We start from the raw sequence: 69502 nt of genomic DNA, 5'->3' as shown, positions 1-69502 counted from the left end.
CTTCTTCTCTGGGGTTCTGGCTTGGTGGTTCAAGCCCAGTAAAGGGATGCTTTCTGTCTACCTAAAAATTAAGGCCACGCACGCATCTCCAAGGGACGTGGTCAACCAGAAAATCCCAGGGGCTGTGGAAGTAAACCCTCTGCGAACGGAACGCGTCCCTGCTTGGGGCTTCCGAGCCCTGCTCCAGCTCCGCAAGCCCAGCTCCAAGCGGGAGCGAGCCCGAGCACGGGCTCCCGGCAGGCACACGCACACACACACACATGTGCACAGACACACACGCAGGCACACATACGCATGCAATCCCGCACACAGAGACCCCAGCACACCCACGTGCCGTGCGGTTGGCAGCGCGGGGGCAGTTTCCATTGGGGTCGGTGCCGATGACTTACGAGGCCGCGCGCGTGTGCCGGCGGGCCCAGCCCCGCCTGCACATTATGCAGGGGAGGGGGGAGAAGATGAAGAATTTCAGCAGGGGTTGACCTGAAACGACATTTTGCCACTGCTGTTTTTCTCACAGCTTTCGCAGCAGTGTGAGGTCCCCGTCCCTGCAACCCGCTCGCTCTTCACGTGCACACACGTTCCTGCGTGTCATTCTGGGTTAGCTGAAGTGGTTGCTTTGATTTGAAACAGGAACTGTTGTTTCATTTTTCGGGTCTCCTGACCCCTCCTAACTGTAATCAACACGGTGATTAAGGCACAAAAATATTACCCTGGAGGAAGGGGACCAAAAGCTTGGGAAAGTATGAAAGGAACACTCTGATTAATCCTTTGAAAAATATGTTTGTTTAGCTGAAGCTGCAAAGTTTGACTCAACTGTACACACTGGCAAGGTTTTGCAGTGGAGTGTTTTTTTTTTTTTACAGTGAATAAAGTTTTTTCCTCATAAATACCCCCACCAACTCTCGGGCCGAGTGATGCAGTTTTGATGTGTCACGGAGGCAGGGTTAGCTCAGATCCCCCTCTCGGGAAGGTCGGTGTAAACCCCAAAACACGAGACTTTGGTCTCGAGCCGGGCTCCAGGTCCCTGAAACCAGCACCTGGCCCCCCTCGCTGTCAGAGCACGGGTAGGGGGTTTTGGAGGAGGCCTGGGAAGGGACATGTTTCACCCCGGCTTCGTGCTGAGAGGGATGCAGGGCTTTGGTCTCAGTTCCTGGAGGACCAAATCCCCTGCCCGGGGGACACTGGGGATCTGCAGCTGGGAGCTCCTCCGCAGCCGGTCCCAGCCCGAGGAGGGATGGGGCAGGGAAAGGCAGGCAAGCCCAAGCTCCACTGCAGAAGATCTCCAGTGAGTCAGGTCACCGTGCCTCAGTTTTCTCACGTGCCCCGTGGAGATAATGCTATGGCCACACAGCCCGTCGGTGAAAAGCATTCGGAGACCGACTTCCACGAGGATTAATTATCAGGGAGCTGGAGCCGTGGGACACCTGGTTTTCTGATCATTCACCTTGTCCTAAGGCAGGTGTTGAAAACAGCTCCCCTGACTCACTGTGCCGAGAAGGGCCAGAGGGTTCCAGATGCCGCCTCGGGGGCAGCTGGATGTTTTCCTTGCGACAGGACGCAGGGTGAGATACCACCTCCAAGTCTCCAGCTCTTCGGGTCCCTGCAGCCCCGGCTGCCCCGGGTCACTTTTCTCCTCGGTGCTCGTCCGTGTTTTTCCAGCCGTGGCAGACGTTTGGCGGTTGCTCATCTCCCATTCCCAGAATTGGACTTGGAAAATAAAACTGTCCCTTTCACTGTGGCTCCAGGCTCCCCTGGCCAGTCCTCTCTGCATCGCCAAGCGCCTTAGCTGGAGGTGGATGTGCTCAGGAAGCCACAGGTGTGAGGAGTGCTGGCCCTTTGCAAGCCCTCCGTCATCCATGGGACTCCACCACTTCCACAATGGGAGGTCCAACAGCCTGAAATCTCATCCTGGCCCTGTTTCATCATTTTTTTCAGCTTTCTGAATTGCAGGTTCTTCCCCTGCTGACACCGTGGAGCGATAGAAAGTTGTGAAAGGGAGATGGGAGAGCGATGCTGGCATGGAATCGCTTCCCACTGGCTAACTCCTGCGGCTGCGTCCTCTCCTGAAGGGCAGTGAACATCCCCCCACCGAGGAGAAACGAGCGGCAAGAAGGCCTTTTGCTTTCCTCCAGCCCCTGTGTGCAGTCCCCGTGCCACAATGCGATGGTGATGGGCATCACGGAGAGAAGCAACGGGCAGCTGATGCCGTGGCTGCCCATCTTCGGGTCTCCCGTCACATCTGTTATGGTCCTTTCGCCGTGGCAGAGGTCTGGGACACGAAGCTGGCTGCTCCTTGCCAGGAGAAGGTATCACCGCGCTGAAAGGCTGGTGCACAGGGGATCAAACATGCACCGATCCTTTCCCAACACCCAACCCTCGGCTGCAGCCGGTGGCCCTGGCAGGACAGGACAGTACCAGGGCAGCGGGATCTTGCCGGGGGACATGATGGCACCGTTCCCCTCCTGCAGAACGAGCCCAGAGCGGACAACGAAGCGTCTGTCAGCACCCCAGCCCCACGTCGGACCTGCTCGGCCTTTCTGCGGTGGGTTTTCTAAGAAACACTGCAGCAGTTAGCCAGCGTTTACGGGAAGGGTGGGCCGAGCTCAGCCCGCAGCCCGGACGGCCAGGACAGCGTTTCGGTGGGGCCGGGGAGGACGGTGGCCACCCGAGGGGCTCGGGCTCCTCGCAGGTGGCGTGACTGGGAGGTTTGCTTTCGTGTAAGAGCAGCTTCCCGGATGGTGCGGGGAAAAAAAAGCGAGAGAGGAGGTGAAATACAAACCACATCTCAAAATAGGCCTCGACTTTGAAGGCGCTTGGAGCTGCGCTTCCTGCTTCTGGCAGCCGAGGAGGAGATGAAAGATGCAGCTGAGTAAAAACTAAAAAAATACAAAAGAAAAAAACAAACCAAACAAACCGAGTTCACACTTTCTGCTGAAGGTGGAGGCACAGCGGTGACACAGCACACCAGGTCACCCCACAAGGCTGGGACTGGGCTCCAGGACCCCCGGTTCGCTCCGACAGCAGCACCAGAGTGGGCAAGCGAGGATAACCCTGTTCGGAGTCACATCTGGCTAGGGGACGCAAAGTAACCTGCGGAAAGGGAAACGTGCCCCTTCCTTGGAGCAGACACGCAGCCCCGCGTGTGCACGCAGCAGCAGGTGCTCCATGAGGCTGAGCAGGAACAGAGCTTCAAAATGCAGCCCATTAAGTTAGTTTTTTAAAAAAAAAAACATTTAAAAAAAAATATCAATTTAAAAAAAGTGCTAAGGAAAAAGAAACCCCAAAACCCAACACCCCTGAAGCCGAAGCGCCGCGGAGCTGGGAAAGTGGAGTTTGACAGTTTGGAGGGTAAAAGCTCAAGCGAAGCGTTACAACTGCTGACTGATAGCGACCGAATTCTCGTCATCTGAAGATTGACTTCCTCTCGCTCCGCGTTCGCCGCAGCCGAGCTGGAGGTGGGGACAGCCCGCCGGCGTCTTTCTTCACCCACTGGCACCCGGCATGCAACACCTGCTCTGCACAGGCTAAGCTGGAGCAACAGGCTCTGCCTTACCAAAATTTAGTTGGGCTGACAACATCTGGCGTTTCGTCAGGTCACTTTGATCTTTGTTTCCTCACCGTCCCCAGCACATGCTCCACACCAGCCTGCGGATGAATGGCAACGGGCTCCGCACCCCTTTGCTCTCTCCCAGGAGCAGTTGGCGCTGCAAACACGCCACCAAGGGCCGGATCCAGCCTTCCCCGCAGTGCTTTCGGCCGCCCGGTCCTGGTTAATGCCGCTGGTGGGACCTTTGGGGTGAGGTCTCGGCTGCAGACACACCGGGCTTCCCTGGGGCAGCCACGGTGCGATCACCGGCACCCAGCGCCCTCGCAGCATCTGTCATCCTGCCCTGCAATAAAGGAATGACTCCATCACATCAAGTAGTTTGTTTTTATTGAAAAACGCATAAAAAAATAAGATTTCTCAATTCCCCTGTACAACATTATTAACAAAAAAACCCCCCGCCAGCTACGCAGTTGGTGACATGTAAAGACGCGACAGTATGGACAGCCCAGGCCGGCTGCCCCTCTCCAGCCCCGAACAAGACACCTGGGAGGAAAACCCAAACTCAGCTGCGAACGGATCTGCACGTGGCAAGGAAACCCCAGTGCCCAGAACAGCTGGGGAGCAGGCAGGCGCTCCACACCTCCGCCAGACACCCGCCAGAAACACCACGGGCCCGGGGATGGACACAGGACAGACATGGAGGGAAGACCCGAACGGAAAACCGGGGGATCGGCAGCTGTAGCAGCAAGACATGGGTTGGAAACCCACCGGAATTATAAATAAATAAATAAGTTATCCTACTGGCTAGAACTCTTTCTTTAAAAAAAAACAAGAAAAATTCGTGAAAATAAATTAAACACCAAAAAGTAGAAAAGAGAAACAATGTAAAATCTTATCACTATTAACAACTGGATATCAAACTTTGCTCCTATATAACTTTGTACATGTTTCTAGCTCTGTTGCTTTGCATTGTTTGTGCATTCGGGAGGGCACAGAGAAGCAAAGAAGCCCAGAAATTCCCCACGAGATGGAGGCACAGGAGGCGAGCCATCGCCCGCTTGGCTCCCCAGCATCTTCTGACCTGTTTTTTCTTGAAAAGGGAAAAGGAACGGTATACCCAGGCGAGTCTTGGAAAAGCAGCAGTGCAGGAACATTCAAGTATTTCCTCCAGCGTGGCCCTGATCGCAACTGAAGGCACTCGAGCATGATGACAGCGGAGAAGAGACAGCCATTCGGCCGCAGTACCTGCTCTCCACCCCAACCAGTTCCCTCCCCCCTGGCCCCATTGAAGCTTTTCTCGCAATAAGGTGTCCGATCCTCTTGCAGTCCCAAAATTCAGCAGGTCAGGAAGACACTTGGGAGCCTCCAAAAACAGAACCAAAACTCAAAAATGAAAAATTGACTGGCAAAACACCAGATGAGACAGGGTCATTCAGATGGAGTCCAGGACAGCTGGGTTGGATGGTGGCCACCAGGTCTCCAGCCCAGCTCCAGCACAAGATGTGCGTGTTTCCATCTGATGATCCCTGCTCAGTGCTGCGCTCACAAGGAAAAAATCTGGTACTCTTTGCTTCTTATGGCCAGGAGCTGTGTGGAGTTGTTACTTGCCAGGCTCCTGGATCCAACTGTGCAGGTGGATCCCTGATGACTCCTAGGGCAGGTGAATCCCTTGCAGTCAAGAATGGCGGAAGATGTCTTCCAGAGTTGGCCTGTCCGAGGGGCACATGGACAAACACCATCTGATGAGCTTCTGGCACTCTGGGGAGAGAAACCAGAAAGCGCCGGTCAGTCAGAGAAGGCTCTTGTCCACCTTGTGCCACCATCCACGTTGCCCAGGCCATACTGAGTGTGCTCAGAGCTGCACCCAAACCTCCCAAGTGATTATCCATTTTGGAGGAGAGCAAGATGGCAGGACGTGTGCCATCTCGTCCAACTAACTGTGGGAGATCAACCTCCTCCTGGGCCATCTCCTCCAACCATGGAAGATCAACATCCTCCACAGCCATCAAAGCGGGATGCTCATGTGCCTGGTGCCATCTCCCAAAACCCGCGATCCCCCCCTCGCCGCGGAGCTGGGTACCCACCTGGAGAAACCCTCCGCCGGAAGCAGAACTGCCCCTGGGCGATGTCGGCATCGTGCTCGAAGGGGATGTCCCCGCAGACCATGGCGTAGAGCAGCACGCTCAGGGACCAGATGGTGGCCGTGCACCCATGGTAGCGGTGGTAGCGCACCCACTCCGGCGGGCTCTACACCCGTGTTCCTGCTGGATACAGGCGGAGCTCGTCAGGCAGACGCTGCCGGCTCCCGGCCCGAGCATCCTCCCCCCCGGGGAGGGACACGGGGGACACCCGGTGTCACCACGTGGCTCTTGTTTACGAACTTTGGGTTGGAAAAAGCAGCCGCTGGTGCCCGAAGAGGGCAGCACGCGCACGGGGAAGGCCCGACCTTTACGGGGGGAGGGGGGGGGGGGGGTGGTGCCCCCTAGTGCCAGGTTCGCGGAGCCGCCGTGCGGTGGCTGCTGGCGCTGCGGGCTGTGCGGTGCCGGAGGGGCTGCGCGGTTTGATGCTGGGATTCACCCTGCTCTGATCCCAGGTCCGGTGCGCCAACTGCTGCAGAGGGACCCTGTTGGACACTGTCGGGGTGCCGGATTTTGCACCCCGCTTCCCATTTCTCTGGGTTTAAAGGATCGTCAGGTTCTGGCGGATTTACCTCCTGCATTGCTCGTGTTGGGTTAGGAATTGCATCGTGTGTAGGGTTAAATATTTCGAAAAACTGCGGCTCTGTCCTTGCTTTGGAGATAACGTTGGAGGAGCAGCAGCCACTTCTAAGATAGTTTCTGCAGGTTTTAGAGCATTTCAAGCTGTATGCACTCATTTCCAAGTAATGATTTCCTCAAGGATTTGAAGCTGCAAGACTTTGTTCTTTCAAAATTCTCTGTAAAATCTTTCAATTGAGCTTTCGTTCCTTTCAGCTGATCATGCTTTTGACAGCTCGAAAAACAGGGGCTAATTATCGCTCCTCTTTGTGTGGCCGATCTGCACGCACAGAGTCCCTGATTCTCTCCACACATCCAAGTCGAACAACTGCTCTGTTTCCCGATTTTCTGCATTCGCTGGGATTGTGGTTATCCCGCTCACAGTTCACGCACCAGTTTCTTCCCCCCTGGCCAACCGCTCCTTTGGCTCCACATTCCTTCCGAAAGTGACCCTTTTTTCCACAATTGAAACAACTCCTGTCCTGTTTTCTCCTTTTCTGTTTTGCAACCAACGGTGGCACCGCCGCCCCAGCTGCAGCTGCCGTCACTGCAGCCATCCCTCTCCACCGCACCCCCGACCCTCCCCCGGTTCCCAACCCCCATCCCACGGCACGGCGCAAGGTGGGGCTGGAAGAGAAAACAGGTTACACGGGTCAGGGACTGGTGGCTCTGGCAGCGAAATGTCCGTCACCTTCTCATCTGCGCAATGAGTCCCGGGAGTCCCGGGAGCCAGCGGCGTGGGCGGAGGAAGTGGAGGACACCGCGGTCCAGGATTCCGGGACGTGGGACGATGGAAGGGGCAGCGGCGGCAGCTCAGCGCAGCCCTCTCCGCGGCGCGGTGGCGGTGGCAGTGGCGGTGGCGGTGACTCTGGCGGCGGGAGTGGAAGCTCCTGCGCCAGCGGTCACCCCGTGCGTGCTCCTGCTCCAGGACCGCAGGGTCCCTGGCCTCCACGGGCCGCTGACTCGGGCCCCTCCTGCTGTCACAGGCGGCGCAGGGATGCTGGGACCCCGGAACAGCAGGCTGGTCGCCGAGCAGGACTGTCCCTCGGGGGTTAACGCAGCGAAAGCAGAGGCAGCGGCTCCCCTCTCAGCTCTCACAGCTTTTAAAGCCTCATGTATCAGCCTCCACAGCGTGGAGAATTGGCTCGCTTCCTTGGATCCCGTACTAATTTCTTCCCACAGTTTCGCTCCGATATCAGCCCATGTCTGAACTTCAAAGGCAGCGTTAACACAGGGGATGAAGTCCTTTCTCCGTGCCCAAAGCAGCAGAGACTTCAAGGTAGCCGAGTCATATTGTAGCCCTCTCACGGAGAAGATCTGTTGGAGGAGCTTAACCACTGCTGACTCTTCCTTCGTCAGAGTGGACCCCATCTCCTCCCTGGCCGCCTGCTTGATCAGGGCAGGATTTCCGGGTTTTCTTTTCCCAGTTGTGCGCTAGCGACTCCCAAGTGCTGGGGCAGCACTCGCCTTCGGCTGGCGTCCGCTCCCTCAGGGTTTGATCTCCCTGGAGAAATCAGCCGGCGATGCTAATGCCAATCTGAGGGTCCCTGTTCGGGCGCTATTTGTTGCAGCGGGATCAAGGACTCAACCAATATGATCCATAACAGTCCACTTTATTAGCAGAGAATCTGGATTATATAGACAGCACTCAGCACAGCAGTCGGTTATGGTTGGTCACTATTCCTGGAGCATCTGTTAACAGAACTCCTGTTTATCCTCGGCAGCCTCTCGATGGCCTTGAGGCCTGTGCTGCTACAGACCGATCAAGTCCATATCAGAGTGTCTGGGTTGCTCACAATATGTCCCTGTTCCTCCAGAAATCCCACAGTCCCCTGTCAGAAGACATGCCTACTGGTACTCCAAACCTTGGTATTATTTCTTTTAACAATATTTTAACCACTTCACTTGCTTTGTTGATGCGACAAGGAAAGGCTTCTGGCCATCCAGAAAATGTATCCATCAATACTAAGAAATACTTGAATTCATTTTGCCTGGGCAATTCAGAAAAATCAACCTGCCAATAGTCTCCTGGGGAATTGCCTTGTTTCTTAACTCCTAAGGGTGCCTTTTTCCGATTTAAGGGATTATTTTTGAGACAAATTGGACACTTGGCCACTATCGATTTAATTATTCCTGTCATTCCTACACACACTACAGATGATTTTAAACTCGAGACCATAGCATCTGCACTCCAGTGTGTCTGAGCATGCTTTTCATTCGCAAGTTCTAACATAACTTGCGGGGTTACTATTCCCTGCTTTTCTGGCGTTACCCACCATGCTTCTGTATTTTGTGATGCTTTTAATTGTTCCAGCAATTGCTCATCCAATTTATTATATTTTGGTTTCAGATTCGGGATTTTTATCTGATTTACTGGTACCAGTGCAAGGATACCTCGTTCCGCAGCCTCCTTTGCCGTTTTGTCCGCCAATCGATTACCTGTGTTTACAGCTGTCTGACCAAATTGATGAGATTTGCAATGCATTACTGCCACTTCCTTTGGCTTCTGCACCTCTTCTAGGAGCTGGAGGATTTCTTCTTTATTTTTTATCAATGATCCTCAGGCTGAGAGCAGTCCTCTTTCTTTCCAGACAGCCCCATGAGCATGAATCACACCAAATGCGTATTTGGAATCAGTCCATATATTTACCCTCTTTCCTTCTGCCATTCACAAGGCTTGCTGCAATGCCACCAGTTCTGCTTTCTCTGCCAAGGTATTTGCAGGCAGCGTTCCTGACTCCAGTACCTCGGTGGTGGTGACAACCGCGTATCCGGCCGTTCGTCTTCTTTCTTTCACAAAGCTGCTCCCATCCGTAAATAACTCCAAATCAGGATTTTCCAGAGGCTCATCCCTCAGGTCCGGTCTGCTGGAATAGACTTGTTCAACAGTTAGCAGGCAGTCATGTTCTAGATTTTCTGTCGGATTTTCCGTCGACAGAAACATTGCTGGATTTACAATAGCTGTGGTTTTAATTCCGCGTCATCTTGTTCCAGCAAGACAACCTGATATTTCAGCATTCTGCTGGGGGATAGCCAATGACCCCGTTTTGTTCTAAAGCAGTTATCACCATGTGTGGTACATACACCACCATCTTTTGGCCCGTAGTCAATTCTCGAGCTTCCTGAATCAGCAATGCCGCTGCTGCCACAGCGCGTAAACATACCGGCCATCCTTTACTCACGTTGTCAGGTTGTTTAGAGAAGTATCCTGCTGGTCGCTTCCAGGATCCCAGACGTTGTGCCAGCACTCCAAGGGCCAGATGTTGCCTCTCATGGACAAACAGCTCCAAAGGTTTGGTTAGATCAGGTAAACCCAAGGCAGGGGCCATCGTCAATGCCTTTTGAAGTTCAACAATGTTCCCTTTTCCTGGTTCTGTTTCTTCCATATTTCTAATTCTTTTGCCAACTGATTCCCAAATATTGTGAGGCTATTTTTGAATCCTTGTGGAAGTACAGTCCATGTCAGTTGCATCTTTCGTCCTGTTGCAGGGCTCTCCCATTCAAAAGCAAACGTGCTTTGACTTTGTATATCCAGAGGTATGCAAAAGAAGGCATCCTTGAAATCTAGTACAGTAAACTATTTATGTTTCTCTTTCAGAGATGTCAGTAAAGTATAGGGATTGGCTACTACTGGGTGTATATCTTGAACTATCTGATTTATAGCTCTTAAATCTTGGACTAGTGGATATTCTTTTCCTCCAGATTTCCTTACCAGTAATATAGGAGTGTTATATTTTGACTCGCATTCTACCAACAGTCCATATTCCAAAAATTGCGATTAACCCCTCCAATCCTTTTCGGGCCTCCCCCTTAATAGGATATTGTTTTTGTCTTACCGGTTTGGATCCAGGTTCCAAGGTCACTTTTACCGGTTCTGCTAATTTGGACCATCCCGGCACTTCATTTGCCCAAACCAAAGGAATTACTGCATTTTCCACCTCTTCTGGCATTTGTTCCTCCTTAAAAGAATCCTGTAACATAAAAGCTCTTGCCTCTGCGGCTTTTGATTCTGGTATCAATAATTCAATTTCCCGATTTTAAAAAGTTATTTGTGCCTCTAATTTGCTGAATAAATCTCGTCCTAACAAAGGCAACGGACATTCAGGCATATATAGAAACTGGTGAGTTACCCACTGTTTTCCCAATCTAAATTTTAACAGCTTGAAGAAAGGTTGATTTTCTTTTTGCCCTGTCGCACCAACAACATCTACAGATTTATGACTAAATTTCCCTTTACCTGTGTTCAATACCAAATAAGTGGCCCCTGTATCTACTAAAAATTCTCCTTCCTCATTCCTTAGCTTCTCGGAGAGGGGTTTGGAGGGGAGCGGGCTCGGCCACCCCCCCCATTCTTCCCCATGTCCTTCCTGAAACCAGGCTGAATCCCCCTGCCCCCCCTCCCACAGGAGAAGCAGAAGGACTATCAGCCTCCAAATTTCGATCCTCCTGATCATCTCCCCATCTCTGGCGAGGTGCGACCATCAATTCAACATCATCCTCCTCAGGTCCATATTTTAAGCATCCCTTGCCAACACTACAAGCAGCACAACATCTTTTCAAACCCTCTTCAGATTTTCTCTTCTTTAAGGCCATCACCATAGAATCTTGTGGATGTATCCCACACTGCCTTTGCCATTCCGGATGATTTCTCAACGAGAAGAACAGAGCTACATATGCCATCTCCTCCTGTTTACCTTCCCTTTTACAAAACAACATTCATTGCAAGATAGTGTTATAACGCAGTGTCCCATTCCCTGGTCATTTTTCCCCACTTTCCAAGGTATACGTTGGCCACCCATGACTGCAGTACTCAATCATTTGCTTCTGAGTCAAAGGATCACCCCCCAGATCTTTCCAATGTTTCAGAATACATCCCAAAGGTGTACCCCGTGGGATGGACTTGTTACTCGGAAATGTGCCCATCTCCCAAACGACCAGTGGTTGTGATTGTGCACTATCACAGGCACTAGTCAGAGTGACCCCAACCCTTGTTGGAGCTCCCTCTGGGATCCCAGCCCCCTGCTGGAGATCCCAACCTTGGAGACTTCAACCCCTCGTTGAAGACTCCCCCCTTGGGCCCCGCTCCACAGGCTTTCGCCTAGCAGAGACTTTCCAACCGAGGTACCTCTTTAGCCCAACCTTGCATGACTTTCGCCGCGCCTTACGAGCAGGCTTCAGTGGGACTCTAACCCACCTCCTGTGGGACTCTAACCCACATCCTACCAGGAGCTCTGTTACTTGTTAAAAGAATGCCTTAATTAAATTCCAGGGGACTTACTTGGAATCCTTCGGTCCGGGGATCAGAGGTTCACCTCGAGAATCCCTCGATGCCAGTTGGAGGTTGATACCTGCAAATGTAAAATTTCCACTTCCCAGAGGGATTGTAATTAAACTAAACTAGATTCTTGCTGTTTTGAGAAGACACGAAAGCTTTAAGATAAAGAGGCCCCTCAATAACATTACTTAGACAAACTTGATTTGCTGTTTTGAGAAGACAGGAAAGCTCTAAGAGAGAGAGGCTCCTCAATAATTCTACCTCAGACAGCTCAGCCTTGGGAGGGCAGAGGTACCAAGCTACAGAGAGAAAGAGGCACCAAGAGGGCAACAAGACCGGAGCAAAACAACCTGGAAGGACACGGGATACGTAATCTTAGAACGGAGTCTGCGCGGAAACAAAGGTCAACCAGCGAACACCGTGGTGAGGAGTACAAGCCTTCATCTTGAGACCCCCAGAGACCACCCGAGGATGCTGACAGACATGCGTGAAAGATATTTACATATGCTAATTTGTGCTTGGAAAAGTAATGAATATGCTAAGCATTTCTCGGAAATATGATGAATATGTATATTGTGATTGTATTTAACCTGAAATGACGGGGTGTTTGGCATGCACATTTGGAAGAGAGATCCCCCGTGTGCCCAGTGCTGCAATAAAGAATCTCTGCTGAACAGTCTGGCGACTCGTGAGTCTGCAGCTCCGGCTTTTCACGGCGTCACTTCTCGCCCCCCAGGTGGGACCCGCTCTGCTCGGGCACAGGACCCACTGGGAACAGGATCCCTGGGGTACCCCCGGGCTTCCCAGAGGGACTCCTCGCCTCCCTCGGATCTCTGCGTGAGCAGACAAGGACCATCTCAAGAGTAGAGGTATTGTTTAACTTTCTTCTTCCTCTCTTTCTCTGTTTTGGAATGTGAGACCGGTCCTTTGGAGAGTTCTCGTCAGTCGCAGGAGCCGTCCTACTCTGAGTGCTGTACCCAGGCTCCTGGTGCTGCGGGTGTGTGGCTCGGTGCGGTGGTGCGGGCACAGGCTGGGCTCCGCACTGCTGTAATAACGCGCTGTCGGTATTGGTGTGCTTAGGAAACCCGCGGGAGTTGTCCTGCTGGCGATTCGGATTTGTTGGTACTGAACGCGGATCCCTTTCCCTTGGTCGAGGAGGACTGTGTGAGGGATCGCTTAAGCGATCTGGACGCCCACAAATCCATGGGCCCCGATGGAATGCACCCACGAGTGCAGAGGGAGCTGGCGGATGTCATTGCTGAGCCACTCTCCATCATCTTTGAGAGGTCCTGGAGGACAGCAGAGGTGCCCGAGGACTGGAGAAAGGCCACTGTCACTCCAATCTTCAAAAAGGGCAAGAAGGACGACCCAGGGAACTACAGGCCTCTCAGCCTCACCTCCATCCCGGGAAAGGTGATGGAGTAGCTTATCCTGGAGGCCGTCATCAAGCAAGTGGAAGAAAAGAAGTTTATCAGGAGTAGTCAGCATGGATTCACCAAGGGGAAATCATGCCTGAGCAATCTAATAGCTTTCTACAATGACATGACTGGCTGGGTAGACGAAGGGAGAGCCATTGATGTTGTCTACCTTGACTTCAGCAAGGCTTTCGACAAAGTCTCCCATGATATCCTCCTAGGGAAGCTCAGGAAGTGTGGGCTGGATGAGTGGTCGGTGAAGTGGATAGAGAAGTGGCTGAATGGCAGAACTCAGAGGGTTGTCATCGGTGGTGCTGAGTCTAGTCGGAGGCCGGTAACAAGTGGTGTCCCCCAGGGGTCAGTACTGGGCCCACTCTTGTTTAACTTCATCAACGACCTGGATGAAGAGTTAGAATGTACCCTCAGCAAGTTTGCTGATGACACCAAACTGGGAGGTGTGGTAGACACACCAGAAGGCTGTGCTGCCATTCAGCGTGACCTGGATAGGCTGGAAAGCTGGGCAGAGAGGAACGTGATGAGGTTCAACAAAGGCAAATGCAGGGTCCTGCACCTGGGGAGGAACAACCCCAGGCACCAGTACAGGCTTGCGGTGGACCTGCTGGAGAGCAGCTCTGCGGAGAGGGACCTGGGAGTGCTGGTGGACGACAGGTTGACCATGAGCCAGCAGTGTGCCCTGGCTGCCAAGAAAGCCAATGGAATCCTGGGGCGCATCAAGAAGAGTGTGGCCAGCAGGTCGAGGGAGGTTCTCCTTCCCCTCTACACTGCCCTGGTGAGGCCCCATCTGGAGTACTGTGTCCAGTTCTGGCTCCCCAGTACAAGAAAGATGAAGAGCTACTGGAGAGAGTCCAGCACAGGGCTACAAGGATGGTGAGGGGACTGGAGCATCTCCCCTACGAGGAGAGGCTGAGGGAGCTGGGCTTGTTCAGCCTGAAGAAGAGAAGGCTGCGAGGGGACCTAATAAATGCTTATAAATATCTGAAGGGTGGGTGTCAGGAGGATGGGGCCAAGCTCTTTTCAGTGGTGCCCAGTGACAGGACAAGGGGCAATGGGCACAAAGTGAGGCACAGGAAGTTCTGTCTGAACGTGAGGAAGAACTTCTTCCCTCTGAGGGTGACGGAGCACTGGAACAGGCTGCCCAGGGAGGTTGTGGAGTCTCCTTCTCTGGAGATATTCCAGCCCCGTCTGGACGCGGTGCTGTGCAGCCTACTCTGGGTGACCCTGCTTGGGCAGGAGGGTTGGACTAGATGACCCACAGAGGTCCCTTCCAACCCCTACTATTCTGTGATTCTGTGATTCTGTGATATCAGATATCTCGGACACTGGTTCGTTAACAGACCCATCAGGCATCGTAAAACCAAAAAAAACCCACCCAACCTTGCACCGTGAACCTCTTTTCTCGTGACCAGAATATTAATTGTGACATTTGCGGAGGGTGGTCAGAGTGGGACGGAAGGGGATGACAGGTTAAAATTGTTAAGATAAAGACTAACAGAAGTACAGAATCCGCAAAGTAAAATGGGGGACAGCAAAGCAGTGGTATTTTAAAGAAAAGCCCCTTAGGATGTATCCTAGCACATTGGATAGATTGTGTGACTGTGTTGAAGCCTCTGTGTGAAAGACAAATAAGTAGAAAAAAAAAAAAGTAAAAGAAAAAGAAAAAAAAAAAACCCACATCGTATGTTTGGTCCGTTCTGCTGATTTCCGGTTTTTGACCTGGGACTGTTGTATTTGAACTCTGATTCATCGGGGCCGTGGTTAATGATTTCTTAAGTATCAGTGCAGGGTCTTCCCGCGGGGGGGAGGATTTTGAGAGTCTCTCCCAGGATCTATATGGAAACATTGGGAAAAGCAGGGGTAGACCCCTCACTTGACAACATCTTAATAATGTATGGGGTCTGGTTTGCTTAAAGAAAATCGGCATGATTTAGGAATTGTACTGGGAATTTGGGGATTGGTTTTAAAATACTTACAAGTTGGTAGATATTGTGGGGTTACAAGTTCTCTAGTTATTTGGCACTGATCAATCACTTAGGGACTCTGGTTTTGGGGTATGTATCAAATAGACTGTATATATTGTTTTAAATGAGCTCTATGTGTCTATATATATAAACATGTTAACTGAAGGAGTTTGCCTGTATATATTGTTGTACTTAGGTGATACAGTTTGTAAACAGAAGGATTTTAAAAGATCCCTTCTGGTTTCTGTGTGTGTGTGTGTGTTTTGTGTTAACTGATCGGTGGAGAAGTTGTGAAGTTATTTTATTGCAACATGAGCTTTGGAGGGAGATGATTCCCTCACAAACAATTAATTGAATCACGATGCGCTGTTAGAATTGATACAGTTTTGTAGACAATTAAAAAGTATAGGAGATGAAAAGTTTAACGCGGTATTGAAAAGAAAAAAAAAAAAAAGGAAACCCCCTCTAGAATTTACCAAGGGTTGTGTCAAGTGATTAGAACAGAAAGGCATCAAGTTACAAGCTGCTGTGCTAGCTGCTGCTGTAAATGAAGGAAAAAAAAAAAGCAAAGTTCTTAGAAGTTACGCAACAGAAAAACGAAATGAAAAAGAGGGGAAACAAGGTAACTTTTTACAGTATGGACTACTAGTGGAGTGTGAATTAGAATACAATACTCCTGTGTTACCAGTAAAAACAAACAAACAAAAAAGCAAAAACCAGATGGAACTTATCAGATAGTACAGGATTTAAGAGAAGTGAATAATATTGTTAGCGACATACACCCTATGGTAGCAAGCATGATTTGCGGTATTGGATTTAAAGGATGCATTCCTGTGTCTGCCTTTAGTCAAAGAACGTCTGAATTTATTTGCATTTGAGCAAGGCTTTCGACACGGTCTCCCATGATATCCTCCTAGGGAAGCTCAGGAAGTGTGGGCTGGACGAGTGGTCGGTGAGGTGGATTGAGAACTGGCTGAATGGCAGAACTCAGAGGGTTGTCATCAGTGGCGCTGAGTCTAGTCGGAGACCGGTAACTAGTGGTGACCCCCAGGGGTCAGTACTGGGCCCAGTCTTCTTTAACTTCTTCATCAATGACCTGGATGCAGAGTTAAAATGTACCCTCAGCAAGTTTGCTGATGACACCAAACTGGGAGGTGTGGTAGATACACCAGAAGGCTGTGCTGCCATTCAGCGTGACCTGAACAGGCTCGAAAGTTGGACAGAGAGGAACGTGATGAGGTTCAACAAAGGCAAATGCAGGGTCCTGCACCTGGGGAGGAACAACCCCAGGCACCAGTACAGGCTTGCGGTGGACCTGCTGGAGAGCAGCTCTGCGGAGAGGGACCTGGGAGTGCTGGTGGACGACAGGTTGACCATGAGCCAGCAGTGTGCCCTGGCTGCCAAGAAGGCCAATGGCATCCTGGGGTGCATTAGGAGGAGTGTGGCCAGCAGGTCGATGGAGGTTCTCCTTCCCCTCTACACTGCCCTAGTGAGGTCTCATCTGGAGTACTCTGTCCAGTTCTGGGCTCCACAGTTCAAGAAAGATGAGGAGCTACTGGAGAGAGTCCAGCACAGGGCTACAAGGATGGTGAGGGGACTGGAACATCTCTCCTACGAGGAGAGGCTGAGGGAGCTGGGCTTGTTCAGCCTGAAGAAGAGAAGGCTGCGAGGGGACCTAACATATACTTACAAATATCTGAAGGGTGGGTGCCAGGAGTATGGGGCCAAGCTCTTTTCAGTGGTGCTCAGCGACAGAACAAGGGGCAATGGGCACAAACTGAAGCAGAGGAAGTTCCGTCTGAACATGAGGAAGAACTTCTTCCCTCTGAGGGTGACGGAGCCCTGGCACAGGCTGCCCAGGGAGGCTGTGGAGTCTCCTTCTCTGGAGATATTCAAGACCCGCCTGGACAAGGTCCTCTACAGCCTACTGTAGGTGACCCTGCTTCGGCAGGAGGGTTGGACTAGATGACCCGCTGAGTTCCCTTCCAACCCCTAGCATTCTGTGATTGTGCGATTCTGTGAGTGGGAAAATCCTACCACAGGTAGAAAAACCCAGCTTGCCTGGACAGTGTTACCCCCAGGTTTTAAGAACAGCCCAACAATCTTTAGAAATCAACTAGCACGAGAACTTGAAGCATGGAACCCTCCCTCCAGAGATGGAACCCTTTTACAGTGTGTAAATGATTTATTAATAGCAACTGAAACAAAACCTGACCGTATACAGTGGCCTATCAGTTTGTTAAACTTTTTGGGACTAAATGGGTATTGAGTCTCTCAACAGAAAGCTCACATGGTGCGGCAGTGATAACCTACCTTGGATACGAGCTGTCTAGAGGAGAGAGAGAACCAGGAACAGAACAGAATGAAGCCATCTGCAGGACTCCCCTCCCTCAGACGGTAAAAGGGCTCAGGACCTTTCTGGGACTGACAGGTTGGTGCCAGTTATGGATTTATAATTACGGAATAATAGTGAGACCCTTATGTGAGCTTTTGAAAAACAACCCCACCCGACTGATCTGAGCCAAAGAAGCTCAAAACGCATTTCAGACGCTTAAGAAAGATCTAAGGAAGGCCCCAGCTCTGGGCCTGCCTGATGTTACTAAACCCTTCTGGTTGTTTTCTTATGAGCTCTGGGGATCCTAGCTCAACGGCTGGGACCCTGGAAAAGAGCTGTGGCCTATTTTTCTAAATAGCTGGATGGAGCAAGCAAAGGATGGCCAGGATGCCTGCGAGCTGTGGTGGCGGTGGTCTTGAATATTCAGGAAGCCCAAAAATTCACCTTGGGCCGAAAGATCACAGTACTGAACTCCCACAGAGTATCAGCTGTACTGCAACAAAAAGGGAACTACTGGCTTTCCCCATCCCAATTTCTACGATACCAGGCCATTCTAATTGAATCATACAATATTAATATTGTAGTAACTAATATTACAAACCAAGCTTCTTTTCTCAGCGGGTCAATCTCTGAACCATCGGCACATGATTGCTTAGAAACCATAGAGACTGTGTACTCCAGCACACCAGGTTTGAAAGAGGAACCCCTGGAAGATGCACAGGACTCCTGGTTCACGGATGGAAGCAGCATTGTCGGACAAGGTATTTGAAAGGCCAGGTATGCGATGACAACAGCAGACAAAGTAGTTAAGTCTCAATCACCGCCTGCTGGAACATCAGTTCCAAAGGCTGAAACTATTGCCCTAACTTGGGCTCTGGAGTTAACAAAAGGAAAAAAGGTAAAAACAGGCACTGATTCCAAATATGCCTTTGGAGTTGTCCACATTCATGGGACAATTTGGAAGGAGCGAGGACTACTAACTGCACAAGGGAAGCAGATTAAATATGCTGAGGAAATTCTTTGCCTGTTAGAAGCTGTTCAACCACCAACAAGAGTTGCCATCATGCACTGCTGAGGACACCTGAAGGGTGACACTGACCAGGAAAGAGGTAACAGGTTGGCTGACTCTGAAGCTAATCAGGCAGCAGAGAGAATGCAAGAGATTTTAGCCTTAATTCCAGATAACAGAAATAGAAACCTGAGTGACCAAGAAAACGTTGAGTATTCTAAAGCTGATGAAGAATTAATAGAGGGATTAGGAGAACAAATTCCATCCCAGGGATGGGACTATTGAAGTGATGGCAGAATTATAATCCCTGCTAAACAGATATGGGGGGTGGGTAAAGAAGAACACAATAGAACACACTTGGGAGCAGACTCCCTGTATAAATTTTTAAATCAGAAATTAATAGGGGAAAATTTGTATACTACAGTCTGACAAGTAACCCAACAACGCGAAACATGTTTAAAAATAACCTCAATACAGGTAACCAGGTACAATTAGGAAGTATTGGGAAGGGAAGTGTACCGGGAGAACACTGGCAAACTGATTTCTCTGAACTTCCAAGAAAAGCAGGGTACAGGTACTTATCAGTACTTGCGGATACCTTTTCAGGTTGGCCAGAAGCATTCCCCTTGTAGATCAAAGAGAGCAAGGGAGGTAACGAAGGTATTATTAAATGAAATAATGCCTTGTTTTGAGGTACCAGCAATTATCTTCTCAGATAGGGGTACGGATTTTGTGCATAAGTAGTGCAACAGGTCAGCAAACTATTAGGAATCGATTGGCAGTTACATACGCCCTGCAGACCACAAGCCAGTGGGCAAGTAGAAAAGATGAACCACATGATAAAACAACAGCTAGCAAAAATATGCCAAGAAGCGAACCTATATAGGTACCAAGCCTTGCCTATTGCACTACTGTGGATACGTGTAAAACCTAGGACCAAAGAAAATCTGAGCCCTTTTGAGATACTGTATGGGAGACCATAGCAGGCTAAATATCAGGGGGAAGATTTGAACCAGCTGGGAAATCAGCATCTACAGAATTATCCTGTATCCTTGGGAAAACAATTAGAAAATGTTAGTCAAAATGTTTTGGGTATCAGGGCTAAGGGGTTAGATCACTCGATCAATCCATTTAGCCCTGGAGACTGGGTTTATGTTAAGAGAATTTTTCAGGTGACCCACTGAGAGAGAAGTGGAATGGACCTTACCAGGTATTGCTGACCACTTTTACTGCAATCAAGAATCGGGAACAACCGGCCTGGATCCATTACTCTTGAATGAAGAAGGCTCCTAAAGCAGGATGGATGGTCAAAAAGGCTGGCGGTATGAAACTACTGATTTCGGGGATCTACTCATTGGAATTGTGACAATAATACTTGGCCCGAGTTTTGGAGAAGACACGACGGAGGATACTGCGATCACGACAACTCGACCTACATGACTGGGCCGAGATTTGACTTACGGATATTAGATAAGAACACTCAGATATTGGATTCAGTTGAGACACACAGTGATTGGAAAAGGGACAAGATTAGGCACCAAATAGAAACCGGAAAATACTTTTCCCGGACCCTTGGCGTGAAAGACTGAAGAAATTTGAAAATAATACCTACAAAATAGACTAGTGAGGATTCATAGCTCTCTAGCTACAAATCCTCAAAAGAAAAGGAGGGATTGATAACTGTGAATGTAACCAATGTAACATGTAGGGGATGTTCTCACTTCAGGTGGTCAGAATCATGGCACAACCCAAACAAGCCTTGGTTCTTTGTGAATAATTGGGATGGGGCGGGTGCAAGATAAGGGACTCCTGAATAATCACCTGAGGCGGCTGGGCCTCGGGAGATCAGGGATGCAAACTGCGGAGATAAGGAGGCTGCGGGTAATCTGAAGACCCCATGGATCACCAAGAGACAAACGTGCACGACAGACATTACCATATGGTAATGAGTTCTCGGTAAAACTATGATAAGCATTTCTTGCAAATGTAATGAATGTGTACGTTAACAGAGCATAAATACCTAGTAAGTGTGTCCTTTCGGTGCACGCGTTTGGAGGACAGATCCCCCCTGTGCCCGGCATCGTAATAAAGAATCCCTGCTGAACAGTCTGCCGACTATTGAGTCTGCAGCTCTGGCTTTTCACGGCGTAATTTGGTTGTTTATTTTCCTGGTATGTTGGAAATCTGTTTGGTTTTCAGTAACAAAATTTGCCAGTGGGAACTTTTAACATGAGAATACTCTTGTAAAATATATCTTGGTGTTAGGCTTCTCCTGCAGAAAGAGTACAGGGTTACTTAAAATGCAAATACTTGAGCATGTTTCAAATTTCTCACAGAAACAATCAGTCTTTTTAAACCAGAATTAGCTATTTAAGTTAACAGTCTCACCTCAAGATAACTTATGCTACATACTATAGCAACTGTTTGGGGCAGATGCATTAGAACCTTGGTTGTAGAAAAAGAACTGCCCAGATCCCGGAGCAGCAGGTAGCCGCGTCTTGCCGTGCACTGCGTGTCGGTGACGGGACGTCCTGCTGCATGCGGTGGGGAAGGAAGCATAAGGTTCCACTCCGCTGCCTTTTTATCTCTAAACCTGGAGTCTGGTTTCTTTTCTCCGTAGGCGGTTTACCCACTTCTCATGTTTTTGATCTGACTGAACTCGCAGACCGTACCTACTCTCATTCCCAGGCGTGCGTAGATCAGTTACGGAACCGTCCAAAACGGAAACGTCATAAAGAAAAACAAAATCACAAAAGGAACTTCAGTTCCCCAAAGCCACCCCTCTGTGGGGTTCGCTGCTGTGGAGCAAGACTTGTAGGCCTTGCTTGACCAAAATCAGGGATCAAGGGATGCCCTGATGAAAGAATCAAGGACTGTGGAAAAGTACAGAAAGAAATAAACAAGAACAGAAGCAAAGATTCATAAAGAAATGGGACTGAATGATCTGCCAAGAAATGCAATTGGCAAATAAAGATGTTACTGTGAGGAAGTTATATCCTGTACTAATGAGAAAATTGATATCAAATATAATCAGTAGCTGTCACCATAAATATCAGGTATAATCTGTAGTTGTCTCTAGAAAATTGCATGTTTCGATGAGATAATCTTAAAAATAGTATATAAGGAACTGAATCTATGAATAAAGTTCGACATTTGCAGCATTCGTATTGTATGCGTATGCTTTGTGCATCTTCACCACGGAAACATCGCAACACCCCTCGAGCTGTGGCCTTGGGAGGGGGACACCAGGTTCCCCCCCCCTGGCGCGGGGAAGTGAGTGTGTAGGTCGAAAAGCCCACCGGGATCAAATCCGACCCAGATGACTCCCAGCCCACTCGCTGACCCCGCGCTGAGTGGGGGAATTTTTACCCTGTATAAAGAGCCGGGCTCTGCGGTGCTCTCGGCAGCTCGACCGAATGACAGAGCACCCCGAGGCGGGGCGCATCTGATTCCCATGAGCTGAAACACCCTCGTTAGCCTCCCCCCCCTTCCCCCTTTATTTTTATTTTTTCCCCTCCTCTTCCCTTGGGAAGTGGCAGAGAACACCCCAGCCGATCTGCGGAGCCGAGATGGAGCACGAGGAGAGGTCAGGGTAGGGTTTGTTTAAGCCCAAACCAGCGTTCCGGAATTACAGAAAGAAGCCCGGAAGGCAAGCGCAGTCTTCAGAGCCACGGGGGTTAAGTCCGCTCTGGGCGGGACGGCCGCCGAGCGAGCCAGCCCGTGTGGTTCTGCCCGGCCTAAAGCGCCTGGCAGCATCCGCGGGTCCGGCGTGGGTTTAACGGGCGAGATCCGCATCCGAGAGAGAGAGGAAAGGTCGCAACTTCCTCCGCCAGGCGAAGATGAAAAGAAGCGCTTTTGGCTGCTTGCTTGTTCCCCGGGAATCCGGGAACAGCCCAGGATCTGGCAGGAGAGAACCCCTTGTTTGCAGACGGGGCAGGCAGATGCCCACGCACATCCCCCCGCCACGGGGGAGCCGATGTTTCCCCCATCCCGCCGGCGTCATGGTTTTATTTTGGGTCTAAACTTGGACTGAGCTAGCTCTCGTCAAGCCCAGTCTCTGCTAAACTCTAGCAAAATAACAAACCTAAAAATATAAAAACTGTGACTCCACCCTCTGAGGCCAGTGAAAAGAGACTTTGAGCCGGGAGTTTGTTGGCGTAGGATGGCCGTCTCTCCCCGTAAACCGGCCTCTCATACACGTGGAACAGGAGGGCGAGCTAAAAACCCTGCGGTACCCCACAGCAGAAAGAGAGAGCCCTCGGGGCGGACGAGGTGCAAACCTCTGGGATCTCTCAGCACAATTAAATTTAAAAATAATTAAAAAAAAAAAAAATTAAACCCCCAAAAGACCGGGACCACTCAAGTGCAACTCCATCTACCCCTGCCAAGGTCCGCAGGCACGTCCACATCTCCTCATGATCAACGGTATCAAAGGCTGCCGGCAGATCAAAATGAGTCAGCACGGGCACCTGACCTTTGTCCATCGGCAGGAGGAGATCTTCGGATTCATCCCAGCAGGGGCTCCGTATCATTCCCAAGGTGCAAAACCAGCCTGTGAAAAGGGGTGGAGGAAAATCTGAGGATTCCAGGTAACGCCAAGAGCCGCCTCGCCATCAACGTCCTCGGCAAACCTTCCGCCAGAGAGGAAGGCCGGAGACACAGGGCAATTAATTAAGCAAGACTTGGCCGCATCAAGAGATGATTTCTTGACCATTGGCCTTAACGATTCCTCCTCGGACACCTTGCCTTTCCCAAGGGAAGCCGTGACAGTCTCCACCACAGGTGGACTTCACATCCCCTGGTAGATTTTGCCGGCGATAACGTATGTTGGGGTCCAGATCGCGAGGTAGAGCCCGATATTTTTTTGATATTCCCCGCTCCTCCGTGATCTCCGTAGGTCGTGATCCTCGGCCCGAGAAGATGGAACGTTGAGGTTTCTGCTCCACCTGCATGGATCTTCTCACCTGGAGGCAGCCAACCTGGTCTGAACCTCTGATCAAGGCAGATGCTGACCCCAGGGTGGGGGGAAAAATCAAGGAGGAAGGGTCTGGAGAGCTTCCCCCCCTACCCCCCAACCTCTCGCTTGCCGAAAAAAATCGAAAGTCTCCCCGCCCCGCTGTGGCCGATCAGATCTCAGGCGAGGTTTCTGCCGCCGTCGGGCGCTGCCCTCCTTTCCCTGCCCCTGTTCTCGCCGCGATGTCGTGGTGACCTGCGAGCAGGCGGCGGCAGGGGCAGAGGGGGGGGGGCAAAAAAAGGGAATCTCACGAAGCGCGGTTTGTCCTCGGATTGCAGCAGCGGGGGTGCGGGGCATGGCCTCTCTGGCGAGGCTGTCGGGCGGCAGCACCCCTACTCTGCCCTACGAGCGCTCGCCCCGCGCCTCCTAAGTCTGGGAACGCAGGCAGAGCTCCCCGTGAAGCGAGGGGGAGCGGGGCTGGGATCCGCTGCTGGCCCGGACGAAGGTAACGAGGTCAAAAAACCTTCCTCAAAACCCACTTCAAAAGCCAAAACTCCGGAGGGTCTCGCTGTCCCCAAGAGACCCCCCCTCCTGCTAGGACGCAGCACGGGTGCCAGGTTACGACCGCGTCTGGATTCCTCCACCCCCCCCAAAAAAAAAAAAATAAAGGCGAGGTGAAACCGTGGAAGCGTCGCCGCTCTTCCCAGTGAGGGGAAGGGGAATCCGGCCGCTGGCGGCTTGAAACCGGCGCCGGAAGGTTGAGGAATTCCTTGTGGATTTTAATCCTCTCGGTTAAACCCAAATTTCCTCCCGGGCGAGGAGCGCAGCCCAGCGATCCCCGCACACTCTCGTGGCGACGCCGGCGCCGTTCGTCCGTAGCGGACGCCCCGCGGGAGCTTTGGGGTTTTATTTCTTTTCACCGATTCTTTCCACTCCTGCCCGGCGTGAGATCTTTTATTTTTATTTTCCTGGGGATCTTCTCTCGCTGCAAATCCTTCGGGATTTTCCACAGCGGACGGTTTGGGGGCCAGGATTTTTCCCCCCGCCGTTTTAAGAACCGTCTGTCGCCGAGCCGATTTTCGCTCGCCAAAAAACCCCCACGACCTCTCCCGCGGTTTCACGGCCGAGATTCCCTTCGCCTCGCCGCAGCTGGATGACTCCTCGCCTCTCTCCCGTCTCCTTTTTCCGCAGGGAGAAGATCCCTTCACGGATGAAATCACGGATCAGGACGTGGATGAAGCTTTGGAAGGCGGAGACGGCGCAGGGGAAGGAGCCACCGAAGCCGCCGCCGAGGTTGCCCAGGCAACCGGTACGGCGCGGTGCGGGAGTGGCGAGGGGGAAGGGAGGGTCGCTCCCTCCGTCCCCGGCGGCGGAGAGAGCGGGGAGCGCCCTCCCGCCTGCGCCAGCTGGGTTCCGCCGCTTGCGTAAGGCCGGCAGCGTTTGCGTACGGGGGCAGGTGGGCCCAGCGTAACCTGCGCGGCGCAGCCGGTTGTGCCGTTAGCGTAGGTCCGGGTGAAGGAGGGGCGAGTTGCACCGTCGCCGTAGGTCCGGTGGTGGCGGGTTACGCCGTTGGCGGGACGGTACGCAGAATGCGTGCGGTGGGGCCGGGCGGGCGGCTCGGGGGCACTTGCTGCCGCCGCCATTTTATCGGCGGACGGGAGGAGGAAGCGGCGGCCAGGCCTGGTCTCGTGGCCCGCGGTGAGTGACCTCCGCCTTCCCCCGCCTCGCCCCTCACCCGGGGGACAGCGAGAAGCGATCGGAGCCGGGGTGCTGAGGCGGGCTGGGGGCGGAAGCGGGCCGTGCGTGCGCCCGCCGGGGCGGGGGCCGGTGCCCTTGGAGGGGGCAGCCCTGAGGCACGGAGCCGCCCGCCCGCAGCTTCCCCGCAGCTTCCCCGCCGCTTCCCCTCGCTCGCCGTGATCGCTCCAGCGCTTCTGGAGCCGCTTTTAAGGTTCCAGCGGGGCGATTTGCTCACCTGGTCTCCAGCTGGCTCGTTTCTTTACATTTTCGAGCTAAATTTTACTTTTCCCCCCTCAGGGTTGTGTTTTTTTTTTTTTTTTTACTTTTGTAGGAGTTGTTTGGCAGTGATAAAGCTGGAAGCTGTAGGAGAGGGGGGTAAAACTCCCAAGCCGCTCTCCTGTAGTTTTGGGCAACGGGTTGGGTGGGAAGGAGGAAAGCTCGGTGCCGCTGGAAGCCGGAGCCAGCCGGGGAGCGAGCGCTCTTTCCCTGGGGATTTCATGTGTGGAATGCTGGAGGAGCGAGGTCCGTTCGCGCGGACACTGGGTTCCTGCGCTCATTAATGCGGTAATTAGCTGATGGTGTGAAAGTGAAGACTGCTTCGGCTCGCTTCAAATGCACGTTGGCTGTAAGAGAGACAGCTTTATGCAACTGATTAACACCAGGGAGTAAAAATCTGTTTGTTATCAACTCAGGCTGTTCTCACCTTGATTAATGAGCCCGTCCTTATCCCCCCCTCTTGGTCTGGTTTTTAACTTCACCGACACTTTTCAACCTTAAACCTACAAATAGTTTTTACTCCAAATAAGATTAAAGCTTCCCCGTGCTCCTCAGCAGAAGTTTTCCCAAGAAAGCTCTTTAAAGCCCCGTTATTCTTTGGGTGCGTACTGTGTACTCTGTCAAACAGTTCCCAGTGTGGCTTTAAGAATAAATATAAGCAGCGCCTTTACTTGCAGGGGTGTGTGTTATAACATGAAGAATGCAGCCGGTAATGAATTTGTGTCGCCTGGTAGCTTGGCGGGGCGGCGAAGGGACCTCCCGGTTGCGTGAGGTGCCGCTGTGTCGCCGAGCTTGGGTTGTTGGCTTCTGGTTTTCATATTTCCATCGTCCGACAAAGTTTTTGGGGTCGTTTGGGTGACTTTAAACGCTCGTTGTGGTTTTAGGGGGGGCTTGGTTTTACCTGTTTGTGGCACGGTTGTGTGCTCTGTTGAAGCTTCTCATGGCAAAGTTTAGCTCGATTTAGGCAAGGAGATGAAGCAAAATATTGAAGATTTCAGCCTTGCAAGCGCTTAAAACGTTGCTGTTACTCTGCCGCAGAAGTAATTCATCTTCGTTGAGATTATTGCTAATGCAAGTGTTTGCAGAGATTAATGTAAATGGAATTTATGTTGCTACAAGTTCCTGGTATTCAATTTAAGGCCAATTAAAGGGGTTAAAGGTCGTGCCGAGCCATTTTCTAGTGTTATGTGAGGCCCCCTTTGTGTTTGAAAACACGAGGTGAAAGAAAATATTGGAGTTCTCTGCACCAGAACTCGAGGAACCGTGATAGCGACCGCAGATAAAGGGGGAAAACTGACCCGCGCGAGGCCGGCTGTTCCCACGCAGCCTCTAATCTTTGCACCTTGGCAGAGGACGGGGTTACTCATTTGAAAGTAGTAAAACACGACTTTCCTGATGATTTTATTCGCCTCCAACTACAAGAATTACTTAAAGCTGACTAACTGTTGTTGCTGTGTTATCTGATGATACTCTGAGTGCGACTGCGGTGGAGGTGACCGGCTATTTGCTAAATTACCGCAGGTGGCAAAGCCATCGTTAGCGTAAATCCCGTTTCTGTTTTAAGAGGAAACTGGGATTGTGGTTTGGTTGGAGACTGGCGCGGGTAGGAATCGATCTCACCCTGGCAAACAACGTGCCGGTCGCTCCGGTGCTGCTAATTACTTTTGATTAAGTTTTTTTCAGTCTTCCACGCATGAGTCGAGGGGAGCTGTGGTTGAAGGTGTGTAATCCAATGGCCCTTGTTACCGTTTCTTGATAGCTTGGAACAGTTTCTCCAAATTAAACTCCGTAGTTTGGTAATTATCTACTGGCACACGGCGTTTGCTCTAAAACTTCCAGTTGCGAACTCCGGGTAGTTCGCAGCGATGGCAGAAGGACTGGGATTCTGCTGTACAGGCACACAAATGGATTTATCTGTATCGGATCAGCGACGTGGGGAGGTGAAGGGTTTATCCCCATCGCTTGCGCTGCTGAAGCTCCCGTCGGGCGAGCTGGAGCGTTTTGGGGTCGGTTCATAATAAAAACTCCTGGGTTTAGTTTCGAGCAAGCTCTTATTTTTATTAAAGAGCTCGGAAGGGTTCGATATTCGTTAAAGATCAGTTTGGAGCAAATATCGAAAGGTGGTTTTGGGTCGAGAGTGAAAGTTACATCCCAGTGCAGGGGTTTTCTGCTCCCATTTCTTGCGGGAACTCTGGGAGACTTTGGTGGTGTTTGGGAAAGGTGTCGCAAAACCAGCGTCGTGTTTCTCTCCGCTTCAATGACCGAAAGGGTTAAGGACATTTTTTGGTGTACGACGAATTTGCGGTGTCTTGATTTACCTCTCCTGCATTATAACAGACGCCTCGGCACGGGGAAAGCTCCGTTGGGACAGGAGGTTTTCCGTACGGCTCCAGAGATCGCATCAAGGGAACGGTGTCGGGATGCGGAATTCCTTGGAGTGAGACTGGCATTCCCAGCTGGGGCCTGGAGAGGAGGACCCAGACCCCCAGAACTCTTCCTTTTAGGCACGTTTCATCCCTCTTTCGTGATATTTTGTTAACTTCTCTTGCAGAAACTTTACACTGTGCGTTGCCTTCATGTGGAACGGGAGGCAGATTGGGAGGTTTGGTCCAAAAATGTGGAGACCAAAGTATTTGGGAAGTGCCGGTGTGTGTTTGAGGAGAAAAACTCATCTCCTGGGTTTTTCTGGTCCCTGTTTTAATGGGAGGAAGCAGCTTCGTTACTGTTCCTGGTATTTTTGGGTGAGGGAATTCTGTCCCTTTGTTAACCACTCACGTCCATGTCGCCGCTCGTTAGCTGCGAGCGGGAGGAGAGTTACTAATTATAACTTCTCCAAAAGGCTCGAGATAGTCCTGCCCCGGCGCTCACTCCGAGGCGACAGCGAAGCTCGAAGGAGGAGTGAGATGGCGTGGATCCAGAGAAACATAAAACATGCTTTTAAAAAAAAATAAAAATTAGAACCAACCGAAAACAGGAACTGGTCGGTAGCGGTGAGGACTTGGGCAAACATCCTGAAACGAGAAACTCCGTCAGCGATAGCTGGGAAATGGGAAATTGTCGTTTTGCTTGGAAATTTGAGGGACTTGATGTTGGTTTGTTGCCTGCTGAAGAAATATTCCTGATTTAGGAGAGGGAGGGAGCCGGGCGCTTGTGGCTTTTGTGGCCTTTGTTAATCAGGGCTTAGCCCAAATGCTGATTTTTTTGTTTAATGAAGTTGTTGTTATAAGGTATTTCAAGCCTAATTAGGCTTTGCAAGCTTGTAACGCAGCTCAGCAGTGTTCCTCTGATGACAATATCTAATCTGCAAGCTAGCAAATTCATGTTTTCGAGACAAAATACCCCAAAACCTGTTGTCCCATGGGAGGCAGAGGGATCTTGGAGCCTGCAAAGCCAACGTGGTCAACATCAGGCAGCTGCTGGGCAAAAGAAGAATTTCCTGGGCAGGGTCTGTGTTCCCCAATTAAAAATTATTTGGCTTTTTTTTTTGTAGTGTTTTGAACTGGCTGGCTGGGTGTGCTTGCGGGTTTTCCTTGGTAAATCGGCTCAAAGCAGAGATTTCAGTAAATTGCCGAAAGCGAGGATTTGGGGGGGGGGTTTCCTCCCAACTCAAGAGGTGGCTGGCGTGCAGCACGGCGCGGGCTTAGTGAAAAATAGATGTAAATCCGGCAGAATTCTTGGCGATCAGCAGAATTCTTGGCGATCGGCAGAAAGGGGCTTGCAGTATGTTGGTTTTCAGTCTGAGTGGACTGGTGGGAATTCGTTGTAGGGGTGGTTGGAGCAAAACCACCTCCACCTGACTCAAAAATCAGTTTATTTGCCTTGTAAAGTTGTGCTTTAGTGGCATGGGTCCTCGTTAGCGCTGCTGAATAATGAGACTGAGTGAGGGGGTCAGAGCAGCGCTAACGAAGCGGTGTGCGTTTTATTTGAACGGATGCTGAATTAAATGAAAACTTGAGGTTTATAGGTCAGGTTTTTGCCTTACTTATGTGATGAGCGGCGCACTTGAAAAATCTGAATAATGTTAAATGAATACATGTATAATTAAGCACTTACATGTTTAAATGAACCTGGGTACTTCAACAGTTAGTCTTTTACAGTATCATGTTAGCTTAATTTAATGATCGTCTGCCAGCACGTTGGCTTTAATAACCAAGATATGAAAGAAAAGGTGAGAAACTTAAATTATGTCATAGCTGCTAATTAAAATGGCGTTTAAAACTTCCTTGGGCTTTTCTGAGTTGATTTATCCTGGAGATTCGCGGTGCGCTGGGAGCCATCAGCCAGCAGGGTTATGGAGTTACAGAGTGTTTATTTTTATTATTTAATGTTATTATTTAAAGAGTAATCCTGAAGTTTATAATAAAGGAATGGTAGGAAATGAGCTGCAATAAGTGGACTATTTAACGAGCTGGGATCTCCTGGACTGTTGAAACATTTGTGATTTGCTGTTGGGTTTTTTTGCCCCACCCGTAAGTAGCAGCCTCTTCTCAAGCGCCGAATCCTCGTGGTGAAAATTAACTGTAACGAAGAGTGGAGAAGTAGGAAGGATGCTGCGGTTTCTAGGGAAAAAAATGGAATATTTGAGGTGCTTTCGCAGCTCATTTTCTCCAATGTGAGCGAAAGGGTCGGACGTTTGTCTTAGGAATGTGCCTTTTGATTTCTTTTATACTAAAGCCTCTGTTTGTAGAGATGCTGTGCCCGCGGGTGTTGGCACACCCCAGGGCTCGACCGGAGCTCTGTAGGGAAGGAGTCTGCAGGCAAGCGGAGCCCCACGCCGGCGAGCTGCGGTTTTGTGGGGAAGTTTTGGCTTAAAAAGAAGTGGAAATGGTGCAGAGCAAGTGTCGCTTTTTATCTTACTCTGATTGCTGGAGTCACGAGCACAAGTGGGTTCATCTTTGGGTAGATCTGAACTTTAGGTACGGTCAGCTGAACCCCAAAAATACTGAATTTTAGTGAAATAGAGGCCCCGGGGGGGGCGGGGTTCTCCCTGCTCTGCAGCAAATCCACACGTTGCTATTTGTGTCAACGAATGTTTTCACGTGATAATTCCGTGTATAATTTCTCGGATACCGAAGGATGTTTCCTGGTCTAAAGCATCCCCTCTTGCTCCGGGCTTTCACGGCGGTAAGGCCATTTTTTCCCTCCTGCTCAAGAAGGTTTGTGCAGCCACGTGGGGAACGGTGTTTTTATTTTTTATCCTGGGATAAAAGATATTTTTTGGGCTGGGAGAAGAGCTGGGCAGCACCACAGCCATGTGAATAACTGCGTCTTGTCTTTTTTTTTTATTTATTTATTTTTGGACAAACGAGGAGAAAGTTCGTTTTCACCTTGTTTTGGGTTGATGCGATTTGCCTTTGTAAAAAAGAAAAGGCTGTGTTCGCTGCGTAGAAGCCCGGGGAACCCGTCTGCGCGTGGTGTGGGGGTCTTGGTTTATGGTAAAGATCCTCGGTTGACGGTTACAGGTTGGCTTTTGAATGCTTCTCCCTTTTCCTCGGCTGCACCCCCAAAGCTCATTTGATACCCGGTTGCGTTGCCGGTTGGTCTTCGAGAGCAGCCGTGGGCTCCGTCACGCCAGAAAACCAAACTTCAGCAGCCCCCAAACTTCTCAAAAGAAGCGCGTCTTCCTCATTTCTTCCCCTCTCCATTATTTCTGCTGCCGGAAGGTCTTCTTCCACATTTCTGGCCGCTGCGGACCCGGTGGGGAGGCGATCCGACGGGCACAGCTCTTCTGCCGCTGTCTCCTGGGGTGGGAGGACGTCGCGCCGTGGTCTCGCCTGCTTTGTGCTTGGCTCGAGTTGGGGGTTTGTGGAGTCAGCCTTGGCTTAACCCCGCAGCCACTCGTCCTGCGGCATGGAGACGTTTTCCTTGGGGCTATCCTTAACACAGAATGCTTTTTGCTGGATTACCTGTGCAGTCCCCGTCCTCTTTACTTTGAATTTGCAAAACCAGAGCGCAGAATGTAGGCTTTGCGCTGTTTAAGTTAAATGCAGGGATAGAAGCTCAGCCAGGCTGGGTAGGAGTGCTCAGGTTTTCACGCTTGGTGGGTTGCAGAGCTCCTTTTATTTCCGCGTCTTTGCTGGGAACAGGCAGTGCAGCGAGTTAAAACACTGAGCGGGGCAAACAGAGCCACCTTCCTGAAGCTCTTGGAAAGTCATGAGACAGCGCTTAATCACCCAGTCATCCTTTTTATGCTAATTTGACGAGCTGAGGAAGTATTACAGCGAGAGGAATAACCCTTAAAAAAATAATATGCTTGGGGCTGCGAGACGGCCCGGCTGTGCTTGGCTGATCTGCTCCTGCAACTTGAAGCTCAGCTGAAAGCTCTGCGGCGCAAAGTTCCTTTTACTCCACGCCTACGCCCCTTACTTGCATAAGACCAGCGCGATGGGAAAGCAGACCCATTAATTAACGTCTTTAATTAGCGGTGATCAATCAAATGGAAGATACTCAACCAGAAAAAGAGAGTTGAGCTGCAGGCTTGCTAAAAACCGGTACTAAATAACTGCTGTGAGACTCTTTGTCCTCAGAGCTCCAGCTTTCCCAAGCTCAATGCACCTCTTTTTTTTCCTAAATTAGCTAAAACCAGTCATTCTTCATCTTTTCCATATGAACTCTTGTTTTGGAAGAGAAGGATTTGAAAGGAGCATAATTTATAGGAGCTTTGTTATTTTTTTTTGGCTGGCAGGTCTTGATTGTAATTACAAAAAAATACATAAAACATTAAATTGCTTATCATGATTCCTTTTTTTAAGGAGCAAAGTGCCCAGCAGCTGCGGATGGGTCAGGGCTACCACCATCCCGGCTTTGGAAAGGCTTTGCCGGGCTGGTTTATCTGGTTATCCGACTGCTCCGGGGAAAGGTAGCTGCGGAGGCAGGGTGAGCTTGGGTCCCGCGGAGCTGAACCTCGCAGGGTGATGATGAAATAGGCAGCAACTGCGCTTTGGAAACATCCCAACGTCACAGCCCTGGCTCGCCAGCGACCCGGCGGAGACATCAGCCTCGTAGCAAGGCTGCACATTAAATTCGTCTCCTTATAAAAGCTCTTCTGCCTCCTCTTCCTACTGACAAAAATCTTTAAAAGCATCGTATTTCGTATGTGAAGCCTCGTTTTTTGGGAAGAATCAGAATTTTAGGTTTAATTTTAACGTTCCTCTTGCAGCATTGCTGAGTAGGGTTGAAAACGGCTGAGTTTCAAAAGCAAACGGTGAGCTGAAAATCGTATTTGCTTCCATCTGGCTGGGCTGCGCCCGAGAGGCGGAACAACTGGTTCCTTGTGATTTGGAGACGGCGCCGTAACGGGGAGCTGCAGTCGGCACCCGCGGACAGCTCTGAACCCCGACGCGCTGCTTGTGTTCAATTTATAACGAATTTCTGCCTCGGAAGTAGGAACTTGCGCTGCTTGTGGTATCTCCCAGTTAATTACGTGGTGTAGATGGGCTGTGGCGCGGTCGGGGTTGAGATTTGTGCTCAAATTGTCTGTAAGTAGCTTTTTTTTTTTTTTTGGAAGGTGAAACTGTAAGAAATCCAAGCTGGGGAGCCCTGCCGAGGTGTTGGAGGGAGCTCGCTGGCTCACGTGGGGTTTTCCCCGACTCCTCTGGACTGGAACGACTTGACGGTGCTCATTTTCCACGTAAATCAGAAGAAATCCATTTAAATCACTCGCCCTAATCCTCTGAGTCGAGGCGCTCGCTGCCCTCCCCTGTATCTCATCCCCCGATAAGGGAGAGGGGAAAAAAGAACAGGGAGAGAGCAGTGGAAATTTTCTGAAACTCAGCACAAGGAATATTCTTTCCCCCGCTGCTGCAGTTAAAGGTTTCGGTGCCAGAGGCGGGTTCTTTGCTGGCACAAAAGTCACCAGCAGTATAAATTATCATGTCAGGCTGGATGATGTTTGCTTTTATAAAGTGTTTTTAATTCCTCTCCGGTAGGTATTTCCCTGTTTGGAAGATCTGGGTGATAAAACACTCGTATTTCTCTACTGGAAGAACAGCGGCGGGAATGCTCAGGTCGTAAGACCTCGAACCCGCTGCGTGCCGCAGCAAATATATTTTGTTTTTACGATACGAGCAGCAAAGCTGCGTCTTCATTCCGTTGCCGAGCGTCAGCAGAGTCGGTTCTCGGAGCTCAGAGTTGAATACCGGTGGGGGGAGGACGGGATTAGAGTGCAAATCGCCTGTCCAAAGGTTACCCGAGATGTTTATGGTTGTCTTTTTCAAATTTGTTTCTAGGTTGTATGCGCTGGCCCCGCCAGTCAAACCCGAGCGTTGAGAGCCCGGGTGCATCGTTAGATGCGATTTAATGTCCTTCTGTTCTAAGCCTGGCAGCTTTGCTTTCAGCTGGTTTAACCATCCTGCTGGGTTTAACGTGGTTTTTTTTGTGTCTCGGGATGGATTTAACCAGCTGAGGGTGCCAGATTTTTCACATTTTACAAACACACTTGTTTTGCCTTCTCTTTTTTTATTTTATCAGCTATTTTCGGTCTGACCTTGGCTCGTCCTTTCTACCTCGGCTTGTAGTGAGGTTTCTCCGGGAAAGGCGGCTGTTCGGGAGCCCCATGTTCTTGCGGCCTCTCGATAGCGCCTGAAAAACGTGACACTGAGCGGTTGTGGCTTCTCGGTATCGGCAGACGTGGGCTGAAGAGGAGCAGGACTTCAACTAGAGCTGTGGAGCTGCGCGTGGCTGAGTTTGAAAGGTTCAGAGCCCAAAATGTGCTGCTAAAAAAGCTTGGCCTAAAGGTGAGAATATTTATACTTGGCGTTTGAGTATAGGTTTGTAATCCTTTTGGTTAACCTGACTGCTGTAGAAGAAATTTGTCTTTTTGATGTTTGTGTTAAGGCTGCTTATTGATAAAATACGCTGAAGCATCCCCCGAGAGCTCAGGCCGCACTGTTTTCTTGAAGAACTAAGCTTAAGGAGGTTGAAAACCCCTCCGTGGATTAACGACTTGCGAAGAGACTCAAGGTAGGAACGCACAGCAGTGGGGGGAGATCCAGCTGCTTACACGCGTGGTTTTTCAGTGCGCTTGGAAAAATAACGTAGGCAAAGGGATAAATGAGCTTGCTGTTTGCAAAACAAACCCAGAAAAGGTCCAGAAAAGAGCCGAGGTGCGACTTTTTACCGGTAGAAAGGAGATAAACAGTCAGAAAGTCCCTACTGAAGACTGGGATCTTTAATTATTTTGAATAATAAGCATTCTGGAGTGTGTCTTGCATGTGTGGAGGATGGATTTGCCAAGGGTCACTCTTATTTTTTTTACTGGAGATGGGATCGTTGATGTTTCATGTGCTCCCGTATGGCCCCGTCTACTTCTCCTTCCTGCTTTTCTCCTGTCACCGGGATGGAGACGGCCTTTGGAAACCCGTGGACTTGTTCCACGCCGTTAAGAAACTGCTTGATGAACCCAAAACCACATCGATACTCCGCTCTGGACTGTTCCCGGTGTTCGGCGGGGCGGTTGGAAGGTCGGTCCGCTCCTTGGGAGGGTGTTGATGTGGTTGAACCACGACCTGAGCTTGACATCTCGGGGAGGATTCCGCTGTTGTTCAGCGCGGTGAACGTGAGTTCGGGGCTTTTGCCACGTTGTGTTTTGGAGTTCTCTGGCCTCAACTACGAGCTAGTTTAGGCTGAAAGGATTAATTTACTCCATGGTAAGGATTAGCAGGAATATCTCGGTGCCGAGTAACCTTCCTGCAACTTGGAGCGTACCCAGGAGGACATGTCCCTCCGCATCTCGCCCGAGAAAGTTTTATTTTCTTGTCAGTGATGGAGTGATTTACAAACGAGTTTGGGTTGCTGGTTAGTCTGCTGGTGGTGTGAGAATCCCTGTTAATTTGCGAGGAGCTTGGAGCTGCCTGCAGCCCCAGCTCTCCTGTAACAGCACCCTCCTGCTTGGGGCACGCTGACCCTGAAGCGGATCGCCGGGTTTTCTTCTCCGCCGAGACGCTCGCTCCCATTTTCGTTTGAAGTGGGAGTAGAAACGTGCTCTCCATGTTACGGCCGGGCGTTAGTCACGCTGCCGGCACCGCCGCCTCTTGCTGCATGAAAAGTCTTCCCGCTTGGAGAAATGTTGAGGTTGGGGTCGATTGCTGTGGCTGTGAACTCTTGAATTCCATTTTTACATGGTGGGTAAGATGTTGTGGGTCCGTACGTTCGACTCTGAGAATCGTCGGTACCAAATTAATCAAACAATGGATTCAAAGCTGGCTTTTCTGGCTGCGGCCTCACGCTAAAGATAGCTTCTGGTCATGAGTGAGCGTGCCAAGGGAGGGAGGAGAAAGTCCCGCTCCTCTGCTGGCTCCCTATCAGCCTTGTACTAAAACCAAAACCAGCAGCTGCTGATACTTTCTAAACTTCTGATTCTTTCCGGTCTTTCAAGGCTGTCTGTGCGATGAAGAGAAAGGAAACAGCTCGTTTCTGGGGTCGGTTAGACTGTGAGACTCTTGACCAGACAGAAATTTGAATATCAAACCACCTCTCTGCTTTTGTTTTTAATGTGATACTTTTGAGTATTTGCATCTAGTTTTCCTTTCACGGCTTTGTTTCAGCTCCTTAATCCTTGAAAGAGAAGAGCTGGGTCGTTTCCGACTCTGAGCCTCGTGCTGGGAGTCCGCAGTGTGTTTCTGAGGTGTGGTGTGGCCGTAGGTGGGGTAAAACACCCGTTTTGGGGTCACACCTGGGGTAGGGCTGCTTTGAAAGAGCCCGGGGCTGAGTTCGGGGTTGGAGGACATCGCCCTGCACGGCTCCGTCGCGCGTGAGGGTGGCTTGGGAAGACAAAACGCCGTCGTTCCCCACATCCCCCCTCTTCCTCCTCCTTCTCCCAGCTTTTTATCACCGAGCACATCGCCATACGGCGTGGAGCCACCCCAGCCGCCGCGCTGGTGGGGGGAGAAGCTGAAAAGGCCTTGATTTCTTAGCAACAACTAAAACATCAGGGCGTTATCAACATTCTTCTCATACTGAATCCAAAACACAGCAGCTCCTGGGAAGAAAATTAACCCTATTCCATCCGAAACCAGGACGATGCTCTGAAAATACAAACACACGTGGGATTCTCGGGGCGCTGAGCGGCTTGGGGTGACCGAGGCTCGGTGTTTGAAACACGGCGGCTTCATTTCGTAATTGCTTTGCTTGTTCATCAGAAATTTGTTAGAGATATATCTGTGACTTCCACTTTGTGGTCGGGGCATGTGTGCTTGGAAGATCCGAGACTGATTACATGGCGCCCTGAATTAAGCCGAGATCAACTTTTGCTATTTTTGCAGCCCTTCGGTAGCGTTCAAGGTTAAAAGGAATTCAAGACTGAGGATGCGTGGAGGGTGGTGGAGTCTGATTTGGATTGGGGGAGAAGAATATGGGGGGACGCAAACCCTTCTCGGATACAAACTGCTTAATTCTCGAGGTGAAACCTCGTCAGCCGGCAGCTCCGGGAAGCACCCTGCGACTTTGTTCCGTCCCTGGGGCTTAAGCGCACGTTGAATCTGCGGATCTTGGGTCGGAGCTGGAGACTCCGCTTGTCCAACCGCTAATTAAGGGATTTGAGGCTAAATTGTTCTTGTTGAAAAACTCTTTGCAGGCTTCGGAGCGCTGATAGGTGCTTGCAGGATCTAAGCTGGTTCGATGACCTGGATTAAATCTTGGACCTAGCCCGTTGAAGCAGTTTATTAAATCGACGTTATTAACTTTAAATTATGCTTCTTGTGGGCAGGATGGGGGTGAAGTTTGTTCCGTTCATCTCAGAAGTGAGAAATGAGTCTCTGCTTTTGCAAAGACTTCAAGTATCTGTGTCTAACTCGCTGGAAAAGCGGGGAAAATCTGATCGCGGGGCTGGGCAATGTGCAGATTCAAGTGGGAATTTAGAGGGTCTACAGGAGATGAGAGTGCTAAAAACAGGAGAAATTTAAGCAAATAACTTTCTGAAAATGTATTTCACACTAGGTTTCCCACTTATTTTAGGCAGAATTCTTGGCTTCGTAGATTGGATTTCCCTTGCGTGGCGTATTGGATATTTGTTTTTGCCTGGCGTTGATGGAAGTACCTGTTATTTCAGCCATAAAGACGTACTGCGCTGCCTGCATGAGCAAAAACGTTGCTTTTTGAGTAGGATCTGCCAGGTTCAACACCAGTTTTAACTGCACCTCTGACTCTGCTTGTGGGATATCGCTCATCCATGTCCTCCCTGCCCTGGAATACCCCAAATCCTCGACTCGGAGAAGCAAACCAGTTCGGGCACACAGCCTGGCCACGTTTGTCCTCGATCCATGTTGGTTTTGTTAAACCAGCTGATTATTCTGTGTATTTCCTTGGGTTAAAATCAGCCCTTGCAGAGGTGTTAAGGTTCTCCCGCTGTAGAAAATTGCGGGTTTTTACTCTCAAATAGAAAGGCCCCATGGTATTGGGGGCTGGCACTGGAGTGTTGCCTTGGGGTTTTTGGCAGCTCTTTGATGTTACGTGGGTCTCGGTGTTACGGAACAGAAATTAGAGGTGCGATTCGATGCGAGTTCACTCCTGTTCAGGCTTTATCCGTTTATTGAAATGCTTTAGAAGTGTTTAGTGCTGGTGGCTGGCAAAGCTCTATGAACGCAGGAGTCGGCTGAGACTAGGGGAAGGAGGAGGAAAACCTTGGCCCGTATCCAAAACACCTGTAACTCTCTATTTTATTTTATTATCGGCTGTTTTGCGAGCTCTTCCTAGGAAAAGCCTTATCCTCGGCTTCAGCCCAGGCTGCCTGCCCTCAGTAAGCAATAGCCAACGTACGGACTCGGACTTTGGATCGTCGAAATAACGTTTGTGGGCTTGCGGCTGCTGTTGGCTTGGATGCTGATGCGGGAATTCGGATATCCAGGTGAATCGTGTACCGAAAGCGCTTGGTTTTTATTCTCTTACCGCAGAAGAGCGTGAGAGCGGCTGTTGTGGACTGCGACAGCGATGGGTTTAGTTAAATCCTCCCCGTTTCCTTCAGCATCGCTTCTCCTTTTGGGGTTTGTGGGGTTTGTGGAAGCAAACGGGGGAGAGATGGGGCTGCTTTCGAGTCACCGAATCCCAGCATAGTCGGGGTTGGCAGGGACCTCTGGGGATCACCCAGCCCAATCCTCTGCCGAAGCAGGGTCACCCAGAGCAGGCTGCACAGCACCGCGTCCAGGCGGGGCTTGAATATGTCCAGAGAAGGAGACTCCACAGCCTCCCTGGGCAGCCTGGGCCAGGGCTCCGTCACCCTCAGAGGGAAGAAGTTCTTCCTCGGGTTCAGCTGGAGCTTCCTCTGCTTCAGTTTGTGCCCATTGCCCCTTGTCCTGTCGCTGGGCACCACTGCAAAGAGTCTGGCCCCATCTTCCTGACCCCCACCCTGCAGATATTTAGAGGCATTTCTAAGGTCCCCTCTCAGCCTTCTCTTCTCCAGGCTGAACAAGCCCAGCTCCCTCAGCCTTTCCTCGTAGGAGAGATGCTCCAGTCCCCTCCTCATCCTCATAGCCCTCCGCTGGACTCTCTCCAGTAGCTCCTCATCTTTCTTGAACTGGGGAGCCCAGCACTGGACCCAGTACTGCAGATGGGGCCTCCCCAGGGCAGAGCAGAGGGGGAGGAGAACCTCCCTCGCCCTGCTGGCCACACTCCTCTTGATGCACTCCAGGATCCCATTGGCCTTCTTGGCAGCCAGGGCACACTGCTGGCTCATGGTCACCCTGTCGTCCCCCAGCACTCCCAGTCCCTCTCCGCAGAGCTGCTCTCCAGCAGGTCAGCCCCAGCCTGTACCAGTGCACGAGTCGTGCAGTCAGATGGCGTGCTGGTGTCCATCGGTGTGGTGGCTGTTTTCGGTACAGAGCAGCCTGGTCGTGGAGTAAAAAAAGCAGTGCAAAGCGGTATACGGAGCAAAACTGGCTTTGATTTTCCCTGAAGTCAACTCTTCCCGTCGTGACCAGCTTGGCAGCGACGTTACGAACAAACCAACTTGTACTGAAGCTTTCAAATTCAGTTTCCGGATCAAAGTCGATATTTTTCTTTCCTTTGTTTGCGGTGTTTGCAGGAAGGGTTCTTGGATCAGAGGTTGCTCGGTTGCTGCTTCTCTTTCGAGTGTCAGACTCGGGGCGTTACTAAAGGAGTGCTGAGGTCCAAAGAAGTTGAACTTTGAGTATAAACCACAACTATGGAGAGGGAGGGGAAAAAAGGGCTACGCACAAGAAGTTAGGAAGCATTAATTAATAGAAAAACCTGGTATGGGAGTGTCTGAGCCTCCGGAGTGAGGCTCGTTAGGTAGATGAATGAATTCAGATGTGGAGGGCTGAGACTCCGTGCTGGCTCCAGGGCATCTCCGAAGAGAAAGAGCGTGGCCGCAAGCCTAGAAAAAGGTCTAGAAAAGGTACATGCGTCTATATGGAACTGAAATTTTGCTTTCCGCTGTATTGTGGCAGAGCTGCCCGGGTTGTCGGGGTCTTAAAAAATTGGAGGACGCTTGCTGGACGAAATCAGTGACCACCGGGCTACATGGCACTGCCTGGAGCCATGTTCTGTACTCGCACAACTTCTTGGACCCGGCGCGACCTTGGAATTTATTTTGCGGATGGTTATCACAAAACGAGATGCCTGTGTTTCTTGGATGCTTATGCTAATTGTTCTCCCTTCTGGGGCTTCCTTGAGGTGGGTTTTCCCCACCCCATTTGCTGGGAAATGGAGGTTTTGATGCGAATTTATACGCACGTTGAAATCCTCGCTGGGGATCTCTGTGGTGGAGAATCACTTTTTTTTTTTTCATATTTCAGATACTACAGGAGTCGTTTGCTAGCATAGCAGTGGTTTTTTTCTTGGTCTTAGCCTTTGTTTAGGGAAAAATCTGTATTTTCACTGTTTCTGGGGTTTTTAGAACATCCTTTACACCTTGTAGTCTTCAAGGCTTGACTTCAATCTTGATTAATACATGAAATGGAATATTTTCCCCCGGAGTTAACGTCATTCCCAGCCTGTGAGTGGTACCTGCTCATTCAGATTTATCCTTATGGGGAGAGTGGGAAACCAGCAAGAATTATTAGCATAAACCGTTTAAATCGCCAATTTTTAGTTTGTTTTTGTAACCGCAAAGCTGATTGGGAGATGTGGTGTCTGCCTCGTGTAAGTCAGTGGTGTTCTTGGCGGTACAGTGCAGAGGATGCTGGTGAAAGCTTCATCAAATAAGTCTAAAAACTGAAATTACCGGCGCTGCGGCTTTCAAATTGTGTAGATTTTTGAGAAGGCTGAAAATAGCGATTTATTTACTTCAGTACTTTGCTATGGGAGTGGTTTTGGGGTGAATTCTGCTAATGAAGGAGGATTTGCTCTTTGGAGTTATTCTTCCCACGCCTCCCAAGGAATTTAAAAGCCACTGAAGGCACAGAAGGTAAATTACATTGTTAAAAAAATAAGTGTTTTAAGTAAATGGTCCCTTCCTCCAAGCTTCTGAGTTGGTTTGTTGGGAACCAGAGGTGAAAGCAAGTCCCTTGTGCGTCGGCTCGAGGCTGGGGCTGTCGCTAGCTGGAAAACAAATAGTATTGGCAAGAAGAAAACCAGCCCGTGTTTGCGATTTCACCTGGTTTGTGTTAGCAGATGAGCATGGTTCGTGATACAGTTGTCACTCATGATGCTCACGGAGCAGGTCTGTTAATGGAGATAGCAAAGCTAACAAAATTAGGGATTTTTTTAGGTTTAGAATGGCTAAAAAGAGCCAGAAGTGGCCAGAACGGATGATGAGTTGGATCAGAAAGCATGGATAGGCAGATAAGCGCAGTGCCATTGGGTGCCTCGAGCTTGCAGTGGATCTTGCTGCCCGCAGGGAGGTTCTCCCAGAAGAAACAGCGGTGGGAGTAATTAATGAGCTCGTTTAGCCGGAGTACAGCGCTTCCTACGTGTTTCATCCTTCGAGCTGCTTCGGTGTCCACCTCCCTCCAGGGTGGGCTTCGTTTGGAAGCCGAACCGGCAGCGAAAAGCGAGCACAGCACCCGTAAGATCAGCTTCACCACTGAAACACCAGCGCTAAAATAGCAATTAAAACCCAGCAGGAATTCATGCGGCGTGCCAAAGCCCTGAGCAACCGGTCTGAACTTCTGAAGTCAGTCCTGCTGCGAGCGGGAGACCTCCAGATGTGGCTTTGGTATTTCTTGCCCCCGGGGGCAGGTGAGTCTTTGCTTTGCTTGAGCTGAATTTTCCACGCCCACTTGCTAGGTCTTAGCTTAAAGTTAGGCAGGGCTGTGAAGCCGGGCCTCGTTTGGCCACTTAAATTCCGTATGCGTTAGTACCTGCTGAATTCTTTTTGTTGGGGAGGGGGGAACTGTTGCCTTTTGCCTATCCTTGATGGTCTGTGCTGCCCCTGCAAATGAAATGAAAAATTTTATTTTTTGTAAATAGTTTATTCTCTTTATTGGTTCCAGTGCAAGCCGGCTCCGGAGGTGCAGCGGGTACTTCACAAGCGTGAGTGAGGTTAAAAAGGTGTTGGTTGTGGTTACAGTCTTCTTCCCAGAGATCGCCTTTGCGGTAGGAGCTTAAATCACTCGTTTGGTGCCTTTTTTTGGGGGGTAATTTGTGTGAAAAGCTGGAGCGTGAGCGATTGCTGTTCTTGCCGTTGGGGCTGCCAGTGAGTTCGAGATGTCTCACGAGCTGCAAAGCCAGGCTTTGAGGTGCCTAAAGCTGGGCAGCGCTCCCAGGTGATGGGTTAAACCCAGGTCTTGGAACCAGCTTAAAGGACTTTTTGGGCTGGAAAGACCTTTTTCGGTTAATCGGCCGGTTATTTTTCCTTGTTTGGGGAAAGCGCAATGCGAGGGAATGGAGCTGTGCTTATTGGAGCTCCCAGAAGGAGGTTTGTTGGGTTGGGTAGCTCAACTGAAATCCTTTTTTCTCCATATATTTCAATTTTTGAAGCATGCGTGCTTTGGCTCATGGTCTGGAGCATTGTCTTGGATCCCTTCGCCCATCCACATCTGCCATGCGATGCTTTTCATCATCAAGGGTTTTTGGTTTGCCGACTCGCGCGTGGCGTTTCCTGTGAAGAGTAGAAATCTGGAGAGCAAAAAGGCAAAGGAGAAAAAGTTAGCGATGTTTTTTTGGCTGTAATTCTGAATTGACGTGCGTTTCTTTCCCTTGCAGATCTTTCTTTCGATAGGAGCTTCGAAAAGGAAGGTCAGAGGATTCGGCTGGTGAAGAAGAACCGAACACCTCGAAGGGTCAGCTCTGATTTCAGGTAATTATCCTGAATTTTACTACTGTGCCCGTAGATGCGTGAGTTACGGGGTGCTGCTTATTTTCAGCATTTTGGGGCAGTAACGTCTCTTTTTGGGGGTGTCACTGGAGAGAAGGCGATGTAAAGCAGATCTGCAGGAATTAATTACAACCGGGGTGAGCCACGCTCGTTGCCTTTGGGTGCTTTGGTTTGGGTAAATCTCGTAGGAGCTGCGGCGAAACGTGTCCCTGGATTTACCAGATGTACCAATAGGCGTTTGCGGGTCAGTAGGGAGTGGGTTATGTGAACTTGCAGCGTCGTTAAGCCTGGATCGAACTTGATTGTCCTGATACTTCGTTAGATGCCAAATTTAAATCCGTTTTACCAAGGGAGCTGATTCCGGCAGGGAAAAGAAGAGACAGAAACAGCAGAGAGCCAAGGCGACAGCGCGAGGTCGGGGAGAAGCTTCACACACGTGAAATAATTCAGAGTTTTCTGTATCTTGGTGTATTTCTCTGGTATTTAATAACGTCAGACACAAGTTCTTTTGCTCCCCTTCGCATACGCGTCCAGCTGTACCTCTCTCCCACACCCCTTGGCCAACGCTTTGAGTGAGTCCGGGTGGTCTCCCCGCGGCTGCCACCGAGTGGCAATTTGGCCGCTTTCTGCTCAGTCAGGCGCTCTGGGGAGCCGCCTTCCACCTCGGACGCCGATCAGACAGCGCTGCCTTCTCCTGGGGCTTTGCATTGCACCCAGCACAGGGGGACAGGCTACAGATGGGACGGTTTTGGTGTCCTTTACCCAAAATTTGCTCTTCTAAGCATCTCCAAGTTGTGTGTGGTTACGGACGTAGCCCAGACACGACGAGCCATCGGCTTTCTGAAGTCTCGGGTGATGAAGTGCGTATTTTAAATATCTGGCTGCTCTGGGAATGCCTTGACCTCAGAGGATTTTTTGTTAGTGGACAGCAAGAGGCAAAATGGGGGGTGGAAATCCTGCACCTTTCCAGGAAAAGAGCAGCTCTTGGGAATATTAGGCTGGAGTAGAGAGTGGGCCTCAAATCGTTTTTGTTCTCAAGCTGCGAGGGTGGAAATAGCCTCACGCTTGGGTTGTACCTATAGGATGCTTAACTTTGGCAGTGTGGTTGGAAACTGGTAGTAGAATGGGTAAAAATAGACATTTTTCTGGTTGAAAATAGACAAACTTCAGCAACTTTTCTCGGTTGCATAGTCGCCTACTCCCAGGGCTTGGCCTCTTCTCCATCCATCTTGGTGCGCCGGGTGGTCGGGGATGGGTGGAGTTGAGTTTGGGATAACGATGTTGGGTGCCGCTGTCTGCAAATACATCACTGGGGGAAGGCTCAGTCTTGATAAGTTAACTACGAAGATGACCAGCAGCCAACTAGTTGGGACTTTGGTCACAGGGCAGGTACGGTGAGACACGCTGCCATGCAAATCCGTGTCCTCCAGCACCATCCATCTGCCGTAACAGGAGCCGGTGGCAGTTTGGGATGTGCCAGCAAGTGGGGACATACTGCTGAGCTCGGACGGTGTCGTAGAGTGGTGGTGGGACCTTCGGTTGCCGCCTCTAGATCCCGGGCCAGTGGATGGAGGAGCCATCACTCGGTGGTGCTGGGGATGTGGGCGTTGATCCCGCTGGATGGGGACGCTGTGGGTTGACGGGGGGACGGGAAATGGGGGTTGCAGTCAGTTCATCACGCGTTGTCTGTGCTGCTCCTTCCTCCTCATGCTCCTCCCTGGCTCCAGCGTGGGGTCCTACCCACGGGAGATAGTTCTCCATGAACTTGTCCAACATGAATCCTTCCCACGGGCTGTAGTTCTTCACCAACTGCTTCAGCGTGGGTCCCCTGCGGGGTCCCAGGACCTGCCAGAAAAGCTGCTCTGGCACGGGCTCCTCTCCACAGGGTCACAACCTTCTTCCGGCATGTCCACGTGCTCTGGCGTGGGGTCCTCCATGGCTTGTGGGGTGGATGTTTGCTCCACTGTGGACCTCGGTGGGGTTGTAGGGGGACAGCTGGCTCCACCTGGACCTCCTTGAGCTTGCAGAGTGTGAACATTACCCCACCGTGGACCTCTCACGGGCTACAGGGGGGACAACCTGCTCCACCGTGGCCTTCCCCACGGCTTGCGGGGTGGGCACCGGCTCCACAATGGACCTGTCAGGTAAGCACACGGTGTCGAGCTTGCAGGAGGTTGGGCAGCCGATGGACGGTGTCGTGGAGTGGTGGTGGGACCTCAAACTCACCTCTGGGTCTTGGACAAGAGGACCTGTCGCTCGGTGGTGCTGGGGCCATCTCTGTTGAGCCCACTGAAGGGAGGAAGGTCAGGCTTAAGGCAGCGCCTCTTCATCCCTTAAGTCTAGCTTGATGTTGGATAGTGAGTAGTTGTGGTTGAAATTACTCTTCGGAAAGGTGGTGCGGGTTGTGGGATCGTTGGTTTTTCAGCAGGAGCGGATCTTGCCCGGAGTTATCGTGGAAACCGCACGTGGGTGCGGAGAGGAGCTGTTGGAGTTGTGAACTGAAATACGTGACTGAAAAAAAAAATAAGCCACTCATTCACGGAGAGTTTCCTTTGGCTCCAAAACTGCCTCAGAGCTGGGAGGCTGAACCGAACGGGAGCTGCTTGAGGCTTCAAATAATTTATGTGCCAGCTTACGCAGCCGTCAGCCTCGAACCCCTGCGGTGAAGCGACGTCTGAAACCCTGACGCTGCCTAAAACCCCCTCGGGATGTCTCCTGCTCGCTCGTTCTGCGCTGGCTTTGTAACCAGATTGTGAGACAGCGATCGATGGAAGCGAGTGACTCGCCGCTCTTTGAGATCCGGTGACATCTTTACCCCACGGATGGTTTTTGCAGGTGGGGCTTGGTCGCTGTTCAGCAGCTGGGAGTTGTAGTGCAACACCGCGTGTGTCTGTGTCTATTTTGGCTCTTACATCAGGTGTAAAACTGCGCAAATTCTACTTTACCCTTACCTTTTTTCCCCCAAAATCAGCCTATAAATAGCTTCTCCCCCCAAAAAGACAGCAGGGACAGCGGAATAAACTTAGGTGAAGACTTTTCTTGCTGTCCTAGTGGTGTAGACATCCCAAAAAGCAGAGGGAAGCCCTGTGGTTTAGGGCGCAGGAGTAAATAAACTCTCCTGGCATGGAAACCTGTATTTAGGGCACGGAGCAGAGCGAAGCGATGGTGGAATTCGGCGTCTGACTCCCGTGGGGCACCAAAAGGAGCTGGGAAACGCTGGGCTAATATCTGCGCGGACAGAGGGAAGTGAAAAATAAGCCGGCGTGGGTAGCTGGGGAGTTGAGCACGTCCCCGTCGGCAGAGGGGTGGGGGTCAGGGATGCTGAGAACGGCTGCCTGCGTCGCTAGGGTTGGGTCAGACCCAGGCGATGCCGGCTGGGAAGAAGTCCATCCCCTTTGTGCTTCCCCGCTGACACAGATCGCGTCATTAAAACGGAACAGCGATGATGAATTAACGATGAGCGGATTTTTTCTTTAGAGGGATCCAACTAGGAAAGGCAGCAACAGGCGCCGACTACCGACGGCAGGCCGCAAAGCGAGGATTTCCCGCTCCCGTTTCTGCGGGGAACGGTTAAAAACGAAAGTGGAAAACAAAAGGCTAAGAGCTCGGAGGTGGGAGGCGACGCTGTGGGGCGAGGGCTGCAAATTCTCTTCCTCTGGGTGTAAAGACACGAACTTGGTGGCGGCGGCGGCGAAGTAATTTCTGCGCTGGAAACCACCCCAGCAGGTCAGGTAGGGCTGAAGAAATGGAAAGCGCGGAGCGTTGGCTGGACTGTACCGAGGGAGTTTCGGCAAGAGCCCGGTGAAAACGCTGTCGTGCCACAGGCGAGCTCGAGCCTTTGACCCTCGAATTTTACAGGGTGAGAGGAGATACTGAGGGGGCACTTCTCTCTCTCTTTCTGCGCCGCTTGGGGCGTCTCTTTTTTCAGAATCGCCCTAAAATACCCAGCCCCCACCGTGTGTGTGTCGAACTTGGGGTAAAATACTTCTCCCCGGCCCGAGTCTGGTCTGCGACGGAGTTGAATTCCGCCAGGGACCTGGATTCTGTTCATGCGCTGCAGCATCCAGCGCGATTGAACGTTGCCTAACGTTGCCCGGTCTGATGTTGCGGGTACCTGCCAGGAAAAAAGGGTTTTCTTCACCGCCGAGTCTGGGAATTTGGGAATTCGATGTCTTGGGTACATCAATCTGATTTAACTTGGGTGTACGAGGTGTCTGGACCGCTTCAAGATCCCCAGTGCTGTGGAAACACTCCCCAGTCTTCTGTTTTTTTAAGAAAAGCGTACATACTGCTGCGTAATCAAAAGCTAAACCCTGAAAAATTCAATTAATACGGCATTTTTTTTCCTCAGTATCCTGCTGCACGTTGTTCCTGCTTTATTTCCCCCCCCCCCAAATAATCGCAGCGCCGGGGGCGAGGGAGCGAACCGCTGAGCCGAGGTTATTGATGCCCATCTCCGCGTGAACACCGGGGCACAAGGGCAAGCTGCGCCCTCCTCACTTGTGGTTTGTTTTTTTTTTTTCCCCAATCCCTTCCTAAATGACGTTAATTCGACATCATTAATAATGATGACAGATGGAAACGAGTTTCCCCTTCAGTCTCTAATAAATATTTTTGGGTAGCAGGGCTGCACGCGGGTGATTTCTGCGGAGCGATGCATAGCTTGGCAAAACCTGCAGTTTAGAGAGCGGGATCCCGGGAGGGGCTGCAGTGAAGGCTTTGCGGATGTCCGGATAGATCCCAGCCGCCGCTTTTCCCTTGTCCCCTGATCTTGCCACGCTGGCAGAGAAAGCCCACAGGTTGGGCAGGCAGGAATTGTCCTTGGCGAAGCTGTGCTGGCTTTCTCGAATCACGTCCATGGGCCTTTATCCTATTAAAAACGGAATGTTTTCTGGTACAGAGACACCACCGCTGCCTTTTCCAACTAATTAATCCCTGCTGCTCATGTGTAAATAGCAAAAAACCTTCCTGCTTTGGGTCTTTCCACCTTTACCTTCGTTAAACCACCCCCATTGCCCCCGTGGAAGCGGCATTTCTTAATTCTGGATGATCCCGGAGGACTCCGGTCCCCGTTTCCACGCATTAAGGGGGATAATTAGCATCTCTTTAATAGGGGTTCAAGGGGAAAAACAGGCACACGCCAGCGCTAATCCATCTCCAGAAATGTTTTACGAGATCTCTTTATGGTGTGTACACAGGTCTTTGTCGCCGTCGGCTGCGGCGCTTTGTCTCTCTCTCCGGGAGGTTTCCCAGCCGGCTCCCTAAGGAAAGGAGGATGCGCTGACCCTCGCGCCGCTTTATCCACTGGGATTTTTGAGCCAGCTTCACGGCAAGTTGCTCGCAGTGCTTGGGGCACTTGGGGATGCGATGCAGCAGCTTCAACCTTGGAGCTTTGAGTACAGGGCAAATTCATTTCATCCCAGGAGTGAATTTGGGGTGGGGAATTTTCCCCTCGTGCGGGTTTTCTGGCTCAGGTTGTGGCTTCGGGATGTGGCTCCAGAAATGGAGGACGGGAGATGTACGAGAGAGAGAGACTCTTTGAGCTGGGATTCAAACTCCACTTTAAACCGATACCAAGCAGGTCTTGAGGAGCGGACGCTGCTCTTCATCCCTTTCCCTTTTTCATCACGCTATACATAAAAAAATAACGCTTAATAACACGGGAGCTGGGAGCAAACCTCTTTTTGGCGTTTTTCAAATGAAAATGGAAGTGGCACGGTTGCTTTGTTGGTAAATTCTTCCGGCGGGGAGCAGCACCTGTGGGGCTGGCTGCTGGGAAGGCTCCGGGTGTAGGTTTTTTTGGTAACATCAGCTGAACGTTGCTGTCTCGGGTTAGGAGCAAGCCGCTGCGTTTTCCCCGCGGCCATCACCGGAGTCATCAATTAAAAATAGGCTCAAATGTCATCAATTAAACCTTCACCCGAGAATTTGGAGGTCAGGAAGCGTTGGAGGCGCCGTTAGCTGTTGCCGTCACCTCTCTCGGTTCCGTGTTGCCTGTTGAAGGCGTGGGATGCTTGTGGCACGTGTTGATCCCCGGCTCCTGGCTCAGCAGGGCCAGAATTAAAGGGAGTGCTGGCCACCACAGATTTTCTAGTTATTCTTTTCAGCGGCTGGATTTTCTGGCTGAGCCGCCTTTTCCAGGCTGTTTGTAGATAACACGTCCTGGGGGGGGACCCGTAATGATGCAACTGAACCACGAATTGCAATGTTACCGCTCGTAGCTCGGCGTTTTCCCTGCTGTAACCGCCCCCAGCTTGGATTACGCCGCTTGGCTTTGCCTTCCCAAACCAAATCCCAGCCGTCCTCTCCTCCTGCGCCCCGGCGGGAGAAACCTGCGGCTTTATTTTCCCTGGAAAACGCAGCTTTCGTGTGCCGCAGAGGGTTGAGAAGTCGCCTTTAGGCTGTGGGCGGAGTGAATCAGCGCGAGTGCCGCCGGATACGACTGCAAGGAACATGAGATTCCGAAACCGGAGGACGATGCCAATCCTCTCTGGTTTGTACTTACCCATCACTAACCCCCGGGGAGCAGAACGTCTTGCTCCACGCACGAATCAACGCGGACTGCTGGATTTTTAGCCCTTTCTCATGCGCGATGCTTTCTCTGCTACATTTTTCACCGCTGATTTTTGCGTCTTACCCGCCAAATCGTGCTGATTTTGGAGTACGCGTGCGAAGCGAGCTGGTTAGTGTGGAGAACGGAGCAGCAGTGATCCGGTTATTGGAGCAGAAATGGCGTTTAGGATTAAATTCAGTCGCTAATCCACGTGCGTGCCTGCCTCGGCTGCTCCAGCGAGACCGTACCGGCTTCGTTTTGCTGCTTGGGTGTCCTAAACCTTGTGTGTCTTCTGAAAGCGGGGTTTAAGCATTTCTGTCTTGTTGAAATTCTGATGAAGTTGCTGTGGATGGATTCCACCCCACAGACGTTGCTGTAAGCTGCGTCTGGCTGTCTGCGCGCTAGAAAGAATTGGATTTAATATCCTCAGTTCAATGTCACCGACTCAAAATCGCCGTCTCAAAAGCAAAGAAAATCCTTTCTGCCAAGTTTCAGCATCCGTGCAGGGACAGGAGCGACTCTCACACATTGATGCAATGCACAGTCGATTCCCTTTATTGCTCCCCTTGCGTGGTTATATACATTTTTCATATCTGTACACGCGATCACGCTTATTCGGATAGGCTACAGATGTGAATCACACGCTGTTCACGCACCCCATATTCCCTTATGATTGGTAACTATGCACTAGTGCTAATAGCAACAGACTGCCTCCACGTCCTTGAACACATCTTGTTTTTGGTAGTGCACATGATGTGGGTTATCAGAACTTTCTCAATTGCTATTCTTAGCTGTCCTTTCCAGCGGCCTGTTCAGTTATGCTAACTGTTTTGCTTAAGCGGCCTAGTTGTGCTGACGCTCAAGCTACATCGACCCCAACACCTTTCCATGTCCGCAGTTCAACGTCGCTGGCTCAAAAGCGAAGAAAATCCATTTTCCACTTCAGCAGGGCGGGCAGATAACCTCCAAGTAAAGAGTTTAAAAATAAAACCCACCTACAAAATTGCTTTTTAACTTGATAACGCTCATTTCTCAGGGTTTTTTATTTTTGAAGACTGATCTCTAAATCTTTTTCTTTAGGCTGAGGCAAGAGAGGAGGAGCGTTTGGGGCGGCTTCTTGCAGCCGCTCACGTTCAGCATCTTTCTCGGTCGCTCCCCTGAGGTGGGGGGGAGAGTCATCGGCAGGTTTTCGCCCCTGTGAGGGGTATGAGGAGCTGAATCCTCGGCACGACTTCTTTTACAGCCGCTCTCCTCGTGCAGCTCTGCCTCTGATTTCAGTCTTCGGCGTCTGCCCTTTGAAGCCAGCCTGAAAGAATCCCAGAATCCCAGCGTGGCGGGGGTTGGCAGGGACCTCTGTGGGTCACCCAGCCCAACCCCCTGCCCAAGCAGGGTCACCCAGAGCAGGCTGCAGAGCACCGTGTCCAGGCGGGGCTTGAATATGTCCAGAGAAGGAGACTCCACAGCCCCTCTGGGCAGCCTGGGCCAGGGCTCTGTCACCCTCAGAGGGAAGAAGTTCTTCCTCGCGTTCAGCTGGAGCTTCCTCTGCTTCAGTTTGTGCCCGTTGCCCCTTGTCCTGTCGCTGGAAAGAGTCTGGCCCCGTCCTCCTGACCCCTACCCTGCAGATACTGGTCAGCATTTCTAAGGTCCCCTCTCAGCCTTCTCTTCTCCAGGCTGAACAAGCCCAGCTCCCTCAGCCTCTCCTCGTAGGAGAGATGCCCCAGTCCCCTCCTCATCCTTGCAGCCCTGTGCTGGACTCTCTCCAGTAGCTCCTCATCTTTCTTGAACTGGGGAGCCCAGCACTGGACCCAGTACTGCAGATGGGGCCTCCCCAGGGCAGAGCAGAGGGGGAGGAGAACCTCCTTCTACCTGCTGGCCACACTCTTCTTGATGCACCCCAGGATCCCATTGGCCTTCTTGGCAGCCAGGGCACACTGCTGGCTCATGGTCACCCTGTCGTCCCCCAGCACTCCCAGTCCCTCTCCGCAGAGCTGCTCTCCAGCAGGTCCACCCCAGCCTGTACTGGTGCCTGGGGTTGTTCCTCCCCAGGTGCAGGACCCTGCCCTTGCCCTTGTTGAGCTCCATCAGGTTCCTCTCTGCCCAACTTTCCAGCCTGTCCAGGTGTCGCTGGATCCAGCACAGCCTGACAGTGCATCCACCACTCCTCCCAGTTTAGCATCATCTGCCCAAATAAAAAGCAGCCGTTTCTTGCATGTACCACCCTCCTCAAGTCACCAGGAGATTTCCCCCCCCCCCCTTAAGATGTTTTTTTGGCACTCTGACAACCTGTTGTGCCTTCCCGGTTATTAATTTCTCCTGCTTTTCAGCTGGAAAATATCCCTGCTCTTGTTTCCACATGAGCGTTGGCGCCTGCTGCCCTCCCAAATCGGACGTGCCCGCGCTCCCTCCGTCCCTCGCCGGTCCCCCTGTCTCCAGGCTTTGTCCCCATTGCTGCTCTTCCGCCAACGCGTAGAGCGAGGAGTTTCTCTCCTTCCCACATCCCAACCGCTGCCTCGAGCCCGGCGAAGCCGTGGAATGGATTCTCTGGTGATTCCTCTGGGCAGTTCCCATCTCCGGCGTCCTCTGGAGCTGACCTCCTCCCCGGGCCCCGTGGCCGCCTTCCCTTTACCCCAGCAACACAGGGAGTTTTCCAGACCTGCCCTGCCCTGCCCCTGCCCCTGCCCGTCCCCATCCCCAGGGGGGGAAAAATAGGATTATTATTTTGGCAGGCAGCATTAAAATCACATGGATCCGGGCGAGCGCAGTCCTGGTGAATTTGAGCCTCGCTCCACCAGACTCTGTCCCAGCGAGCTCCGTCCTCCTGCAGCTCACGTGGAGCTTTGCCTAACAAAGCGCCGAAATGTTCATCGCAGTAATCAGCAAAGCGGTTTTCCCATTTTTTTGCCCCGTTGCCGTGAAGGAACGTGGTGTTTTCTGCCAAACAAGAAGGTACGGTGTGGAGTGGTCAGTCCGGCAATGAGCGGTGAGGTTAACGAAGGCATTTAGGTCACTGTGTTCCGAGGTGGTGCTACCGGCGGGTTTTCTTTAGCTATAGATTAATTATTCTTAATTATAATTTTCTTAATCTGTAGGTTAATGTGCATCTACGTTTGAGTTTTCTTAAGCCGGTGTTGGTTTGAGGCCGGTAAAAGCAACGGACCACAGACTTTAAGCAGGGGTTTAAGACTGGCTGAGGTTTTATGGGCGCTTGGAAGCAGCTGGGAGACGTGGCAGGTAAAATTGCAGAGACGCTGCATCTCTCTGGCTGTTCGTCCCTTGCTGCGTTACGTGCGGAGACCACGTCTGCAGGTCCAGACCGCGACCCGAGACGCGGGGCTGCTCTACGGCAGCAGAATAAGAACCCAAACTTGTGGCCAGACCCTTGGCGTGAGCGTATACACACCTATCGACCTAGATGATCTACCTAGATTACCTGGTAAAGATCGTTGACCTAAATGATCTACCTCGATTACCTAGTAAAGATCACTGACCTAAATGGCCTACCTTGATTACCTAGTAAAGATCACTGACCTAAAGATTGTTTACTTGAAGATTATCTGCCTAGATTATCTATCCCATCTACCTAAATATTATCTGCCTACATTATCTCCCTAGATGATCTACCTAAAGATCATCCACCTGAATTTTCCACCTAGATTATCTACCTAAATTAACCACCTGAAGATGTTATCTGCCTAAAGATTATATACCTAGATTATCTACCAAATTAAACGTGGGTTTGCCCGCTGCATGGTTCAGATGAAGCATCCCGCGGAAGCTCAACATTCACCTGAAAGACAGTCTTTGGCATGACGTTGGGGTGAGCTGACCCTTGATGGCAGGATGGGGGCTACCCAGAAGCTGAAAGGAGGTAAATTTGTCAGCCTCCGCTCATTTAGCTGGAGCTAAAAGTTGGCCAGTGCCAAATTAACGTCTAGTCCCAGTGATGGCGAACCCAACCCTGGAGCTAAAGCTGGTACCTGCTGAGAGCGAGCAGCGTTTTGGTCGTTAGAGCCTCCTCAAGAGGTAATGAAGGCTCTTGATGGAGACCATTCCCTTGTTGACTAGATTAGACAATAACAGGGATAAAACTCACTCACTAAGGAGCAGAGACAGCCAGTTGCCTCAGAATATCCTTTCTTACCGCAGGATGCAGAACCCTGACATCGTTTGTTGGGAGGAGACAACGCTGTTGTTCAGCGAGCGGGGCGCAAGGTCTAGTTGCCCGAGCTACTCTGGCGGAATCCGCCCATTTATTTTTAAGCTACGCGTTGTACCAAAAGCCTGGGGTTGTAGTGAGCTCGTCTCCCTCGTTGTTTTGCAGGGTGTCCAGTGAGGAATGCAATGGGATCAATAGCATGTCGGCGGAGAGCGGCCCTCGAACGAGACTGAGAAATTTGCCGGTAATGGGGGATGGACTAGAAACCACCCAAATGTCTATGACACAGTCACGGGCTCAACCCCAACAAGGCAGCGCTGTAAGCGTTAATCCCCCTCCGCCGGAGACCTCCAACCCCAACAAACCCAAGCGACAGAGCAACCAGCTGCAGTATCTGCTCAAGGTGGTGCTGAAGACGCTATGGAAGCACCAGTTTGTGTGGCCTTTCCAGCAGCCTGTGGACGCCATCAAGCTGAACTTCCCTGTAAGTAGAGGCCGAGAGACAGGACGATGGTTCTCAGTGGAAGGAGTGAGACCATTTGGGTCTGGCCTGTGTCTGTCCTTCTCCTGAAATGATAGGATCCACCACCAGGCTCTCTCCCAGTAGCACCAGTGCTCCCAGTTTCTATCCCGATACCCTTGGTCCCTCCCCCAGTCGCTGCCAGTGCCCCTAGGCTCTTTCCCAGTTCCCCCCACTGCTCCCAGTCCCTCTGCAGGCCCCCACGGGCCTCTCCCAGTGCTCCCAGTCCCCCTAGTCTTTCTCCAAGGGCTCCCAGTCTCTCTCCCAGTCCCCCTAGTACTCTCAGTCCTTCTTCCAGTGCTCCAAATCCCTTTCCTAGCCCTCCTGGTCACAGAATCACAGAATCACAGAATGTTCGGGGTTGGCAGGGACCTCTGTGGGTCACCCAGTCCAACCCTCCTGCCGAAGCAGGGTCACCCAGAGCAGGCTGCAGAGCACCGCGTCCAGGCGGGTCTTGAATATGTCCAGAGAAGGAGACTCCACAGCCTCCCTGGGCAGCCTGGGCCAGGGCTCTGTCACCCTCAGAGGGAAGAAGTTCTTCCTCGCGTTCAGCTGGAGCTTCCTCTGCTTCACTTTGTGCCCACTGCCCCTTGTCCTGTCACTGTGCACCACTGCAAAGAGTCTGGCCCCGTCTTCCCGACCCCCACCCTGCAGATATTTAGAGGCATTTCTAAGGTCCCCTCTCAGCCTTCTCTTCTCCAGGCTGAACAAGCCCAGCTCCCTCAGCCTCTCCTCGTAGGAGAGATGCTCCAGTCACCTCCTCATCCTTGCAGCCCTGTGCTGGACTCTCTCCAGTAGCTCCTCATCTTTCCTGAAGTGGGGAGCCCAGAACTGGACAGAGTACTCCAGATGAGGCCTCACTAGGGCAGTGTAGAGGGGAAGGAGAACCTCCCTCGACCTGCTGGACACACTCCTCCTAATGCACCCCAAGATGCCATTGGCCTTCTTGGCAGCCAGGGCACACTGCTGGCTCATGGTCAACCTGTCGTCCACCAGCACTCCCAGGTCCTTCTCCGCAGTGCTGCTCTTCAGCAGGTTTGCCCCAAGCCTGTACTGATGCATGGGGTTGTTCCTCCCCAGGTGCAGGACCCTGCATTTGCCTTTGTTGAACCTCATCAGGTTCCTCTCTGCCCCACTCTCCAGCCTGTCCAGGTCACGCTGAATGGCAGCACAGCCTTCTGGTGTATCTACCACACCTCCCAGTTTGGTGTCATCAGAAACTTGCTGAGGGTACATTCTAACTCTTCATCCAGGTCGTTGATGAAGTTAAAGAAGACTCGGCCCAGTACTGACCGCTGAGGGACACCACTCGTTACCGGCCTCCAACTAGACTCAGCGCCGCTGACAACCCTCTGAGTTCCGCCATTCAGCCAGTTCTCAATCCACCTCACCGACCACTCGTCCAGCCCAGACTTCCTGAGCTTCCCTAGGAGGATGTTATGGGAGACAGTGTCAAAAGCCCTGCTGAAGTCTAGGTAGACAACATCCACGGCTCTCCCTTCATCTACCCAGCCAGTCATGCCGTCATAGAAAGCTACCAGATTGGTCAGGCATGATTTCCCCTTGGTGAATCCATGGTGATTACTCCTGATAACCTTCTTTTCCTCCACTGTCACCTGAACTAACGCCCCCCCTCACCTTGCTGAGGATGATTTTGGGTGCTAGGTACTCGGGGGTGCCGCACAGCGTCCAGGAACGGCCCTTTACTCGCTTGATGAAGCCGAAATCTGTCACCTGAGGTCACAGGGACATCCTGGGGGGGTGGTGGGGACCACCCCAGGGACCATGCTGGGGGTGGTGGGGACCACCCTGAAGTCATAGGGACAACCTGGGGGTGGTGGGGACCATCCCAGGAGCAATGGGGACCTCCTGGAGGTGATGGGGACCACCCTGAGGTCATGGGGACCATCTTGGGAGTGATGGGAACCATCCCAGGAGCAATGAGGACTACCCCGAGGCCATGGGGACCTCCTGGAGGTGATGGGGACCACCCCATGGCCATGGGGACCATCTTGGGAGCGACAGGGACCACCCCAGGGACCATGCTGGGGCCCTGCGGCCACCGTGGGAGGGTGACGGTGGCCTTGGTGCCCACCTTGAAGGAGTACCCGAGGTGGATGAGGAAGGGGAAGGCGACAGCTTCTCGTTCAGTGTGTGCTCGATCTGCTCCAGCTTCACCACCTGCGAGGACATTCCGTCACCCCCAGGGACATCCGATGTCACCCCTCCCTCCCCGGGGACAGTCGGGACACCTCGGGGTACAGCCCATCCCACCAGGCTGGGAACACCGGCGTGTCCCCCCATCAACGCTGGGGACACTGAGCTCTCCCCAGGACGGAGGACACTGAGGTCACGTCCTGTGACTGAGGGTACCGGGGTCCCCCCTGCTTTGGGGACGCTGAAGTGCCCCCAGAACCAGCACCACCAGTGTCCCTGACACCAGCATCCCCCCGTGTTGGGGACATCAAGGTCCCCTCAAGATCAATGATATCAACATGAGTCCCCCCAACTTTGGGGACACCAAAGTCCCCCCAGATCTGGGGACACCAAAGTCCTCCCACCCTGGGCCCATCACAGTCCCCCCAGATTTGATGACACCAATGTCCCCCCATGTTGGGGACACCAAGGTCACCTCAAGGCCCACGACATCAACATGTGTGCCTTCATTCTGGGGACACAGACTTTGTCTCCAGGGTGACACGTGGCCCACGCTGGGATGGGCTCCCTGCCCCTCTCAGTATGGTCTGAACCTCCCAGTACCCGCAGTCTGGGGGGGCAAGTACCCCCCCCTTTCAACCAGGGAAACTGAGGCTGGGAGGAGTTGAGCGCCTGGAGGACCCAGGCGTCTGGAAACAAGCACTCCCGCCCCCAGGTGAGCCCCAACTCGGGTCCACCCCCCTCTAAACAGCCCAGGGGTTGGCGGGGGGACCCCTTTGCCCCCCCCAGTCAGGGCTGACCCTGGGGGCTCCCCGCCGACCCTCCCTTTCGGGGTCCCCCTGTCCCAGGCGGTTCCCGGGGAGGTCTCCCCAGTCACGCCCCCCCCCATCGCGGAGGAGCCCCCCCAGTGATCCCTGTGAGTGTCACCAGTGTAACCCGGAGGGGCTGTTCTCACTGCGGGTCAGGATCATGGCACAGCCCGAACAGCCTCGGTTCTCTGTGAGTACTTGGGGCGGGGCGGGGGCAAGGTAAGGGACTCCTGAATAATCCCCTGAGGCGGCTGGGCCTCGGGAGAGCAGGGGTGCAAACTGCGGAGATAAGGAGGCTGCGGGTAATCTGGAGACCCCCGCTGGTGATAAGCATTTCTTGCAAATGTAACGAATGTGTACGTTAACAATGCATAAATACCTAGTAAGGGTGTCCTTTCGGTGCACGCGTTCGGAGGAGAGATCCCCCGTGTGCCCGGCGCCGCAATAAAGAATCCTTGTTTCATAGTGTGCCGACTCGTGAGTCTGCAGCTCCGGCTTTTCACGGCATCATTTCATTTTTGTGTGCACGTGTGTGCATGGATGCGTGTTGCGTGTGTGTGTGCGCACCTCTGCGTGCGTGTAGCTCACAGTCACAGAGTGCTCTGGGCGGGAAGGGACCTCCAGGGGTCACCCAGCCCAGCCCCCGCAGCGAGCAGGGACATCTTCCCCTGGGTCTGGATGCCCAGAGCCCCATCCAGCCTGGCCTGGAATGGTTCCAGGGACGGGGCATCGACTGCCTCTGCGGGCAGCCTGGGCCGGCGTTTCACCACCCTCGTCCTAAAACGTTTCTTCCTGATACCCAGCCGAAATCTGCCCCCCCTCAGTGGAAAGCCGTTGCTCCTTGTCCTGTCACAGCAAGCCCTGCTGAAAGTATTTTCTGCCTCTTTCCTATAGCCCCTCCAGGCACTGGCAGCTGCTCTCAGGTCTCCCCGCAGCCTTCCCTTCCCCAGGCTGCCCAGCCCCAGCTCTCCCAGCCTTTCCTCCCAGCAGAGGGGTTCCAGCCCTTGCATCATTGCTGGGGCCTCCTCTGGCCCCGCTCCCACAGCTCCAGCTCTGTCCTGTGCTGAGGGCTCCAGAGCTGGACGCAGGGCTCACGGGGGGTCTCAGCAGAGCAGGGCAGAGGGGCAGAAGCCTCCCCTCGCCCTGTGCCCTCGCTGCTGGGGATGCAGCCCAGGTCACAGCTGGCTTTCACACTGCTGAGTCATGTCCAGCTTTTCATCCCGCAGCACCCCCAAGTCCTTCTCGTCAGGGCCGCTCTCCATCCCTGCATCCCCCAGCCTCCTGCTGCGAACAGAGAGGGTCCCGTCTGGGTCACCAGTTGATTCCAAGACCCGGCAGTGACCCAGCAGCACAACGCACACCGCTCAGTGGGTATGCTTTATTGTGGTGCCGGGCACATGGGGATCTCTCCTCCAAACGTGCGCCAAACACCCTTTTCATGCCAGGTTAATTACAATCCCAAGATACAGATTCATTACATTTCCGAGAAATGCTTGGCATATTCATGCTTGTCCCGTGAACCAATTAGCAGATGTTAACGTCTTTTGCTCATGTCTGCTGGTGCCTCCAGGTGGTTGTCAGGGGGCTTCAGATGAAGGCCCGTGCTCTTCGTCGCAGTGTCCGCTGGTTGACCTTTGTGTCTGCGCCAGCTCAGCTCTAAGATCACCTATGCCGCGTCCCTCCAGGTTGCTTTGCTCTCATCTCGTTGCCCTCTTGGTGCCTCTCTATCTCTGGAGCTTGGTGCCTCCGCCCTCCCAAGGCCGAGCTGTCTGGAGTGGAATTATTTAGGCGTCCCTTATCCTACAGCTACCCCAGTTCTCCACTGGGAACCAAGACGTGCTTTGGTTTTACTTCTTTTGTTGCTCCATCAGAGCCTTGCACTTGGGCTTGTTGAGCCTCCTGAGGTTCACACGGGCCCGCCTCTCCAGCTTGTCCAGGTCCCTCTGGATGGCATCCCGTCCTTCTGGTGTGGAACCTGCACCACTCAGCGTGGCGTCGTCTGCAGACTCGGTGAGGGTGCACTCGATCTCGCTAAGTCATTGACGAGAACGTTAAACAGCCCCAGTCCCAGCACGGACCCCTGAGGGACACCGCTTGTTACCAGTGTCCATCTGGACATCGAGCCGTTGACCACTACCCTCTGGCTGTGACCTTCCAACCAGTTCCTTAGCCGCCGAGCAGTCCGCCCATCCAATCCGTGTTTCGCCAAGTTAGAGAGAAGGATGTGGCGAGGGGCTGTGGGATGTGTTTTCGCCACTCGAGGAGTAAGGGAGCTTCACTCTGCTCAGCCAGAGAGGGGAACAGGATGAGGCCACCGCTGCTGCTTTGGTTCTGCTGAGCGCGGTGTGCGTCTGTCTGCACGCGTGTGGCCAGTCGTGTCTGTCTGTGTGTCTGTGCATACGTGTACACGTGTGTGTGGGTGTGCTGGGGTCTCTGTGCGCGGGAGTGCATGCGTATGTGTGCGTGCGTGTCCTGTTTGTCTCTGCACGTGTGTGTGTACGTGTGTGTGTGTGTGTGCGCATGTGCGTGCATGTGTGTGTGCGTGTGCCTGCCGGGAGCCCGTGCTCGGCCTTGCTCCTGCTTGGAGCTGGGCTTGCGGAGCTGGAGCAGGGCTCAGCAGCCCCAAGCAGGGACGCATTCTGTTTGCAGAGGGTTTACTTCCACAGCCCCTGGGATTTTCTGGCTGACCACGTCCCTTGGAGATGCATGCGTGGTCTTAATTTTTAGGTAGACAGAAAGCATCCCTTTACCGGGCTTGAACCGCCAAGCCAGAACCCCAGAGAAGAAGGTTTGTTCACATCCCCGGACGGTGGGAAGTACCTGCACTGAAGACAATGAGAAGCTAAGGCTCTGACTCAAGTGTTTGTGAGTTTTCTCAAAAACCTCCTGGATGCCAGTGTGTAAAATAGCTCTGCTCTGAGTTACTCCATCAGAGACTGGAGTCTCCTGGGTCACTGGGGGAGAAGGAGCCCCCGTCCACCCTGCAGCTGGGAAGAGGGTCTTCCGACAAGGCCGCTGGGAGCATTTTCATTCTTATTAGATTCAGCCATCTAGACAAACATGCCTTTCCTCCTTGGTTTATACATTCACATACGACAGGAGTTAAAGCATCCCTTTATTGCACGAACGTAAAAGCAGCCACTGCTCACCAAGCAGCAGAACAAAGCTTATGAAGGAGCAAACACCGTTCCAGTATTGTCACCTTCCGTTTGTGCACCGTTTCTGGATTCAGCCTGCGTTTAAAAATAGGACTCGTGACCTAAATGGCAACACATTTCTCTTTCCTAATTGGCTTCCCAAGCCATTATTTCCTCACAGAGATGTGCCCTGCATCTTCCCTGGAATGTGTTTGATCTGAGGCCTCAAGAGGTGAGAAAAAAATCCGTGTTCAGCCGGGCCAGATTTCCGTACGGGTCAGTGCCCTATCTCTCACGCCAGCCGGGAGCAGGTGCTCAGATGAATGGGAGGAGCGAGGTCGTCTTCAGCATAGTTGTTTCTCTCTGTCAACTGTACTACCCAGCTCAGTCAGAGACTGTGTCCTACTGCTACTGCAAGTGCCAGTATGCAGGTTTTGTACCAACCATGGCATTCATGGATTTTCATATTCTCTGTACTCAGCTAAGAAAGAACAAAAGAATGGAAAAAGGTGAGGGAGGGAGGGAGGGAGGAGGGGGGAGGATGGGAGAGATGAAGGAGAAGAGGAAAAGAGACAAATAGAGAGAGAAACCCTAGACGTTGGCAAGCCCTGCTAGTCAGGACGACAAAACAAACCTCGAGACAGGATCATGCAAGTAAATGGCTGAAACTCCAGCTGTAACGCACTTTTGCTAAGCTTTGTTTCTACTAAGCCGCCAGCCTTTAAGTTCTCTGCTTGCGTTGCAGTAGAGCAAAGTCCTCATAGCGTTAACAGTAGCCAGCACCCTTTCTACCAGAGCAATGCGCTGCCTTGAATTCCCCACACCCGTCCGTTTTCGCTAGCCTCCGCTCCATACACACTCCCTCTTCACCATGGGTGGTCCCGAGATCAGGTGCTGCTTGCGGAGTCATTTAGCAGCCCTTGACGTAGGAACTCAGGTTTTTGCCTTTGCAATGGTTTTTCCAGCCGTACCTGGAAGAGAAATACATGATGCCAGCTGAGGGGATAGGCAGTGATTGAATTCGTTCAAAAACCACACTTATGTGCAGACAGCTGGCTGGGCATGAAAGGTAGGAATCAGAGAAAATTCTGATGAGCTCAGTCTAGGGAGCTGGGGGAAGGGAACCACGGGGAGAGCTCTGGGAGGGGAGGGAAAGTTAGGGTGTTAGGGCAGATGCTGGAGCCAGGACGCCTTTCAGCTCTAGGAGAAGGACTGTGCTAAACTTTACCAAATACAGCTTCCCACCCACTGGCCCCCCCAGGCCCCAGTCAACAGCAGGATTTTCTTTTGTCCCCAGTGCCCACTGCAAATATCCTTACCAGGGAGTGAGGCCACGAGCCTGTTCAGCAATCTTCTTGGCACACTTAATATCGTCTTCAAGATTATTATTCAGAAGCTCTGTAGAGAAGGGAGAAAAAGTCAGTATGGAGGAAAGAGGGGTAGAGGGAGAGCAGGGATAGATGGGCAGAAGGAAAGGTGTTCATTCATCAGGAAGGCTAGGAGGGATACAGAGGAGATGGATGAACATGGAGAGAAATGCCCAGAGCAGCTGCTAGGTGGATGTGATGGACAGATCAGGGTGCTTTCATCGAGAGGATGAAGGAAGGCTCGTTGTTCTGTCCCACCACTTACTTGAGCAATTGATACGACAGCCATTGACGGCTCCACGGGTCTTGCCATCATTACACCAGTACTTGCTGTTGATCTGAAAGATCCCGTAGTCCCTGCTTGGACCATTGTCGTTATACGCTTCGGTGTTGTAATTGCTCTCGTGTTTCACCAGGCAAATCCCTGCAGGGGGAAGAGAGGAACATCAAGGGATGCTCGGGGTAAATAAGAGGGAAGAGATGAAGAGATTAAGGACGGATGAAGAGCTGGAGATGTAAACCGGTGATACGGTAAGTCTGAGGAATGGATGGAGAAGTGCTTGGAAGGAGAAAGTTCTGGATGGGTATTTGTTGTGTAAGCCATAGAAGGGGGCAAGGAAGGGGATGGGGCAAGGAAGGGGATGAGGCAGAGAGATGGTGAAGTCAAAGGACTGGAGGGACAGAACAGTACTGCTGGAAGGTTGCAAAGAAGCTGAGAGGGACAAGGGTGGTATAGGTGGAGAGGTGCAATGGGAGCTCATTATACTCACAGTCAGCTATGGTCGTGCCCTTGAAGCCCTCAAAGCCATGCTTACGCAGGATCTTCACCAACTCACATCGGCGGATGGTTTTTCCCTCAGTGCCTGGCACAGCCAGGCCGAGGAAGGCCAGAAGAAAGCCGAAGAAGAGCACTGAGTTTCTCATAGTGCAGTCCACAGCAAGGAAGTGCCAAAGCGACTTCAGCTGTCTGTCTGTCAGGGCTGCCTTCAATGCCAGCCTTTTATTCCTGCTCCCAGGAGGAGGACCTACCAGCTAGCCAAGCATGTCTGGGAAGTGTGGAGCGCCTTTATGGTAACGAGCCAATAAGGAAGCAGGCCAAAAGCCAAAGACGTGTCCTGGAGGATGCCAGTGCCTGCTCCACCAGCCCTGCAAGGTTGGGGCTGGGCCTGGGCTTCTGTCTTTCAGATACTTACTAAATTGGTCATGTGCAGCTTTTAAGGGCATTCGCACTCAGGTTCACACACCATTCGCATCTCCGAGGGCAGACACGTGGACACAGCAAAATGTCCAAGTGCCAGAACACACCTCTTTGCAGATGCCTCGAAACTCGAATTTTTACTGAAATCTCATCCTGCGGGCATCGCATTTACTTTCTTTACCAGTCACCAAGATCCTACATCTCAGCCACACATACTGATACCACCACAGCCCTCAAAACTCAGCACCCCAGCCGTACCGATGCTTCCCTGCACCATTGTTAATCAAGTGATTAGCTCAGCTTTCAGATAATTATGCTGAGGCCTGCTGTGGGAACCCATATAATTTGAGGCAGAACAGCACTGTCTCATGACCCTGAAGGATCAGCGCCTCCTGTGCCTCCCTTCTTCGTTCTCAGGAGATAAGCTGTTTGCACACATCCAGCTGCAAAAGATCCTGGAAAACAGCAACCGTGAACTGGCATTCGCAAAGCCGTGAATCCAAAGCTGATTGGCTCTAGTAACTATTGCATTAAATATAAGGTATTCACTTGAGCAATAAAATGATTCTGATCAAGCACAAGATCGGGGTCCGTGAAGCCATTTGCCACAAATGGTGCCCGAACATGGGTTTTCGAACATGCAGATGTTCGGACATAAAGATATTTGGATATAAAGATATGTAGACATGAAGATATTCAGAGTTGGAGATTATTACCAGTGGTGAACTGCAGCTGGGACCAAGAGAAGAGACATATGCACGCGTGCGCACACATAAGGGGAGACATCACCCTTCGCTGGAATGATTGAGGTGAGCGGCTGCGGATTTATAAGATGGGACAGTCAGCTACAAAGGAGCAAAAGCTCCATCAAGAGATTTTACAGAGAATTTTGAAAGGACAAGGGCCTGCGGTATCAGTTACAAAGTTGGTTAAATTGTTAGTGTGGATAAGAGACTATTGCTCGTGGTACCCTTCCTCAGGTTGATATGATAGCTTGTTGTGGCCAAAGGTGGGGGAGGAATTGCACACAAAACAGGACTTGCAGCTTGAAGTCCCTGAGGAAATCATTATTACTTGGAAAACAGTGTACACAGCTTTATATATTCTACAGCTCGCAGAGACTATCTTACAAGCATCGGCTGCCCCTCCTCCGTTCTTTGCAAAAGCAGGAACAGACTGAGCTGCAGTCTTCTGAAATATTTAGTCCTGCGTACGATGAAACCCCTAACTCCACACAGGGAATGCGGGGGGTAGATCCGCCAGAATCTGACGATCCTTTTGATCCCGGAGAAATAGACACCGAGGATGGAGCTGATTTATACCCACCACTAACTCCGGTGAAGGTTACGGCAACCCCTGCCCCCACAGCAGATGAAATTTTACAGGCACAATGACAAAAATCAATATCGCGTATCTCACTCATTAACCGCCCCCGGATTTGCTCCTAAAGTGCTCCCTTCTGCTTCTACACCCCCACCCCCCTTTGGCTCCTGCACAGCCTCTGACTCGTACGGGACCACTGAATGTTGTCAGACAGTTGAACGTATTGTTAGATAGATGTAGGATTGATGCACTCTGCAAAGGAGATGTTTCTATCCTTCAAGCTATGCCTGTAGTATATAACCCTAACCAAGCCCCAGAGTATGCTTATTTACCATACGAGGCTATTAAGGAAGTTTGGAAATCCATACAAGACTATGGTCTCCAGGCTTCGTCTACTATGAACCTCATACATGCTATAGGAGAATCTTCTGTCATGACCCCTTCTGACTGGCGATCAGTACTTCGCATGGTTCTGTCATCTGCACAATATACTGTCTGGGCATCAGAATATAAGGAACTTGTGATTGTGCAAGTTATGGAGAATATTTCTGCTGGATTAGGTATTGGAGAAAACGAGTTGCTGGGTCAAGAAAATTACGCCATGGGGGGAGCACAAGTGACACTGCCAGTCCGGTATTTCTGCAAGCCAGGGATTTAACTCTCAAGGCCTTGCGAAAGGTGCCAGATCCTGGCCGGCGAGAAACATCTTTTGTATCAATTCGACAGCGATCTCAGGAACCCTACGTTCAGATTTTAGATCAGCTACAAACTGCTATTATGAGGCAAACTGAACAAGAGGAAGCCGCTGAGATCTTGCTATCTCAGCTTGCAACCGCAAAAGTACATCAGGGTCCCTCTGCAGCAGTTGGCGAACCAGACCTGAGATCAGAGCAGGGTGAATTCCAGCCTAAAGCCGCGCAGCCCCTCCGGCACCGCACAGCCCACAGCACCAGCAGCCACCGCACCAGGCGGCTCCGCGAACCTGGCACTGAGGGGCACACGACCCCCTGCGCGCTGCCCCTTCCTGCTGAGCCAGCGGGCTCCTCTCAACCGGCAAATGGCGGCACGGCACGGCGCCCCCCCCTGCCCCACTCCCGGCGCACCCATCCAGCCCGGCGCGACCCAGAAGCGGCATGGCGAGAACCATTTTCCTTACGTCCAAGCCCTTGGTTGGAAAAAGTGTGTACAATTCAACTACTGCCGTAGAACTCCTTGTGGACAAGCAGCTGGCATTAGGTCACCTGGTGCCATCTACCAGCCCACGGAACACCCCTAGATCTGTCATTCCAAAAAAGTCTTGTAAATGGAGATTATTACAGGATCTGCAGGCTATAAATGCAGTGATGACCCCAATGCAGCCACTACAACCTGGTGTCCCTAACCCAGCTGTGATCCCAGAAGATTGGCCTCTTTTTGTTATTGATTGAAAGGACTGGGTTTTTACAATTTTTTTACACCCTGATCATTGTGCTCATTTTGCATTTTCTGTGCCTTCATTTAACAACAGTAAACCCATGCAGCGATACCGCTGGGTCGTTCTGCCACAAGGCACGATGAATAGCCCCATGATTTGCCAGGTAGTCATGGATGCAGCACTAAAAGAAGAGCAGCAATCTTTCAATCAGATCTACTTATATCACTATATGGACAACATCCTGTGCTGCTCACTGCTTTTGCTAAATTAGAATAGTCATTAAAGATCTAGAGGTTACAGATAGCCCCGGAAAAGGTGCAGACAGAGCAGCCCTGGAAGTATCGAGGATGGAAACTTTTGACTTCACAAGTGTTCCCACAACCATTGCGTATTGTTGATCAGGTCACCACTCTTCATGATTTACAGAAATTATTAGGAACAATTAATTGGGTACGACCTCTTTTAGGCATCACAACTGAAGAGTTGTCCCCTCTGTTTACCTTGTTGAAAGGGGACTCAGATTTCCTATCTTCCAGGAGATTGACACCAGAAGCAAAAACTGTCTTGCAGAAAGTTTCTGATAAAATCGCAACTTCCTTTGCCTCCAGAATCAATCTCAAGTTACCCATAGATTTGTATATAATTTATGCTTTTTTCCAGCCTTATGCTCTTTTAGGTCACTGGTGTGTTAACACGCAGGAGTTGAAGACTCTGCAATGGATCTTTTTGTCTCATACGCCCACGAAAACATTCACCACAAAGGTAGACATGATAGTGTCCTTAATAGCACAAGGTCGGAATCGCTGTCAGCAACTGACAGGATGTGATCCTGATGCTATTTACCTGCTGCTGGCTGAAGATGACTTTGTGGTATTAAACAGGGAATCCTTATCGCTGCAAGCCGCTCTAGCTGATTATTTGAATGACATACGTTACACCCTTCCACAACATAAGCTCTTACATTCCCTCTCTCAAATTCCATTGCAGCCAAAAAACCGATGTGTTCCTGTTCCTATTAAAGGACCGCGAACAGTGTTTCTGGACGGATCAGGGAAAACACACAAAGCTGTAGCTGTGTGGAAACAAACAGATTCGTCAGATTGGCAATCATCTATTTTAATCGTTGAAGGATCCACACAAATTGTTGAACTATCAGCGGCCTTGCACGCCTTTGAATTGTTTTCGACTGAACCACTCAATGTTGTCACAGATTCTGCATAAGTTGTGGGTATTGTTCAACGCATTGAAGATGCAATGATAAAAGAGGTCAATAACAAACAACTTTTTTCCTTGCTATTGAAATTAGCTACACTACTTAAAAATCGTGTACATTTATATTTCATAGTGCATATACGGTCACATACTTCTCTACCAGGACCAATAACTGAAGGAAATGCTGTAGCAGACAAATTGACATTGGCAGCAGTACTGCCATGCAGTTTTGAGCAAGCCCGATTATCTCACGGCTTCTTTCATCAGAATGCCTCTTCCTTGCTTAAACAATTTGCTTTGTCTCAAGGGCAAGCCACAGAAATTGTTTGTGCATGCCCTGATTGTCAACGTTACACCCGTATCATCATGTACAGGAGTGAACCCTCGTGGTTTACGAACTAGTCAGTTGTGGCAGAGTGACGTTACACAGTCTGGTCATCAGTTATTTATAACAGCAGCTGACCACCAATTCGGGATGGTCCCCTCATTTGTGGCTCGACCAAAGGTATGGTATAAAGAATTTGGGGAATCACAGTGGACAGGTCCTGTAGAACTAGTAACGTGGGGAAGAGGGTATGCGTGTGTTCTCCTTTCAACAGGCCCTCGATGGTCACCAGCAAAATATGTGAAACCATATCAGGAGCTGAAAGAACACAACACAGAATCCGATGATGACCACGCTCACTCTCAAGGAGCAATCTCTGACGTGGAAGCAGAAGAGATCCACTCTGGATGATCCTACTACACAGGGAAAACTGAAAAAATTACAGCAAACGCAAGTACTCTGATGGCTGCAGTGGTTGCACCACCCACTCCGATTAATACATTCCTTGCATATTTGGCAATTATCTCCCACAACAGCTTTTGTATAACGAAGCAATCGTGGAGGACACGGTATACGTGATTTTAGAACTGAGTTTGCACAAGAGCAAAGGTCAACTAGCAGACACCGTGAGGAAAACTATGAACCTTCATCTGAGGGTTCCTGACAACTGCCCAGAGGTGCCAATAGACATGTGCAAAGGATATTAATATATATGTATTTAAAAAAAAGCGGGGGAAAATGATAAGCACTTCTCAGAAATGTAATGATTATGTATGTTAACATGGCATAAATATCTAGTAGTGGTGTCTTTTCGGTACGCACATTTGGGTGGAACTATCCCCGGTGTGTCCAGTACTGCAGTAAAGAATGCCTGCTTTCTAGAACTCCAAAGTTAAGTTTTAGAGAGTTAATTATTTTGCTGCTTTCCGGTAACAGATTTTGGCACCCCAGATGGGACCCTGCTCCTGAACCTCAACGATCCGAGGGATCGCAGGACCTCCAGCCGGCACCGAGGGATTCTCAGGGAGAACCTCCGATCCCTGGGCCGAGAAGTTCTGAGCAAGGATCATCAATAAGCTAAAGGCATTCTTCTAGTATTATTTCTTGTTGCTTGCCCGTTAGTTGTAGTGAAAGCTTCACAGCATTGGGCTACATCCCTGGGGAGAAGGGAAAGTGCCCTTCCTAAAACAGAATTAAAAAGAGAGAACTCTTCCTGAAACCGAGGCTCGGGAATTTGTCTGTTAAATGTTGAATATTATTGTAAGTCTCTGTCTATTTGTAATATTTGGATTTATGTTGAAAACTTGGTGTGCTTGTGCGTGCGCGGTCGTGACTATGATTGTGTGGTTTTATGTGTTTGTTGTCGTGGTGTTTGTATTTCTGTGTTGTGATGGATTTATTTGGTTTCTGTGATCTAACGGATTTGTCTGGACTAAGTAACTGTCTTTGCGTCTTCTGATTTGGTGAGTTCTGCAGGTATTGATTATTTCTGGTTTTTGACTTTGGATTGTTGTATCTGGATTCTGATTTCTCGGGGCTGCAGAAGCACTTCATGCAGCAGGGAACAGATGGGCTGAAGTTTGCAGATTTATGCTTTTGACTTTAGCTTATGTAGTTAATCAGTTATACCCTTAGATACATTGATATTCGCCTAGGTGATTAATATGAATAGCCAATACTAACTGTGATGGATGTTTATATGTGTGATGAGTATACCTATAACCCAAGTGCAAATTTACTGAGCTTATATCATTGATCCACCATTATTATGACTCCTGACACAGTGGGATGCATTCCCTCTGATTGGCAATAATGATACGTTGTGGTCAGGCAGTGCTTGGGTCTCACCATCCACACAGGAAGAAAATTGGATACAAGTAAATCAATCTACATCCATATGTTAGATACAAGATTTGCCATCAATATGTATTATTCTCAGGCTAATTTGATGTTTCTTTACACCCAGCAGGTCATGGTATGCACTTCACATCTCTATGTCTTCCATTAGCATTTGTGTTCTTATGTCTGTTTTTAATATTGTAGTTTGTGTGGGCCTCTGAGAAAGTGGTAGCAAGCTGAAGGCCGAATTATGTCAGCTCTTATCATCAACAGTGTCTGGCTAAACAAAAAAGGGGGAGATGTGGGAACCCATATAATTTGAGACAGAACAGCACTGTCTCATGACCCGGAAGGATCAGCGCCTCCTGTGCCTCCCTTCTCCGTTCTCAGGAGATAAGCTGTTTGCACACATCCAGCTGCAAAAGATCCTGGAAAACAGCAACCGTGAACTGGCATTCGCAAAGCCGCGAATCCAAAGCTGATTGGCTCTAGTAACTATTGCATTAAATAGAAGGTATTCACTTGAGCAATAAAATGATTCTGATCGAGCACAAGATCGGGGTCCGTGAAGTCATTCGCCACAGCCTGCCTTGGTCTGCAGTGGCCGTGCCACTGTCCAGCCCAGCGTCATGGGGCAAGGGGCATGGAGGGACCATTCGCTCCATATTGGCCTGCTGACCCAGCTGAGTGCTGTCAGTCGTGTCCTACGTTCATCACAGGTTGTTTTGCCTTGTCTGGACCCTTCTGTCCATCAGCTTGGTGACACTTCAAAGACTAAAATGGATATAGGGCAGAAGTGCTTAGGTCATAGTGACACTCTTTCATTTAGGCCTGACTACTGCCTACAAACAATGCATGCCTGACTAACGCCTGTGCCCTGGAAGAGCTGACAGACTGAGAAAAGGGGAATATCCAGCCCAGGAGGGGTTGAAAGCTGGATGACTGCCAAAGAAGCACGAAGGCAACAGAAATCCAGGGCAGCTAGGGAAAAGGTAGAGGT

General features: G+C 51.1%; 2 protein-coding genes, 1 long non-coding RNA gene and 1 pseudogene across 3 annotated transcripts; 2 read left to right on the top strand and 2 right to left on the bottom strand.

The window, feature by feature from the left end:
• Nucleotides 1–7452: 7452 nt before the first annotated feature.
• Nucleotides 7453–10619, bottom strand: LOC142364104 (uncharacterized; annotated as a pseudogene).
• A 12647-nt stretch (nucleotides 10620–23266) lies between these two features.
• Nucleotides 23267–57153, top strand: LOC142364180 (uncharacterized). Its single transcript, XM_075443302.1, has 6 exons — nucleotides 23267–23520; nucleotides 23609–23775; nucleotides 24220–24579; nucleotides 42381–42474; nucleotides 53367–53685; nucleotides 54975–57153. The coding sequence occupies exons 1-6, from the start codon at nucleotides 23267–23269 to the stop codon at nucleotides 55011–55013; spliced, it is 1233 nt and encodes a 410-aa protein (XP_075299417.1). The 3' UTR covers nucleotides 55014–57153.
• On the top strand, nucleotides 24903–33894 carry LOC142364107 (uncharacterized). The gene is made up of 3 exons (XR_012766181.1): nucleotides 24903–24968; nucleotides 32791–32965; nucleotides 33753–33894. It is a non-coding gene; the product is annotated as an uncharacterized LOC142364107 (long non-coding RNA).
• A 3570-nt stretch (nucleotides 57154–60723) lies between the features above and the next one.
• Nucleotides 60724–62115, bottom strand: LOC104332226 (lysozyme C-like). Its single transcript, XM_075442783.1, has 4 exons — nucleotides 61962–62115; nucleotides 61457–61615; nucleotides 61144–61222; nucleotides 60724–60795 (listed from the first exon to the last, which is right to left on the bottom strand). Exons 1-4 carry the CDS (start codon nucleotides 62113–62115, stop codon nucleotides 60735–60737), a joined length of 453 nt encoding a protein of 150 aa, XP_075298898.1. The 3' UTR covers nucleotides 60724–60734.
• Between the last annotated feature and the right edge of the window lie 7387 nt (nucleotides 62116–69502).

The sequence above is a fragment of the Opisthocomus hoazin genome, chromosome 25 (genome assembly GCF_030867145.1).
Source record: "Opisthocomus hoazin isolate bOpiHoa1 chromosome 25, bOpiHoa1.hap1, whole genome shotgun sequence".
In the NCBI taxonomy this organism is placed as follows: Eukaryota; Metazoa; Chordata; class Aves; order Opisthocomiformes; family Opisthocomidae; genus Opisthocomus; species Opisthocomus hoazin.
Note: the sequence above shows the minus strand (reverse complement) of the source record. Positions and strands in the feature narration are given on the sequence as shown.

Bases quoted from the DNA above. Each gene is read 5' to 3' on its own strand.
- LOC142364180 (XM_075443302.1), top strand. From the start codon at position 23,267: ATGGATCTTCTCACCTGGAGGCAGCCAACCTGGTCTGAACCTCTGATC. The intron at 23,521-23,608 runs GTGACCTGCGAG...CTCGGATTGCAG, and splicing joins GTTCTCGCCGCGATGTCGTG to CAGCGGGGGTGCGGGGCATG. The intron at 42,475-53,366 runs GTAATTATCCTG...GTTGTTTTGCAG, and splicing joins AGGGTCAGCTCTGATTTCAG to GGTGTCCAGTGAGGAATGCA.
- LOC104332226 (XM_075442783.1), bottom strand. From the start codon at position 62,115: ATGAGAAACTCAGTGCTCTTCTTCGGCTTTCTTCTGGCCTTCCTCGGC. The intron at 61,223-61,456 runs GTAAGTGGTGGG...CCTTCTCTACAG, and splicing joins CTGTCGTATCAATTGCTCAA to AGCTTCTGAATAATAATCTT. The intron at 60,796-61,143 runs GTAAGGATATTT...TTTCTCTTCCAG, and splicing joins GCTCGTGGCCTCACTCCCTG to GTACGGCTGGAAAAACCATT.